Consider the following 72,089-nt stretch of genomic DNA (forward strand, 5'->3'; position numbering starts at 1 on the left):
TCCACTTCACACCAGTCAAAATGTTTAAGATAAAAAACTCAGGTGATGCTGGTTGCTGCCGCTGCAGAGAGCCCCTGGGCAGCACCCCACGAGCGAACCTGAGCCTCGGGACCACAGGTAAGACCAAATTTTCTGCTGCAAGAAAGCTGCCTGGTGAGCTTGGGACACGGAAGCAGAATTTCTCTAGGAGGCACGGTCTGTGTTTACCGGAAGTCCCACACCCGCGGATCCCGGCCTGCAGCAGCTCTCTGCTCCCAGACCCGGTGAGGGAGAGACCCAACCGCCTGGTCAGGTGGGCACTCCTGAGGCTGCAGAGCGGAAGAGACCACCAACACTGCTCACCCCTGCCCACATCCCTGGCCCAAGAGGAAACTGTATAAGGCCTCTGGGCTCCCGTGGGGGAGGGCCCAGGAGCGGCAGGACTTCTGCGCCTGAGACACCGCCGGAACCTGAAAGAAACAGACCGGATAAACAGTTCTCTGCACCCAAATCCCGTGGGAGGGAGAGCTAAACCTTCAGAGAGGCAGACAAGCCTGGGAAACCAGAAGAGACTGCTCCCTGCACACACATCTCGGACGCCAGAGGAAAAAGCCAAAGACCATCTGGAACCCTGGTGCACTGAAGCTCCCGGAAGGGGCGGCACAGGTCTTCCTGGTTGCTGCCGCTGCAGAGAGCCCCTGGGCAGCACCCCACGAGCGAACCTGAGCCTCGGGACCACAGGTAAGACCAAATTTTCTGCTGCAAGAAAGCTGCCTGGTGAACTCAAGACACAGGCCCACAGGAACAGCTGAAGACCTGTAGAGAGGAAAAACTACACGCCGGAAAGCAGATCACACTGTCCCCATAACTGACTGAAAGAGAGGAAAACAGGTCTACAGCACTCCTGACACACAGGCTTATAGGTCAGTCTAGCCACTGTCAGAAATAGCAGAACAAAGTAACACTAGAGATAATCTGATGGCGAGAGGCAAGCGCAGGAACCCAAGCAACAGAAACCAAGACTGCATGCCATCATCGGAGCCCAATTCTCCCGCCAAAACAAACATGGAATATCCAAACACACCAGAAAAGCAAGATCTAGTTTCAAAATCATATTTGATCATGATGCTGGAGGACTTCAAGAAAGACATGAACACACTTAGGGAAACACAGGAAATCATTAATAAACAAGTAGAGGCCTACAGAGAGGAATGGCAAAAATCCCTGAAAGAATTCCAGGAAAACACAATCAAACAGATGAAGGAATTAAAAATGGAAATAGAAGCAATCAAGAAAGAACACATGGAAACAACCCTGGATATAGAAAACCAAAAGAAGAGACAAGGAGCTGTAGATACAAGCTTCACCAACAGAATACAAGAGATGGAAGAGAGAATCTCAGGAGCAGAAGATTCCATAGAAATCATTGACTCAACTGTCAAAGATAATGTAAAGCGGAAAAAGCTACTGGTCCAAAACATACAGGAAATCCAGGACTCAATGAGAAGATCAAACCTAAGGATAATAGGTATAGAAGAGAGTGAAGACTCCCAGCTCAAAGGACCAGTAAATATCTTCAACAAAATCATAGAAGAAAACTTCCCTAACCTAAAAAAAGAGATACCCATAGGCATACAAGAAGCCTACAGAACTCCAAATAGATTGGACCAGAAAAGAAACACCTCCCGTCACATAATTGTCAAAACACCAAACGCACAAAATAAAGAAAGAATATTAAAAGCAGTAAGGGAAAAAGGTCAAGTAACATATAAAGGGAGACCTATCAGAATCACACCAGACTTCTCGCCAGAAACTATGAAGGCCAGAAGATCCTGGACTGATGTCATACAGACCCTAAGAGAACACAAATGCCAGCCCAGGTTACTGTATCCAGCAAAACTCTCAATTAACATTGATGGAGAAACCAAGATATTCCATGACAAAACCAAATTTACACAATATCTTTCTACAAATCCAGCACTACAAAGGATAATAAATGGTAAAGCCCAACATAAGGAGGCAAGCTATACCCTAGAAGAAGCAAGAAACTAATCGTCTTGGCAACAAAACAAAGAGAATGAAAGCACACAAACATAACCTCACATCCAAATATGAATATAAAGGGAAACAATAATCACTATTCCTTAATATCTCTCAACATCAATGGCCTCAACTCCCCAATAAAAAGACATAGATTAACAAACTGGATACGCAACGAGGACCCTGCATTCTGCTGCCTACAGGAAACACACCTCAGAGACAAAGACAGACACTACCTCAGAGTGAAAGGCTGGAAAACAACTTTCCAAGCAAATGGTCAGAAGAAGCAAGCTGGAGTAGCCATTCTAATATCAAATAAAATCAATTTCCAACTAAAAGTCATCAAAAAAGATAAGGAAGGACACTTCATATTCATCAAAGGAAAAATCCACCAAGATGAACTCTCAATCCTAAATATCTATGCCCCAAATACAAGGGCACCTACATACGTAAAAGAAACCTTATTAAAGCTCAAAACACACATTGCACCTCACACAATAATAGTGGGAGATTTCAACACCCCACTCTCATCAATGGACAGATCATGGAAACAGAAATTAAACAGTGATGTCGACAGACTAAGAGAAGTCATGAGCCAAATGGACTTAACGGATATTTATAGAACATTCTATCCTAAAGCAAAAGGATATACCTTCTTCTCAGCTCCTCATGGTACTTTCTCCAAAATTGACCATATAATTGGTCAAAAAACGGGCCTCAACAGGTACAGAAAGATAGAAATAATCCCATGCGTGCTATCGGACCACCACGGCCTAAAACTGGTCTTCAATAACAATAAGGGAAGAATGCCCACATATACGTGGAAATTGAACAATGCTCTACTCAATGATAACCTGGTCAAGGAAGAAATAAAGAAAGAAATTAAAAACTTTTTAGAATTTAATGAAAATGAAGATACAACATACTCAAACTTATGGGACACAATGAAAGCTGTGCTAAGAGGAAAACTCATAGCGCTGAGTGCCTGCAGAAAGAAACAGGAAAGAGCATATGTCAGCAGCTTGACAGCACACCTAAAAGCTCTAGAACAAAAAGAAGCAAATACACCCAGGAGGAGTAGAAGGCAGGAAATAATCAAACTCAGAGCTGAAATCAACCAAGTAGAAACAAAAAGGACCATAGAAAGAATCAACAGAACCAAAAGTTGGTTCTTTGAGAAAATCAACAAGATAGATAAACCCTTAGCCAGACTAACGAGAGGACACAGAGAGTGCGTCCAAATTAACAAAATCAGAAATGAAAAGGGAGACATAACTACAGATTCAGAGGAAATTCAAAAAATCATCAGATCTTACTATAAAAACCTATATTCAACAAAATTTGAAAATCTTCAGGAAATGGACAATTTCCTAGACAGATACCAGGTATCAAAGTTAAATCAGGAACAGATAAACCAGTTAAACAACCCCATAACTCCTAAGGAAATAGAAGCAGTCATTAAAGGTCTCCCAACCAAAAAGAGCCCAGGTCCAGATGGGTTTAGTGCAGAATTCTATCAAACCTTCATAGAAGACCTCATACCAATATTATCCAAACTATTCCACAAAATTGAAACAGATGGAGCCCTACCGAATTCCTTCTACGAATCTACAATTACTCTTATACCTAAACCACACAAAGACACAACAAAGAAAGAGAACTTCAGACCAATTTCCCTTATGAATATCGACGCAAAAATACTCAATAAAATTCTGGCAAACCGAATTCAAGAGCACATCAAAACAATCATCCACCATGATCAAGTAGGCTTCATCCCAGGCATGCAGGGATGGTTTAATATACGGAAAACCATCAACGTGATCCATTATATAAACAAACTGAAAGAACAGAACCACATGATCATTTCATTAGATGCTGAGAAAGCATTTGACAAAATCCAACACCCCTTCATGATAAAAGTCCTGGAAAGAATAGGAATTCAAGGCCCATACCTAAACATAGTAAAAGCCATATACAGCAAACCAGTTGCTAACATTAAACTAAATGGAGAGAAACTTGAAGCAATCCCACTAAAATCAGGGACTAGACAAGGCTGCCCACTCTCTCCCTACTTATTCAATATAGTTCTTGAAGTTCTAGCCAGAGCAATCAGACAACAAAAGGAGATCAAAGGGATACAGATCGGAAAAGAAGAGGTCAAAATATCACTATTTGCAGATGATATGATAGTATATTTAAGTGATCCCAAAAGTTCCACCAGAGAACTACTAAAGCTGATAAACAACTTCAGCAAAGTGGCTGGGTATAAAATTAACTCAAATAAATCAGTTGCCTTCCTCTATACAAAAGAGAAACAAGCCGAGAAAGAAATTAGGGAAACGACACCCTTCATAATAGACCCAAATAATATAAAGTACCTCGGTGTGACTTTAACCAAGCAAGTAAAAGATCTGTACAATAAGAACTTCAAGACACTGAAGAAAGAAATTGAAGAAGACCTCAGAAGATGGAAAGATCTCCCATGCTCATGGATTGGCAGGATTAATATAGTAAAAATGGCCATTTTACCAAAAGCAATCTACAGATTCAATGCAATCCCCATCAAAATACCAATCCAATTCTTCAAAGAGTTAGACAGAACAATTTGCAAATTCATCTGGAATAACAAAAAACCCAGGATAGCTAAAGCTATCCTCAACAATAAAAGGACTTCAGGGGGAATCACTATCCCTGAACTCAAGCAGTATTACAGAGCAATAGTGATAAAAACTGCATGGTATTGGTACAGAGACAGACAGATAGACCAATGGAATAGAATTGAAGACCCAGAAATGAACCCACACACCTATGGTCACTTGATTTTTGACAAAGGAGCCAAAACCATCCAATGGAAAAAAGATAGCATTTTCAGCAAATGGTGCTGGTTCAACTGGAGGGCAACATGTAGAAGAATGCAGATCGATCCATGCTTATCACCCTGTACAAAGCTTAAGTCGAAGTGGATCAAGGACCTCCACATCAAACCAGACACACTCAAACTAATAGAAGAAAAACTAGGGAAGCATCTGGAACACATGGGCACTGGAAAAAATTTCCTGAACAAAACACCAATGGCTTATGCTCTAAGATCAAGAATTGACAAATGGGATCTCATAAAACTGCAAAGCTTCTGTAAGGCAAAGGACACTGTGGTTAGGACAAAACGGCAACCAACAGATTGGGAAAAGATCTTTACCAACCCTACAACAGATAGAGGCCTTATATCCAAAATATACAAAGAACTCAAGAAGTTAGACCGCAGGGAAACAAATAACCCTATTAAAAAATGGGGTTCAGAGCTAAACAAAGAATTCACAGCTGAGGAATGCCGAATGGCTGAGAAATACCTAAAGAAATGTTCAACATCTTTAGTCATAAGGGAAATGCAAATCAAAACAACCCTGAGATTTCACCTCACACCAGTGCGATTGGCTAAGATCAAAAACTCAGGTGACAGCAGATGCTGGCGAGGTTGTGGAGAAAGAGGAACACTCCTCCATTGTTGGTGGGATTGCAGACTGGTAAAACCATTCTGGAAATCAGTCTGGAGGTTCCTCAGAAAATTGGACATTGAACTGCCTGAGGATCCAGCTATACCTCTCTTGGGCATATACCCAAAAGATGCCTCAACATATAAAAGAGACACGTGCTCCACTATGTTCATCGCAGCCTTATTTATAATAGCCAGAAAATGGAAAGAACCCAGATGCCCTTCAACAGAGGAATGGATACAGAAAATGTGGTACATCTACACAATGGAATACTACTCAGCTATCAAAAACAACGAGTTTATGAAATTCGTAGGCAAATGGTTGGAACTGGAAAATATCATCCTGAGTGAACTAACCCAATCACAGAAAGACATACATGGTATGCACTCATTGATAAGTGGCTATTAGCCCAAATGCTTGAATTACCCTAGATCCCTAGAACAAACGAAACTCAAGACGGATGATCAAAATGTGAATGCTTCACTCCTTCTTTAAATGAGGAAAAAGAATACCCTTGGCAGGGAAGGGAGAGGCAAAGATTAAAACAGAGACTGAAGGAACACCCATTCAGAGCCTGTCCCACATTTGGCCCATACATATACAGCCACCCAATTGGACTAGATGGATGAAGCAAAGAAGTGCAGACCGACAGGAGCCGGATGTAAATCGCTCCTGAGAGACACAGCCAGAATACAGCAAATACAGAGGCGAATGCCAGCAGCAAACCACTGAACTGAGAATAGGTCCCCTATTGAAGGAATCAGAGAAAGAACTGGAAGAGCTTGAAGGGGCTCGAGACCCCAAAAGTACAACAATGCCAAGCAACCAGAGCTTCCAGGGACTAAGCCACTACCTAAAGACTATACATGGACTGACCCTGGACTCTGACCCCATAGGTAGCAATGAATATCCTAGTAAGAGCACCAGTGGAAGGGGAAGCCCTGGGTCCTGCTAAGACTGAACCCCCAGTGAACTAGTCTATGGGGGGAGGGCGGCAATGGTGGGAGGGTTGGGAGGGGAACACCCATAAGGAAGGGGAGGGGGGAGGGGGATGTTTGCCCGGAAACCGGGAAAGGGAATAACACTCGAAATGTATATAAGAAATACTCAAGTTAATAAAAAAAAAAAAAAAAGAGAAAAAAAAAAGATTAAAAAAAAAAAAAAAAAAACTCAGGTGATAGAAGATGCTGGTGAGGATGTGGAGAAAAAGGAACACTCCTCCATTATTGGTGGAATTACAAGCTGGTACAACCACTCTGGAAATAAATCTGGAGGTTCCTCAGAAAATTGGAAATAGATCTACCTGAAGACCCAGCTCTACCACTCTTGGGCATATTCCCAGAGGGTGCCCCACAATGCCAGAGGGGCACATGTTCTACTATGTTCACAGCAGTCTTTTTTTGTGATGGCCAGAGGCTAAAAACAGAGGAATGGATACATAAAATGTGGTACACTTACACAATGGAGTACTACTCAGCTATTAAAAACAATGACTACATGAAATTCTTAGGCAAATGGATGGATCTAGAAAATATCATCCTGAGTGAGGTAACCCAACCACAAGAAAACACACACACATGGTATGCACTCACTGATAAGTGTATGTTAGCCCAAAAGCTCAAATTACCCAACATACAATCCACATACCATATGAAGCTCAAGAAGAAGGATGACCAAAGTATGGATGTTTCAGTCCTTCTTAAAAAGGGGAACAAAAAATATTCATAGGAAGGGATACGGAGACAAACTATGGAGCAGAGACTGAAAGAATGGTCATTCAGAGCCTGCCCCACCTGGGTAAAGAGCCCATTTATATACAACCACCAAAACTAGATAATATTGATGAAGCCAAGAAATGCATGTTGACAGGAGCCTGATATTGCTGTTTGATGAGAGGCTCAGCCAGAGCATGTCAAATACAAAGGTGAATGCTAGCAGAAAACCACTGAACTGAGAACAGGGTCCCCATTGGAGGAATTAGAGAAAGGATGGAAGGCCGTAAATGGGCTTGCAACCCCATAAGAACAATACCAACCAATCAGAGTTCCCAGGGATTAAAGCACTACCAAAAGACTACACATGAACAGACCCATGGCTCACAGCTGCAAGGATGGCCTTGTTGGGCACCAATGGGAGGAGAAGCCCTTGGTCCTGCCAAAACTGGATGCCCCCACCCCAGTGCAGGGGAATGTCACAGGGGTGGAAAGCGTGGGTGGCTTGGGAGGGGGAACACCCTCATAGAAGAAGGGAAGGGGAATGGGATATGTGACTTATGGCCGGGAATCCAAGAAAGGGAATAACATTTGAAATGCAAATAATAAATATCCAATAAAAATGACCTCATGAAATTCTTAGGCAAATGGATGGAAATAGAAAAATATTATCCTGAGTGTGGTAACTCAGTCATAAAAGCACACACAAATGGTATGCACTCACTGATAAGTGGATATTAGCCCAAAAGTTTGAAATACCTAAGAAAAAATTCACAGATCATATGAAGCCCAAGAAAAAGGAAGACAAAACGTGGATGTTTCGTCCCTTCTTAGATGGGAGAACAAAATATTCACAGAAGGAAATACAGGGAGAAAGAGTGGAGCGACTGAAAAAAGGGTCATCCAGAGACTTCATGTGGGGATCCATCCCATATGCAGCCACCAAACCTAGTCACTATTGCTGATGGCAAGAAGTGCTTGCTGACAGAAGCAAAATATGGGTGTCTCCTGAGAGGCCATTGCAAGAGCCCTACTGATGCAGATGAAGATGTTTGGAGTTAACCATTGGACTGAACAAAGGGGCCCCGATGGAGGAGTTAGAGAAAAGACTGAAGGAGATGAAGGGGCTTGCAACACCATAGGAAGAACAACAATATCAACCAACCAGAACCCCCACCAGAGATCCCAGACACTAAACTATCAACTAATGAATACACATGAAGAAACTCATGACTCCAGCCACATACATAGCAGGGGATGGCATTGTCCAGCATCAAGAGGAGGAAAAACCTTTGGTCCTGTGAAGGCTTGCCCAATGTAGTGTAATGCCAGGGTGTTGAGGTCAGAGTGGGTGAGTGGGAGTGGGAACATCCTCATAGAAACTGGGGAAGAGGGGAGGGTATATAGCAGAGGGGAAGAAGAGGATAATATTTGAAATGTAAATACACAAACTTTCCAAGAAATATAAAATTAAAAGAAAAGAAAGATAACCAACCCCCAAAAAAGAGCAGTTAGAAAAAAGTCTTCCTTTAAAAATAAAATTTTAAACAAGCCATATGGTGGTAAAACAAACCTTTAACCCATGAGGCAGAGTCAGAGGCAGGCAGAGCTCTGAGTTCTAGACCAACCTGGTCTACAGAGGGAGTTCCAGGACAGTCAGAGCTACCCAGCAAAACCCTGTCTCAATAAAACAAACCAAAACAAAATGAAAAATAAAATACTTGAGGAGAAAAATGTCATAGTACAGGTAACCTCTGAGTATCATGTACTTAAATATATTAATTTTGAACATTTCAATGTTTTGGCTTTATTCCTCCGTCTATTTTTATTACTTCTAACTCCTCTGAGAATAGCTTGTATACTATGTCATCCTCTTGAACCTGCTTGCATGTCAGGTTAAATTGCTAACACAGATATTCCTATATATAACCACACAATTATCAAATATGGAGTCTATGTTTATCTTATCTATGGCCCATGATCCAATTGCTTCAATTGTTCCAATAAACTTTTTATAAGATGGCCAAAAAAATTCTTTTTTCTTGTGAGACACCCTCAAAAGACCAAATATTCAAATTAGAGGTCTAGAAGAGGGAGAAAAAACTCAAGCAAATGATATATACCAGATTTTTAACAAATTCATAGAAGAGAACCTCCATAAAATATAGTAAGACATATCTAATTCAGGTACTAGAACCATACAGAATGCTAATGAAACAAGATCAAAAAATAAACTCTCCAAGGAGTAGCATAGTCACAACACTAAATACACAGAGACAAGATTATCGAAAATCTCAAGAGAAAAAAAGCAGTTCGCATATAAAGGAAACCCCTCCGTGCAACAGCAGAATTCTCAAGTGAAACTTTCAAAGCCAAAAGAGCTTGGAGCAATACACTTCAAGTTCTAAAACACCACAGAAGCCAACCCATACTACTGTGCAAAACTATATGCCATTGCTGAAAGAGAAAGAAAAACCTTCCATGATTTCATAAAACGGCATATGCAACAGCAGCAACAGCAGCAATAGCAACAGCAGCAACAACAACAATCTGTAAAAGGATACTGGCAGCAATACTTTGAGCTGAGGAGAATTGCCATAGCCAAGAGACTAGAAAAGCAAATGAAGCTATAATTAACGAAATACAAACCACAATTAAGTACAAAAAACAGCAGAAAACAAACCCAAACAATGAAACTAATAAATGACTGCAATCTACATTTGCCTTTCAATAATAATTTTAAATACTAGTGACCAACTCATCAATCAAGTCAAGTAGACTAGATGATTTTGTGAAACAGAATCCATCTTCCTGTTATTTCATTGGCATGCTTTGGCATGTAGTGGAACTTTAGAAGAGCCACTGTAGCTGGCATTTACTCCAGAGTGAAAGCCACTTAGGCATTGAAGAATCTTTCGTAAATAATCATCTTTGCTTTAAAACAAGTGTGACATTAGGATGAAAGAATAAAGAAAAAGTGTTACAAGCAAAAGGGGATCAGGAAGCAATCGTGCATGGCCATCCTAATATCTGACAAAATAGACCTCAAACTAAAATTAATTAGAAGAGATAGAGAAGGAGCACCTCTGTTTAATCAAGAAACTAAATAATCAAGAAAATAGTAATAAACATATATGCACCAAACTTTGGTGAACCTTATTTCATAAAAGATATACCAATGTAATTTCATAGACATAGACATAGATTAACAGACTCAACAATCAGAGTTAATTTCAACACCATACGTTCTCCAATAGGTCATGTAACTCAACAATAGTAGGGGATTTCAATACCATACTTTTTCCAGTAATAGGTCACCTACTTTAGTGGAAATTTAGAAGAGCCATGGTACCTAGCATTTACTCCAGAGCAATAACCACTTAGTCCTTGAAGTAATCTCTTATAAATAATCAGTGATGGTTATCTGAGATTTATGGGACTGCTTTTCTTATGGGAATTTTAGAGACTTTGCATGACTTCAGTCACAAGACATTCCTAGAAAACCTGAAAGTCTTGAAATGGCTGAGACCTGCTTAATTAATGGTTCATTCAGACAACTTATAGATCAAATAAAAATTTTGGTATGTGTAAATTGACTTGCTAAAGTGCCTTTTGTGTAACAATGAAATCACTTCTGCAAGGCTACTCAGGATTCAATCCACCAAGGCTATTCCTCCTCACCCCTTTAAGGCTACATTATATCCTAATGTGACTCTCTTTCGTCAGTTGTTCTTTGTGAAACACACAAAAATAAACAGGAATGTCAGAATTAGATGACATCAAAAGGACCTAACATGAACCGATATCTACAAAATATTCCAAACACCAAAGAATATACATTTTACTAAGCAGCACATGGAAATTTCTCTAAAATAAATCAAATGCTGGGCACTTGTATGTGTGCACATGAGTATGTAGACACACACACACACACACACACACACACACCTTTAAAAATACAAAGAAGTTGAGACCCTCAGATCACTATGCCCAGAGATCTGCCCCCTCATGCTGGATGGATGATAGCAGGAAAAAATGCCCAGAGATCTGCCTGCCATCATCCATCCAGCATGAGTGGGCTGTAGACACACAGGGGCTAGTCTGCCACCACATATCACACAACACTGACAGGAAAAGGATATTTAGAGGATTGCTATCTATGTCACCTCCCAGTGGTAGCCACACAATGTATAGTTTTTGGGTAGTGGCTTAGTCCCTGGAAGCTCTGGTTGGTTAGGGTTGTTCATATGGGGTCTCAAGTGCCTTCAAGCTCTTTCAGTCCCTTCTCTAATTCCTTCAACGGGGGTCCCGTTCTCAGTTCAATGGTTTAATGATGGCTTTTGCTTATGTATTTGCCGTAATCTGGCTGTGTCTCTCAGAAGAGATCTACATCCGGTTCCTGTCGGCCTGCACTTCTTTGCTTCATCCATCTTATCTAGTTTGGTGGCTGTATATGTATAGGCCACATGTGTGGCAGGCTCTGAAGGGTTTTCTAAAGTTTGCCTCCCTATTCCCTGTCAAGGGTATTCTTTTTCCCCTTTTAAAGAAGGAGTGAAGCATTCACATTTTGGTCATCCTTCTTGAGTTTCATGGATGGAACTGGAAAATATCATCCTGAGTGAGGTAATCCAATCACAGAAAAACACTCATGGTATGCACTCATTGATAAGTGAATATTAGCCCAAATGCTCGACTTACCCTAGATGCACAGAACACATGAAACTCAAGAGGGATGACCAAAATGCAAATGCTTCACTCCTTCTTTAAAATGGGTACAAGAATACCCTTAGGATTGGATAGGGAGGCAAAGTTTAGAACAGAGACTGAAGGAACACCCATTCAGATGTTGGGACCCTCGTTGAAGGAATCAGAGAAAGGACTGAAAGAGCTGAAGGGGCTCGAGACCCCATATGCCAACCAACCAGAGCTTCCAGGGACTAAGCTACTTACCCAAAGACTATACATGGACTGACCCTGGGCTCCAACTGCATAGGTAGCAATAAATAGCCTAGTAAGGGCCCCAGTGGAAGGGAAAGCCCTGGTCCTGCCAAGGCTGGACTCCCAGTGAACCAGACTCTTATGGGAAGAGTGGTAATAGGGGGAGGATTGGAAGGGGAACACCCATATAAAAATGGGAGAGGGAGAGGTTAGGAGGATGTTGGCATGGAAACTGGGAAGGAAATAACATTTGAAATGTACATTAGAAATACCCAATTTAATAAAGATGGGGAAAAAAGAAATGAAGAAAAAAGGAAAAAACAGAAAGAAAAAATCTCGATGGTGTACAGTCTGGGCCCAAGAAGATTTACAAGGACTGCAGGGTTAGCAGTATGACCTCATGTTTGCCCTTTTATGAAACCATACTGTCTTACACATGTCTGAAAGATACTGACTTTATAACCTCAATACTGCTTCCCTCATGAGACCTCACAGAGACAGGTGATCAGGAGATATAAAAAAAAAGTGCTTGCTACTAAACTTTTATGTTCGAGATTTTATAGTTTCTTCTTTTCTTTCCTAAATCTGGACTCCTCTGAATCACAAGAAAATGTTAGCACAGGAAAATAAAGAAGCATTTACCCACACCCCCTATGAATGTTGTAACCCAACTTCCTTGTATGATTTCAATTAAATACTGTGGTTGAGTCAAGTCTCGAGAGCACTCTGACTCCCGAGTTCAGTAGCTCTCACTGCAAGAACAGCCTGTCAGAATTGTACCTCAATTGTCTGTTTTCTTATTTGCCTACCAGGTATCCCTAGTCCTTGGTGACCCCCAGCTCATGTTGAGGCTGGAACCCCCAGCAACTAAAAATGGTGTGGAAAAAATGGGAGAGGAATGAAGTATTAAAACTTTCCGTTCTGACCAGGGGCAGATCAACGGCCCCACACTTGCCCACACCCTACAACTTGTGTGCAGGAGGTCCCAGAGGGTCCAGAGTAAACAAACACACAGCTGGGACACCCACAGAGCCTAGTTGATAACAGGACTTACCTGCCCTCCTGAGCTCCACTTCCTTTCAGTAGGCTTCTCTACGCAGGTCAGATCCATTGGCCAGATATCCTCCCATACCCAGTAGCATTTCTGTCTCCCAGGAGGTCCGCAGTAACCAAGGATACAGGAGGCATAGCCTGCCTCCAAAGAGACAGGCTCTGACCTCAGTCACAGAGCTCTATCTGCCTTCAAGAAATTGGAGATATCATGTACTAGCAACTTAATAGCATAACTGAAAGCTTTAGAACAGAAAAAAGCAAACCCAAGAAGAGAAGATGACAGAAAAGAGTATGACTCGGGACTAAAATCAACCAATTAGGGACAAAGAGAATGATACAAAGATTCAATAAAACCAAGATCTGGTTCTTTGACAAAATCAACAAGAGAGACAAATCCTTAGCCAAACTAACTAAAGGGCACAGAGACAGTATAACAAAATCAAAGATGAAAATGGAGACATAACAGAAAACTGAGGAAATACAAAAAAAGAAAAGAAAAGAAAAAGCACCAAAAGCTACTACAAAAGCCAATACCATACAAACCTTGAAAATCTAGATGAAATGGATGATTTTCTAGACATATTTTTTAGACTTCATGTTAAAAGTCTTAGAGAGATCAGGAATTCATTGCATATACCTAGGCATAATAAAACAATAAAATCAATATATAGCAAGCCAACAGCCAACATCAAGGAGAGAAACTAGAAGCAATCCCACTAAAATCCAGGACAAGGCTGCCCATTCTCTTCCTGTTTATTCAATATAGTACTCAAATTCTAGCTAAAGCAATTAGATAGCAAAGGGAGATCAAAAGAATACAAATTGGATAAAAAAGTGTGGGAAAGGAGTCAAAGTATCACTATTTGCAGATGATAAGATAGTATACATAAACAACCTCTAAAATTCTACCAGAGAACTACTAAGCCTGACAAACAACTTCAGAAAAGTGGCAGGATATGAAATTAACTGAAACTAATCAGTTGTCTTCCTTTATACAAATGATAAACAGGCTGAGAAAGAAATTAGGGAAACAACACCCTTCACAATAGCCACAAATAATATAAAATATCTTGGTATAACTCTTACTATTAAGTGGATATTAGCCCAAAAATACAGAATACCCATGATACAAGCCACAGACCACAAAAAGTTTAACAAGTAAGACCCAAGTAAAGATGCTTCAATCTCACCTAGACAGGGGAAGAAAATAATCAAGGGAGGTAGAGGGAGGGAGGGACCTGGTAAGATAGGAAGGTAGAGAGGAAAGAGGGAACAGGACTGGGTATCGGGGCAAGGAACAAGGGGCAAAGGGAATTAATGGAAATAAGTAGCCTTGGAATTGGGGAATGGGAGGACCCTCTAAAAAGTACCAGAGACCCAGGAGGTGAGACACCCTCAGGATTCATTAGGAATGACCTTAGCCAAAATGCCCAACATTAGGGGAAAGGGAACTTGAAAAGTCGACCTCCAGTAGATTGACAGGGTTACTAACCCACAGTCAAAATTTCTGACCCAAAATTGTTCCTTTCTAAAAGAACTGCAGGGACAAAAATAGATCAGCAACTGAAGGAAAGGTGCTCCAGTGACCAGTCCATCTCAATGGGAGACACCAAGGACTGACACCACTATGCTATGGTGTGCTTACAGATAGGAGCCAGGCATGGCTGTCCTCTGAGAGGCCCTTCCGGCTGCTGACTGAAACAGAAGTAGATACTTACATCCAAGTCAGGGAAACCTGTGGTTGATTTAGGGAGGATTAAAGAAGCTTAGAGGGAGAGCATCACCATAGAAAGACCAACAGTCTCAGCTAATCCAGACTCTAGGAAGCTCACAGGGATACCAATCACGGCCTAAGGTACCTGGCACATATGTAGCAGAGGTCTGCATAGACTGGCCTCAATGGGAGATAGCCTTAATCAACAAGAGACTTGAGGTCCCAGGGAATGGGGAGGCCTTGGGAAGAAGCAACCTCTGGGAGGCAAAGAGGAGGAGGAATGGGGTAAGAAACTGTGGTTGCGGGGACCAGAACGGGGAAGAAATGACTGGAATAAAAATAATATAGTTTTAAAAATCCCTCAGAATAGGACCAAACTTTGCCAGATATACACCTGACAGAGGATTAATATCCAGAATATACAAAGAACTAAAAAAAAGTTAAGGGGACAACCCCACTAAAAATTTATAATAGTATAAACAAAGAGTTCTCAGAGAAGAAATCAAAATGGCTAAGAAATGCCACCAAAAAAAATGGAAAATCCTTAGCAACTAGGAAATGGCAAATTAAAAAACTGTTAGATTCTTTCTCAGGCCAGTCAGAATGGCTAAGATCAACAAAACAACAGTGCTGGTGAGGTTGTGGGAAAAGGAGAGTCCATATTCGCTGCTGATGGGAACGCAAAATAGTGCAGCCACTCTAGAAGTCAGTAAGAAGAATGCTCAAAAAATCTACAAAAATATAAATAAATAAGTTTTCTGTATGAACCAATATACTACTCCTTCACATACAAGCAAAGAAGTCAACATGAATCTAATTTCTGAGAATTTGAAACCTACTGAATTCTGAGACTCCTTACTACTCATCCTCAGTAAGAAAGTACAATTAGGAAAGTTTTAACATGTATCACCAGTAGATGATCTTGAAAATTTTCAGTGACTCTTACTCAGAGAAGAAACACACGAGAGAGTAATCATAGGCATATCTACTGATTTTCTCTCAGGGATAAGAAATTGAGATGTTAGAGTCTTCTTCTTGTGTAGTCTCTGCCCTTGAGGAGCAGGGAATGAACATACCATTGATCAATTTGTATAATAAGCTTCAGAGGGATACAAATCCCAGGGCACAACTATAACACTTATAGTTACCAAGACAGAACATACTAATGCCTTTCCCAGAAACAAATCATCCAGGTTCTTTTCTCCATGTTTGGTTCTTTCACCTTTTTCTTTTGGACAGACCTCCTATCTTTCACAACCAATGTGCCCTGAGCAAGTAAGATTCAAAAGAGATGGCCCACGGTGAGTATATAAGATCACCCTTATATAGTCCAACAGATGTTGAAGGAAATGGAGAATAAAGTAGTTGATAGGAAGAGTATTATCTCTTTCTTCAGCATAGGAAAGGGAAACCCCTGCAATGTCCTGCAGAGGCTACTCTTATGAGTAATATCTGAAAAAGTAAAGTCACTAGCATATTTGCTTCAAGTTGAATTTTCATAGTGACCTTTACTTTGAATATGTATAATTGAGGGTACATTACAGAGGAGCTAATATGTAGTTTTTTACAGGTACACCATTACATTCTTTTTTTTTTCTCCATCTTCATTAACTTGGGTGTTTCTTATTTACATTTCGATTGTTATTCCCCTTCCCGGTTTCCAGACCAACATCCCCCTAACCTTACCCCTCCCCTTCTATATGGGTGTTCCACTCCCCATCCTCCCCCATTACTGCCCTCCCCCCAACAATCACGTTCACTGGGGGTTCAGTCTTGGCAAGACCAAGGACTTCCCCTTCCACTGGTGCTCTTACTAGGTTATTCATTGCTACCTATGAGGTTGGAGCCCAGGGTCAGTCCATGTATAGTCTTTGGGTAGTGGCTTAGTCCCTGGAAGCTCTGGTTGGTTGGCATTGTTGTCATATGGGGTCTTGAGCCTCTTCAAGCTTTTTCAGTCCTTTCTCTGATTCCTTCAACCGGGGTTCTTATATCTGAAGATTTCCCTAGACAGAAGAGTTTAGTGACTTAGTATCAATATAAGTTGTACACGATAGAGCCTGGTGACATAATTTACAGTAAAGTTGTTCTCTTCTAGTTCTAAGAGATCTTATTATCTCAGCCAAGAAAGCCAGAGCTCTCTCAGACTTCAACAAGCATTTGTGAATTTTCAAACTCACTTGCTTGGAACTATCTCAGGATTCTCATGATAAACCAGCCTCCCTTGCTATTCCTTGCTTCCTTTTGTATGTTGCACTTACTAGAATTTCTCTCCAAGAAGAGTCTTCTTGTTTTTATCAAAGAAATTGGTTTCTAAAATCTGAATTTATCTATAGACAGCATATTCCTATCTCTCCTTTAAGCATGAAGATGAGAAGAGATTAAGAGACTCAGATATTTTACATAATTATTTTATTTAATGGGAGGTAGATGCGTGCAATGCCCCACCACAAATTAAGCAGCTATTCAGTTGAGTTTTCCCCCATTTGGGAAAATCTCAGGACTCATAACAACTGGAGTAGAGTGGCTGTCCATGGCTTTGGTCATGGTGTCTCCCATAATAGTAAAGGTGGTGGACAAGCTTTTTATTAATCATTTCTCAAATAATCAGAACTCACAAATACCTTCAAGTATTATCCTCTATTGTGTGCACTAAATATTTGTACAGGATAGACAATGGATCAGCGTCTTTGCATACATGCCAAAACACATGAGGTTCAGGAATAAGGTGAAGTCAAGAACTGTGCTAAGAAACAAGTGATCAGACATTTTGTTCTAACAAATATTTCCTGTCTGTTTACTGAGAATCATCTGTGTAAATGCAGATGAATTTATGTCTGTGTCTACTTAAATTTAAATTAATGTAGCTGAAAGAATTAAAATGGGCATCAAGGACTGGTCTTCTACTGGGTCCTCTCTACCTTATATCATTTAGATTTGGAAACTTTAGAGAATCATTGGCTAAAATATTTTTTTCACTTGAGTAGGTCTTATCCTCAAGAAGACTCTGTTAGCAAGACATTGGCATAATTTTTCTACTGATCCCAGCACTTATTTCTTATCTTCTGTTACAGGAAGCTTGAGTTTGCCCTTTCAAGTATAATGATGTGAAGATTCCAAATTGTTGTGTCTCTGTCCTTAGTTTTCTCTGTTCTAAATATATTGTTGACTCCAACCCACAAGGAAAATCATAACTTATAAATTGATTGTTCCTGTGCAGTCTGTATATATCATCTATCCATCACTACCTCTCTGTGTATATCTCTATGTATTTTGGGAGTTGTTCTGGACTATTTGTGGCTTGTCATTCTTCACCATTCCTTTTACCTCTGTGCACTTAAACACTTTTGCTACTAACACTTGCTTCCATAGTTGATTCTTGCATCTGGGTCTTTAATTTTCCCTATGAAAAATCATTATTCTCATACAACCAAGTAGGTATCTCTTTTGTAAGAAACCCATATTCAGGAGCTACATCCCTGACTTTGACAAACCCATATTGCATTCAAAGATGCACTCTGAACCCATTCAGAAAATAGTGTTCAATTATTCAGTATTAAAACTGCTAGCCATCTCTACTTCTGGGAGATGGAAATTTGAGTGCAAAAACAAAACTGAATCTTTATTTTCACAATATCAAGCACTGACCTTCACAAGGAAACTTTCTTGAAGAAGAGCTTCCACAAAACTTTCAAGAACTGATAAGAGCCTAAATCAGGTCTTTGGCACTTACTGATATAACTCAACAGATAGACCCAGCAATACCAGACACTAGGAATAAAGCAAGTAGATTGTTTCTTATACTGAGATACTTAGGACAGTGTAATTTCTATTGTCAAAATTCTTTTAAATAGTAGTTTGGTTGTTGCTTTTACTGTAGGTAGTAATTCATGAGATAGGCTAACACTGCAGTGAACAACACTTCTTTATGGTTCTTGGATGAAATCAAAAATCTTGCAGACACTGTGAAAGCATTCAAACACAGAGCAATAACCCCAGTCCATGTGACCTCTGAATACCTCCAAAGAAAGCCTGTAGCATCCAGACCCTTTACTTTATCTTTAAGATTTAAGGGTCATTCTTTCTTTCTTTGCCGTGTATGTTACATTTATCACTAGATGTGTTCATTATTTTGATCTTAAAATTTGTCTTAAAGAAGCAATATTTGATTATCCAGGAAATAAAAACATGCTTCTGACTGAATAACATCTTACCTTAATCCTATTTAGTAAGAGGGGTTTTTAGTCAGTGATGGAGGGTGTTTGATTATTTTATATGCAAGTGAATGGATGAGGAAGATGAGCATTGAGTATTTTAAAAGATAAAAGTTTAAAAGTAATTTTCTTGGATTCTAATTACAGCCACCACCATCAATTCTTTGTAAATGTCTTTTAACATTCAATGTCTGCATTTATTCTACCAATTGCCTTGGTTTTAATTGCAGGATATTTAGAACCATGAACCATGTGTTGATGGCTCAGGAAAACAATATTGTTGAGGTTTCTGTAGGGAAGGATACATTGTAAGATTACATAAAATATTAATTGAAGGGAAAATAGGATAAACTGTTGAGACATATAGGTATATATACTAAGAAATGAATGAACTAGAATTGATTGAATGAACTAAGTGGGGTTTTTCTATACCTTTCTCTTATCTTACTTATCTTGTCTCACATAGTGGTTTTCTTTGGAGCTAGAGTTGGTAAAGATTTTTGGACAGGTGCTCAGGCTGTAGTACCAATGCTACAGAAGTAGAAAGTTATTTCTTCATATGTTCATTGCGTCTTTAATTCAGCTATCAAAAATGGTGTCAAAACCTTCCTCTTTGTCAGATAATCACCTGGTATTGAGGCTTGATTGGAATGGGAACCATCCAGAGAGCCAGGAAATGTTTCACACACACAAAATAGGCAGGCAGAAATTAAAAAGATAAAGGTGTGGAAGAGAAGAATGGGATTTCAAGAGGAATATACAAAGAACATATGATCATGTTCACAAACACAAACCTTTCTGAATGATCAGAATTTAGTGTGACCACTGAAAAATGTTGAGATGTGAGAGTGGGAATCAGAATGCATCCATCATAAAGAAAGGGTGTGCTGCACTTTTAGAAACTGACTGCTTTGCTCTAAATACTTCCAGAGATTCTCTGGGCTTCATATGCTTTAAAATTTATAGAGTTAGTAATTCAAAGTAGAGATAAGAGGAAAAGACAAGTCTCACAAAGGAAGGGTTAATATTATGAGACAGTCTTTTCAATGAATGAGAAAATGCAGAAATCCTAATTTTTATACTAATGAAACTGTTATGTATATTTATCTCAATACATAAAAGGACAGTCATCTTAGAGACTGTGGTGTATATTTCCCAATCTTTCTCTCCCATAGGTGTCTAGCTTATTTGTCAACAGCATGAAACCAGGAAACCAAACAAGTACTTTAGAATTTTTACTTCTGGGGCTTTCCCAAGATCCAGAGCATCAACCCATGCTATTCGGACTGTTTCTGCTCATGTTTGTGGTCACTGTGCTTGGAAATCTGCTCATCATTCTGGTCGTCAGCATTGACTCTCACCAGCATACTCCCATGTACTTCTTCCTATCTAATCTGTCCTTTTCTGACATTTGTTTCATCACAACAACAATCCCTAAGATGTTAGTGAACATCCAAACACAGAGCAAGTCCATCACCTATGCAGAATGCATCACCCAGATGTATTTTTTCATGGTCTTCGCAGGCGTGGACATATTCCTCCTCTCTGTGATGGCCTATGACCGATTTGTGGCCATCTGTCACCCCCTACACTATCCAGTCATTATGAATCCTCATCTAAGTGGCTTGTTGGTTCTTGTATCATGGTTTATTAGTTTCTCATACTCTTTGATCCAGAGTCTGTTGATGCTACGGCTGTCCTTCTGTACCAATCAGATAATTAAACACTTTTATTGTGAACATGCCACAGTCCTCACTATAGCCTGTTCAAACACACTAATCAATTATATCATTCTTTACATACTGATATGTGTCCTTGGCTTTGTTCCTTTCTCAGGGATCATTTATTCCTACTTTAAAATTGTTTCCTCTATTTTGAGAATCCCATCAACAGATGGAAAATATAAAGCATTTTCTACCTGTGGGTCTCACCTATCAGTGGTTTCTTTATTCTATGGGACAGGCCTTGGGGTGTACCTTAGTTCTGATGCATCTTCCTCTTCTGAGAAGGGCATGGTGGCCTCAGTAATGTATACAGTGGTCACACCCATGTTGAACCCTTTCATCTACAGCTTGAGAAACAAAGACATTAAGAAGGCTTTACAAGCACTTAGGACAATACTTTTTTTAGGTGATAAGTTCACTTGCTTCAGTATTCTGAGATGACAAAAGTAAAATTGTAAGCTAAAAATATTTTGTCCTTTAGTCATACATAACTTTACCTAGTTTGTTCTTTTGTTTTTGATAAAAATTATACTGAGAATACTTTTAGCTGAAATTTATATGATACCTCATCCATTATCCTCAATTCTATCCTCCTCCTCTCTTTTAAATGGCATGTTTTTCACATCAGTTTAATGTTTACGTTTCTTTAGGTCTGTACAACCATTCAATGTCAACTCATGAATTGTTTTTAAAAAATTATGAATTAGTTCATTTTTAGAACATAAGTCCAAATATAGGTAAACAATACATATGGCTAGAAATTCTGCATTAATTATTCATGTACTAGAATGCATGTTGTTATTAGACATTACTTTATGGACAGGCTGGACCTTACAAAGAAAGTCTGTACTCACCACTCAGAAATCACCACTGGGATTTCAGACGTGAAATTTTGTACTGGAGAGAAATTTTTATGTTGCTGCTACACACTGACTGAAGCGGTCTTCTATGATGTGAATACTTTTGTCCTCCTGACTTCTATGTTAAAATATTATAAACAGTGTGATTTTATTAAAAAGAGAGAAATTGAGAAGCAATTAGTTTGATTTCTAATGCTGCCCTCAGGAATAAAGTTTCTTATATACAACACAAGGAAAGAAACTACACCGTGCAGAAAGCAAGAATATAATTTCCTTGCAATGAAACCAAAAAAGAGGCAAACAAACATAATTCTACCTCTAACAATGAAAAAAGCATGAAGCAACAATCGCTATTCTTTAATATCTCTAAAAATCAATGGACTCAATTCCCCAATAAAAAGACATAGACTAACAGAATGGATATGTAAAGAGGACCCAGCACTTGCTGCATGCAGGAAACACACATCAGAGACAAAGACAGACACTATATCACCATAAATGGCTGGAAAACAACTTTCCAAGCAAATGGCCCAAAGAAACAAGCTGGAGTTGCCATTCTTTTTTTTTTGAGGGGGGATATCTTTATTAATCATAAACCCAATAGAGGAGTAATATCCAAAATATACAAAGAACTCAAGAAGTTAGACTCCAGAAAAACAAATATCCCAATTAAAAATGGGGTATGGATCTAAACAAAGAATTCTCAACTGAGGAATATCTAATGGCACCTAAAGAAATGTTCAGCATCCTTTGTCATCAGAGAAATGCAAATCAAAACAATCCTGAGATTCTGCCTCACACCAGTCAGAATGGCTGAGATCAAAATCTCAGGTGACGACAGATGCTAGGGAGGGTATGAAAATGGAGTTGTCATTCTAATATCAAATAAAGTTGACTTTCAACCAAGAGTCATTAAAAAAGGTAAGGAAGGACAATTCATATTCATCAAAGGAAAAATCCACCAAGATGAACTCTCAATCCTAAATATCTATGCTCCAAAGGCAAGGAGACCTACATTCATAAAAGAAACCTTACTAAAGCTCAAAGCACACATTGCACCTTACACAATGATAGTAGAATTTCAACACCCCACTCTCATCACTGGACAGACCATGGAAATAGTAATTAAACAGAGATGTAGAGAAACTAAGAGGAGTTATGAACCAATTGGATTTAATAGATATTTATAGAAGATTCCATCCTAAAACAAAAGGAGATACCTTCTTCTCAGCACCTCATGGAACGTTCTCCAAAATTGAAAATATAATTGGACACAAAATAGGCCTCAACAGATACAGAAAGATAGAAATAATCCTATGCACCCTATCAAATCACCACACACTAAGACTGGTCTTCAATAACAACAGTAATGACAGAAAGCCCACATATACATGGAAGTTGAACAATGCTCTACTCAATGACAACTTGGTCAAGGAAGAAATGAAGAAAGAAATTAAAGACTTCTTAGAATTTAATAAAAATGAATATATAACATTCTCAAACTTATGGGACACAATGAAAGAGGTACTAAGAGGAAAACACAGAGCTCTGAATGCCTGCAAAAAGGAGCAGGAGAGAGCATATGTCAGCAACTTAACAGCACACCTTAATGCTCTAGAACAAAAAGAAATAAATAAACCTAAGAGGAGTAGAAGGTAGGAAATACAAAGAATTCACAGCTGAGGAGTGCTGAATGGCTGAGAAGTACCTAAAAAAAATGTTCAACACCTTTAGTCATAAGGAAAATGCAAATCAAAACAATCCTGAGATTCCACCTCACACCAGTGAGAATGGCTAAGATCAAAAACTCCAGCGACAGCAGATGCTGGCGAGGATGTGGAGAAAGAGGAACACTCCTTCATTGTTGATGGGATTGCAGACTGGAACAACCATTCTGGAAATCAGTCTGGAGATTTCTCAGGAAACTGGACATTGCACTACCTGAGGACCCAACTATACCTCTCTTGGGCATATACCCAAAAGATGCCCCAACAAATAACAAAGACACATGCTCCACTATGTTCATAACAAACTTATTTATAATAGCCAGAAGCTGGAAAGAACCCAGATGCCCTTCAACAGAGGAATGGATACAGAAAATGTGCTACATCTACACAATGAAATACTACTCAGCTATCAAAAACAATGACTTTATGAAATTCATAGGCAAATGGATGGAACTGGAAAATATCCTGAGTGAGGTAACCCAATCACAGAAAAGCACACATGGTATGCACTCATTGATAAGTGGCTATTAGCCCAAATGCTTGAATTACCCTGAATGCACAGAACACATGAAACTCAAGAAGGATGACCAAAATGCAAATGCTTCATTCCTTCTTTAAAAGGGGGAACAAGAATACCCTTGGGAGGCAAAGTTTAGAACAGAGGCTGAAAGAGTGCCCATTCAGAGCCTGCCCGACATGTGGCCCATACATATACAGCCACTGAACTAGATAAGATGGATGAACAAAGAAGTGCAGGCTGACAGGAACCGGATGTAGATCTCTCCTGAGAGACACAACCAGAATTCAGCAAATACCTAGGCGAATGCCAGCAGCAAACCACTGAACTGAGATTGGAACCCCCATTAAAGGATTTAGAGAAAGGACTGAAAGAGCTTGAAGGGGCTTGAGACCCCATATGAACAACAATGTCAACCAACCAGAGCTTCCAGGGACTAAGCCACTACCCAAAGACTATACATGGACTGACCCTGGACTCCAACTGCATAGGAAGCAATGAACGGCCTAGTAAGAGCACCAGTGGAAGGGGAAACCCTTGGTCCTGCTAAGACTGAATCTCCAGTGAATGTGATTGTTGAGGGGAGGGCGGTAATGGGCGGAGGATGGGGAGGGGAACACCCATATTGAAGGGGAGGGGGAGGTTAGGGGGATGTTGGCCTGGAAACTGGGAAAGGGAATAACAATTGAAATGTAAAAGAAATACCCAATTTAATATAGATGGAAGGAAAAAAGAATTCAAGATATTGAAAAGAAAATCTCAAAAACCCAGGAGAGCAAAACCTATTCTCAACAATAAAGGAACTTCTGGGGACATCACCTTCACTGACCTCAAGCTGTATTACAGAACAATCGTGATTAAAAACTCCATGGCAGAGGAGAGAGGGTGAGAAGCCATGGCAGGTGATATAAGATTCTGCTCTGAGTATTTACAGGTTGTTATCAATGTTCTAAGGGATGGATGGTACCGGGCTTTGTATGTTTAAATGGGCAATTATATCTTACCAATTGGGTCAAAGATTATTGTGCTGTGTGTTCTTTTATGTGAGGGTTTGAGTGTAGGAAAGTGTGCGGCTGGGCTGTGTTTCTGCCAAGATATCTAGCAGATATCTTTGGGCACCGAGGTGCGGACAAAGTGGGTAAAAAACAATGATACTTCTTTTATTTTTATATTTTATAACAACAGATGGCGAGCCAAGGTGATGGGCAACAATCCACTAGTAATCCTGAGGGTTGAGAGAAAGTTTTTATTTTCTAAGAGGAGGCCAGCGCCATGTTAAGTCATGTGATATCTTAAGTGTGGAATTCAAACAAAGAAATGGGGAAGCCACCTGGGCTGGCAGGCTGTAGGTCCCCTGCTGTGTGAGAAGTAATGGCAGATCAGAGTTAGAGATTAAAAGCTGCTTTTTAAAGAAAGTTGTTTAGAGTTAGACAAGCTACTTCTTAGTTACAGGTATTATTAAAAGGTGATTGAGTTTGTTTTTAGAAAGAAGAGAGTAAAGAGATTACCTGAATCAGGTGGGGATTTTCATCCATGGTTCAGAACTTAGATAGGGAAAAATTAGTCACTACCTCCAAATAGAGAATTGTGATTGAATGTCTGTAACACCAGGGAGAGTGAATGCAGGCATATATTGTAGAAGTTATTAAGGTTAAAGAAAAATCTGTGGCTCCGGGTAGAGAGCTTAACAGATGGATATATTTTGGGCTAAAGTCCTGAGTTTTAAGTTGTTTGTTGGTTTTAGAATTGATAGGTGTTTAAGTTTGTTTTAAGGAGAGTAAAGAGATTACCCGAATCATGTGGTGATTTTCATCTATGGTTCGGAACTTAGATAGGGAAAAATTATCACTACCTCCAAGTAGAGAGTTGTGATGAAATGTCTGTAACACCAGGGAGAGTGAATGCAGGCATGTATTATAGAAGTTATTAAGGTTAAAGAAAAATCTGTGGCTCTGGGTAGAGAGCTTAACAGATTGAGATACTTTGGGCTAAAGTCCTGGTTTGATATGTTGCTTATTGATATTGGAATTGATAGAAAGTATTTGGTTTGTCTTATGAATTACCCTGCTAAAGGCCATATGGCTCATTGATGCCGGCTAGTGAGGGTTTGTGGTTACTTTTGATACTTAACACAACAGGAAGCTCGAATTCTCTTAACGTGGGCTCCACGGGAATTTGGGGTCCATTTCCTGATATCATAGAGTACAAAAACCTATCAGGCTCATTGTTTAGCTTACTTCCTTTTTAAAAAATTGTTTAGTCTTCATGATGGGTATGACTTTGAGTTTTATGGTTATATTATTACTCTGGGAGAGAGTGCAAGATACAAACTTTTCTGGTTACAGACTAAGGAACACAGTATTTTGGGAGAAAGATTTTGTCTTTGTGCTGTTAAAAATTGTGATTAGGCTCTGGAAACCTCACAGAGTCATACTGATCAGATTTGATAGAGGTAGACTGCCTGAAAAATTTATTCAGGAGAATCAAACAAAAAGATATCTCAATTCTAAACCTTTGTCTTGAGAGTTGTATTTTACAGAGTGTGCCTACTTGGAATCCTGGTCTCAAGAACTTTAAGCTGGGTCCAGTCAGGACACATCCTGCTACAGCATTTGCTTCATTCTTCCTACCCCCTACCCTTAAGGATATCTCAACGCCCATGTACAGCTTGAAGAAGTTATGGAGGAGTCATCGCCCCAATTCCCTGGACTTTGGGGGGCTAAAAGTGGTTATTCTAAAGTTGTTTTTATGAGGTACTTAAAATTTGTTGTAATTTAACAGGGAGGAATTAGGTAGATTGAGTTATACAATCATAATCTTATTTGTTAACTAAGCTAAAATCATATCTTTGTTTTGATATAGAATTTATTTGTTAAAAGAGATTAAAAGTACAAGGTTTAGAGCCAGTCCTTCCACTGATGTCATTACAAACTTCTGAGTTGATTACACATGTGAGTTAAGGGTCAAATAGCAAACATATTACTGACTTTGTGAGAGAACTTTCAAGATATTATTAAGATATAAAGACAACAGTCCAGATTGTCTTATATAGATAGATGGTTTTCAAAAACGTCAGAAATCCACAAAATTTGAGATTGAAAGTTATTTATCTTTTGTTAAGACATATCTGCTCCTAACAGTTCCCCTTTGGCAGATTTAATGAAGGATTTGAACATCTCTACCTCCAGGTGAGGCAATACTTTGTGGCAGCCACTGGACAAAACTGCTTGTTTCATCTGCAGACTAATACTGTCCAGAAAAGGACAAATTATGCAGAATAGTTGACTGATAAACCCTGCCAAGACAGGGTGATCAGCCCTTCAAAATCTGCATTTCAAGAGTCTGTCAGTTGATTTTGGGCCAGAAGGCTGAAGACTTGTGCTCACATGTTGCTAACAGGGGACTGTGCTAGTGGAGATTTGTCTCTACAACCTCTCAGTTCTGGAAGCTGTGTTAGGCTTCCTATGTGTATAGATATTTGGTCATTTTCAGATTTCTGACGGGGTTGAAAACTGATTATAGTTTCATAGCCTATCAGGCTTTTTAACTCTGAATATACATATTTTATTGGATAGTTATCAGATAGTATACAAGCTAGGCAAGATATAATATAGATTTTAAGCCTTTCTTTTTTTAAGATTTATTTATTTATTATATATATAAGTACACTGTAGCTGTCTTCAGATACACCAGAAGAGGGCATCGGATCTCTTTACAGATGGTTGTGAGCCACCATGTGGTTGCTGGGAATTGAACTCATGACCTCTGAAAGAGCAGTCAGGTGCTCTTAACTGCTGAGCCATCTCTCCAGCCCCGATTTTAAGCCTTTCTTAAGCTGAAATGAAGAACTAAATGTTCTGTTTAACTGATATAGTGATGGACTGGGTGTTGAGAATATCATATGCTTTATAAATTGTAGAATGGTAATAATTGTACTCAATTTATATATAAGTGAAAAGGCTTTTTAACTGGACAAAAAGGGGGAAATGTTGTGGTTTGCCCTGAAGTTATCTGTATTTTCATGCTAATTCCACTGCCCCAAGGACAGCTGCCTAGTCAAGGACTCAGAACTCAGGTGACTTCACCAGAACCACCTCTCCATTGAATGTATAAAGTACAGGTGAGGAGCAGGTACAGGATAGAAGGAGGCCTGTCATTGGAGGAGAAAGAAGGATGTGTGGCAGAGAAGTTTGAAGGAAGAGGAGGAGACTAGGACAGAGAAGAAGAGACAGGAGAGGAGAGAGGGTGAGAAGCCATGGCAGGTGATGTTAAGATTCTGCTCTGTGTATTTACAGGTTGTTATCAATATTCCTAAGGGATGGATGGTACTGGGCTTTGTATGTTTAAGTGGGCAATTATATCTTACCAATTGGGTCAACAAAAAAAAAAAAAACTCCATGGCATTGGCACAGAGACAGGCAGGTAGATGAATGGACTAGAATTGAAGTCCCAGAAATAAACCCACACACCTATTTTATCAAAGGCACTAAAACCATACATGAAAAAAAAAGATAGCATTTTCAACAATGCTGGTTCAACAGTGCTGGTTCAACTGGAAGTCAGCATATAGAAAAATGTAAATTGAACCATTCTTATCTCCTTGGACAAAGCACAAGTTCAAGTGGATCAATGACCACTCTGGAAATCACTCTGGCAGTTCCTCAGAATATTGGACATAGTACTACCTGAGGACCCAGCTATACCACTCCTAGGCATACACCCAAAAGATGCTCCAACATATAACAAGGACACATATTCATAGCAGCTTCATTTGTAATAGCCAGAGGCTGGAAAAAAGCCAGATGTTCTTCAAGAAAGGAATAGATACAGAAAATGTCATATATTTACACAATGGAGTACTACTCAGCTATTAAAAACAATGACTACATGAAATTCTTAGGCAAATGGATGGATCTAGAAAATATCATCCCGAGTGAGATAACGCAGTCACAAAAGAACACAAATGGTATGTACTCACTGATAAGTGAATATTAGCCCAAAAGCTTGGAATACCTAAGAAAAAGTCCACAGATCATATGAAGCCCAAGAAGAAGGAAGACCAAAATGTGCATGCTTCATCCCTTCTTAGAAAGGAGAACAAGATACTCATGGGAGGAAATACAGGGGCAAAGAGTAGAGCAGGGACCAAAGAAGAGATTATCCAGAGACCTCCCTACCAGAGGATCCATCCAATATGCTGCCACCAAACCCAGTCACTATTGCTGATGCCAAGTGCTTCCTGACAGGAGCATGATAGAGCTGTCTGAGAGTCTCTGCCAGGGCCCTACTGTTACAGATGAGGAGGGTTGCAGCTAACGACTGGACTGAACCAGGGCACCCCATTGATAGAGAAAAGACTGAAGGAACTGAATGTGGTTGCAACACTATAGAAAGAACAACAATATCAACCAAATTCCACCAGAGCTGCCAGGGACTAAACCACCAACCAGTGAGTAGACATAGAGGGACCCATGACTCCAGCCACATATGTGGTAGAGGATGGCATTGTCCAGCATCAGTAAGAAGAAAATCCCTTGATCCTGTGAAGGCTTTTTTCCCCAATGTAGACTAATGCCAGGGCATTGAGGTTAGAGTGGATGGGTGGGAATGGGAACATCTTCCTAGAAGCAAGGGGAGGGGAGGAGATAATGGACAGGGGGGAAGGGGATAACATTTAAAACATAAATATCCAAGAAAAATAAAATCATTAATTAAAAGAAATGTAAGCACATAAAATATCCCAAAAGATAACATTAAAAAAAGAAATAGCACAAAAATCTTTCCATATATTATTAGTAAACATGGGGTCAATCCATGACAGTTTTGCTTCTCTGCTTTATTAATTGTATTTTAATTTTGAACTGCTGAATTTAAAACAATGAATTATTTAATTAATATTTAAAAAAATCAACAAAACCTAGAGCTGGTTCATTGAGAAAATCGACATGATAAATGAATCATTCCCAGACTAACAGGAGGGCACAGTGACAGTATCCAATTTAACAAAATAAGAAATGAAAAGAGAAATATAACAACAGAAACCAAGGAAATAGAAATAATAATCAGATCCTACAACAAAAGCCATTTCCTAATGAAATGAATAATCTTCTAGGCAGATACCAGGTACAAAAGTCAAATCAGAATCAGTTAACCATCTAAATAACCCCTAAAGAAATAGAAGCAGTCATTAAAAGTCTAACAACCAAAAAAAAAAAAAAAAAAAAAAAACCAGGACCAGATGAGTTTAGTGCAGAATTCTATCAGATCTTCAAAAAAGATCTAATACCAATATTCTTCAAACTCCTTCACAAAAAAGAAACAGAAAGAACACTATGCAAATCATTCTAGAAAGCCACAATTATGCTCACGCCTAAACTACACAAAGACCCGACAAAGAAAGAGAATTTCAGACCAATTATGAATATTGATACAAAAATACTCAAAATTCTGGCAAACTGAATTCAAGAACACATCCAAATTATCATTCACCATGAGCAAGTAGGCTTATCCCAGGAATGCAAGGATGGTTCAAAATATGGAAATCCATCAATGTATTCCAGTATATAAACAAACTCAAAGAAAAAAAACCACATGATCATCTTTTTAGATTCTGACAAAACCTTTGACAAAATATAACACGCATTCATGTTAAAAGGATTGGAGAGATCAGGAATTCAAGGCTCAATAGGATGAAAAGCTCTTGGTCCTGTAAAAGTTGTTTCCGCAATGTAGGGGATTGCCAGGGTGGGTGGGTAAGAGTGGAGGCATCAGGCTGGAGAGATGGCTCAGCCATTAAAGGCTAGGCTCACAACCAAAAATATAAGAGAGTGGGAGCAGGGAGAAGGGGAAAGGGTATGGGAGAGGAGGGAAAAGGGATGACATTTGAAATGTAAGTATAAAAAATATTCAATAGCAATAACATTTTTTAAAAAGTACTTTTTAAATCAGTAATTCAATGTTCATACTTTAATATAATAAAAGCAAACCCAGATATCCCTCAACAGAGGAATGAATATAGAAAACGTGGTACACATGCTCCACTATGTTCATAGCAGTCTTATTTAAAATAGAAGCTGGGAACAACCCAGCCATCCCTCAATGGAAGAATGGATATAGAAAATGTGGTACATTTACACAATGAAGTACTACTCCGCTATTAAAAACAATGACTTCATGGAATTCATAGACATATGGATAGAACTACAAAACATCATCCTGTGTGAGCTAACCCAGTCACAAAAGAACATACATGATATGTACTCAATAATAAAGGGATATTAGGCAAAAAGCTTAGAACACCCATGATACAACTCACAGACAATATGAAGGTCAAGGAGAAGGAAGATCAAAGTGGGGATGCTTCCACCCTTATTAGGAGGGGGAACAAAATACAGGAGTTAGAGTGTGGGTGGGACTTGAGAGGACAAGAAAATGGAAAGGGAGAAAAGGGGACGAATCAGGTATGGGAGGAGACTGGGATGATATACAGAAAATTATGAAATTAAGCAGAGGTGTGTAGCAATGGGGGATGGGAAATTGAGGAATGTAGCCAGCACCAGAAAGTCCCAGATACAAGGAAAGTAGAGGCTCTCGGGACCTGAAGGGGATAAATTAGCTGAAATGCCCAACAAAGGGGAAGAAGAACCTGTAGAGACCATATCCAGAGGTTAGGCAAGGCCCCCTGACTGAAGGACTGGGCCACCCACTCATCTCCAAATTTTTAGCCCAGAATTGCTCCTGTCTAAAGAAATACATGGATGAAGTGCAGAGATGAGACTGAAGGAAAGGCCATCCAGAGACTACCCTACCTGGGGATTTATCCATATATAGACTCTAAACCCAGGAACTATTGTAGGTGCCAAGAATGGCATGCTGTCAGGAGCCTGACATAACTGTCTCCTTTGAGGCTCTGCCAGAACCTAACAGATACAGATGTGGATGCTCATAGCCAACCACTGAACTGAGTATGGGGACCCCAATGAAGGATCTAGGGAAAGGATAGAAGGAGCTGAAAGTGTAACCCTACAGGAAAAAAAAAGGTCAACTAACCAGACTCCCCCAGAGCTCCTAGGGGCTAAACCACCAACCAAAGTGTTCCATGGAGGGACCCATGACTCCAGCTGCATATGTACCAGAGGATGGCCTAATCTGGGAGAGGAGGCCCTTGGTCCTGTGATGGCTCGATGCTCCAGGGTAGGGAATGCCAGTGTGGGGAGGTAGGAGTGGTTTGGTGGGTGGAGGAGAAGCCTCACAGAAGCAGTGGTAGGGAGGATGAGATAGAAGACTTCTACTGAGGAAACCAGTGTAAAAGGGGATAACATTTGAAATGTAAATAAACAAAATATCCAATAAAAACTGTTATTAAAAATAAGATTCCAAGAAACTAGAGGCAATGAGAGTTCTTTATGCCCTGCCAGATAAATGAGGTATATAAGAAGCAACTCTGGGATGAAATACCCATAGTCCTTGCCTCTTCAGAGCACACACATCTCAGACATGCAAAAATCAGTGGGGCATCTTCAGAAAGCTCACTTGCTTGCCACAGCCTTCCCTGGATGACTCCAGCCAGTTGAAAAATGAAAAAATAAGAGCTTTTCAAGATAGTCTCACTTTCTTTTTTTTTTACCTTTATTAACTTGAGTATTCTTATTTACATTTCACTTGTTAATCCCCTTCCCGGTTTCCAGGCCAACATCCACCTAAGCACTCCCCCTCCCCTTCCTCCCAACATTACTGCCCTCCCACCAACAATCACGTTCACTGGAGGTTCACTCTTGGCAAGACCAAGGGCTTCCCCTTCCACTGGTGCTCTTATTAGGCTATTCATAGCTACCTATGTAGTTGGAGTCCAGGGTCAGTCCATGTATAGCCTTTGCGTAGTGGCTTAGTCCCTGGAAGCTCTGGTTGCTTAGCATTGTTGTTCATAAGGGGTCTCAAGTCCCTTCAAATTCTTTCAGGAGTCCCGTTCTCAGTTCAGTGGTTTAATGATGGCATTCGCTTATGTATTTGCTGTATTCTGGCTGTGTCTCTCAGGAGAGATCTACATCCAGTTCCTGTCAGCCTGCACTTCTTGCTTCATCCATCTTATCTAGTTTGGGGGCTGTATATGTATGGGCCACATGTGGGGCAGGCTCTGAAGGGGTGTTCCTTCTGCCTCTGTTCTAAAGTTTGCCTCCTTATTCCCTCGCAAGGGTATTCTTGTTCCCCTTTTAAAGAAGGAGTGAAGCATTCACATTTTGGTCATCCTTCTTGAGTTTCATGTGTTTTGTGCATCTAGGGTAATTCAAGCATTTGGGCTAATAGCCACTTATCAATCAGTGCATACCATGTGTGTTTTCCTGTGATTGGGTTACCTCACTCAGGATGATATTATCCAGTTCCATCCATTTGCCTATGAATTTCATAAAGTCATTGTTTTGGATAACTGAGTAATATTCCATTGTGTAGATGTAGAAATTTTTCTGTATCCATTCCTCTGTTGAGGGGCATCTGGGTTCTTTCCAGCTTCTGACTATTATAAATACGGCTGCTAGGGACATAGTGGAACATGTGTCTTTGTTATATGTTGGGGCATCTTTTGGATATGTGCCCAAGAGGTATAGCTGGGTCCTCAGATTGTTGAATGTCCAATTTTCTGAGGAACCTCCAGACTGATTTCCAGAATGGTTGTACCAGTCTGCAATCCCACCAACAGTGGAGGAGTGTTCCTCTTTCTCCACATCCTCGCCAGCATTTGCTGTCACCTGAGTTTTTGATCTTAGGCATTCTCACTGGTGTGAGGTAAAATCTCAGGGTTGTTTTGATTTGCATTTCCCTTATGACTAAAGATGTGAACATTTTTTTAGGTGTTTCTCAGCCATTTGGCATTCCTAAGCTGTGAATTCTTTGTTTAGCTCTGAACCCCATTTTTAATAGGGTTATTTGTCTCCCTGCAGTCTAACTTCTTCAGTTCTTTGTATATTTTGGATATAAGGCCTCTATCTGTTGTAGGATTGGTAAAGATCTTTTCCCAATCTGTTGGTTGCCGTTTTGTCCTAACCACAGTGTCCTTTGCCTTACAGAAGCTTTGCAGTTTTATGAGATTCCCATTTGTCGATTCTTGATCTTAGAGCATAAGCCATTGGTGTTTTGTTCAGGAAATTTTTTCCAGTGCCCATGTGTTCCAGATGCTTCCCTAGTTTTTCTTCTATTAGTTTGAGTGTATCTGGTTGGATGTGGAGGTCCTTGATCCACTTGGACTTAAGCTTTGTACAGGGTGATAAGCTGGATCAATCTGCATTCTTCTACATGCTGACCTCCAGTTTAACCAGCACCATTTGCTGAAAATGCTATCTTTTTTCCATTTGATGGTTTTGGCTCCTTTGTCAAAAATCAAGTGACCGTAGGTGAGTGGGTTCATTTTTGGGTCTTCAATTCTATTCCACTGGTCTATCTGTCTGTCTCTGTACCAATACCATGCAGTTTTTATCACTATTGCTCTGTAATACTGCTTGAGTTCAGGGATAGTGATTCCCCCTGAAGTCCTTTTATTGTTGAGGATACTTTTAGCTATCCTGGGTTTTTTTTTTATTCCATCTGAATTTGTAAATTGTTCTGTCTAACTCTCTGAAGAATTGGATTGGTATTTTGATGGGAATTGCATTGAATCTGTAGATCGCTTTTGGTAAAATGGCCACTTTTACTATATTAATCCTGCCAATCCATGAGCATGGGAGATCTTTCCATCTGCTGAGGTCTTCTTCAATTTCTTTCCTCAGAGGCTTAAAGTTCTTATCATACAGATCTTTCACTTGCTTGGTTAAAGTAACAACGAGGTATTTTATATTATCTGGGACTATTATGAAGGGTGTCATTTCCCAAATTTCTTTCTTGGCTTGTTTCTCTTTTGTGTAGAGGAAGGCTACTGATTTGTTAGTGTGAATTTTATACCCAACCACTTTACTGAAGGTGTTTATCAGCTTTAGTAGTTCTCTGGTGGAAATTTTGGGATCACTTAAATATACTATCATATCATCTGCAAATAGTGATATTTTGACTTCTTCTTTTTCCAATCTGTATCCTTTTGATCTCCTTTTGTTGTCTGATTGCTCTGGTTACAACTTCAAGAACTAAATTGAATAAGTAGGGAGAGAGTGGGCAGCCTTGTCTAGTCCCTGATTTTAGTGGGATTGCTTCAAGTTTCTCTCCATTTAGTTTAATGTTAGCTACTGGTTTGCTGTATCTGGCTTTTACTATATTTAGGTATGGGCCATGAATTCCTATTCTTTCCAGAACTTTTATCATGAAGGGGTGTTTAATTTTGTCAAATGCTTTCTCAGCATCTAATGAAATGATCATGTGGTTTTGTTCTTTCACTTTGTTTATATAATGGATCACATTGATGGTTTTCCGTATATTAAACCATCCCTGCATGCCTGGGATGAAGCCTACTTGATCATGGTCGATGATTGTTTTGATGTGCTCTTGGATTCGGTTTGCCAGAATTTTATTGAGTATTTTTGCGTCGATATTCATAAGGGAAATTGGTCTGAAGTTCTCTTTCTTTTTTGGGTCTTGGTGAGGTTTAGGTATAAGAGTAATTGTGGCTTCATAGAGGGAATTCGGTAGTGCTCCATCTGTTTCAATTTTGTGGAATAATTTGGATAATGTTAGTATGAGGTCTTCTATGAAAATCTGATAGAATTCTGCACTAAACCCGTCTGGACCTGGGCTCTTTTTGGTTGGGAGACCTTTAATGACTGCTTGTATTTCCTTAGGAGTTATGGGGTTGTTTAACTGGTTTATCTGTTCCTGATTTAACTTCGGTACCTGGTATCTCTCAAGGAAATTGTCAATTTGCTGCAGATTTTCAAGTTTTTTTTTTGAATATAGGCTTTTGTAGTAGGATCTGATGATTTTTTGAGTTTCCTCTGATTCTGTAGTTATGTCTCCCTTTTCATTTCTGATTTTGTTAATTTGGACAGACTCCCTGTGTCCTCTCGTTAGTCTGGCTAAGGGTTTATCTATCTTGTTGATTTTCTCAAAGAACAAACTTTTGGTTCTGTTGATTCTTTCTATGGTCCTTTTTGTTTCTACTTGGTTGATTTCAGCTCTGAGTTTGATTATTTCCTGCCTTCTACTCCTCCTGGGTGTATTTGCTTCTTTTTGTTCTAGAGCTTTTAGGTGTGCTGTCAAGCTGCTCATATATGCTCTTTCCTGTTTCTTTCTGCAGGCACTCAGAGCTATCAATTTTCCTCTTAGCACGGCTTTCATTGTGTCCCATAAGTTTGGATATGTTGTACCTTCATTTTCATTAAATTCTAAGAAGTCTTTAATTTCTCTCTTTATGTCTTTTTTGACCAGGTTATCACTGAGTAAAGGATTGTTCAATTTCCACGTATATGTGGGCGTTCTTCCCTTATTGTTGTTGAAGACCAGCTTTAGCCCATGGTGGTCCAATAGGACGCATAGGATTATTTCTATCTTTCTGTATCTATTGAGGCCTGTTTTATGACCAATTATATGGTCAACTTTGGAGAAAGTACCATGAGGTGGTGAGAAGAAGGTATATCCTTTTGTTTTAGGATAGAATATTCTATAAATATCTCTTAAGTCTATTTGGTTTATTGTAGGGAGCGGCTAAAGATGGCGCCGACATCCGGTGATCGTTGGTGATAAACAACTGCAATGCACATGTGTTGGCGTTTCTCCGGCAGCTTCAGGCTGGAGTGATATTCATGCTAATGAGGTATTTCATGCTCCACCAATCCCTAGAGGACAAGTATATAGCCATAGCCTGTCTTGTATATAAGGCTTGTGCCTTTGTTCCTTGGTGTCCCCTGTATCAACAATGAGGTGTTCCTGCCATTAAGGCTGTTGAGAAGAATCCAACGGTGTTGCGTCTTCTTTGCTGGATGAGGTGGGCGTTGCAATTCATGACTTCTGTTAGTCTGTCTATGTCTCTGTTTAATTTCTGTTTTCGTGATCTTCCATTGATGAGAGTGGGGCATTGAAATCTCCTACTATTATTATTGTGTGAGGTGCAATGTGTGCTTTGAGCTTTAGTAAGGTTTCTTTCATGTATGTAGATGCCCTTGTATTTGGAACATAGATATTTAGGATTGAGAGTTCATCTTGGTGGATTTTTCCTTTCATGAATATGAAATGTCCTTCCTTATCTTTTTTGATGACTTTTAGTTGAAAATCTATTTTATTCGATATTAGAATGGCTACTCCACCTTGCTTCTTCAGACCATTTGCTTAGAAAGTCATTTTCCAGCCTTTCATTCTGAGGTAGTATCTGTCTTTGTCTCTGAGGTGTGTTTTTTATAGGCAGCAGAATGCAGGGTCCTCATTGCCTAACCAATTTGTTAATCTATGTCTTTTTACTGGGGAGTTGAGACCATTGATGTTGAGAAATATTAAGGAATAGTGATTATTGCTTCCTGTTATATTCATATTTGGATGTGAGATTATGTTTGTGAGATTATGTTCTCCTGTATTTGTTTAAGAACGTTATTTATGTCCTTCCTCTAGGCCTCTATCATCATCATGGGATGTGACTTTAAATCCAAATCTTGCTTTTATGGTGTGATGGGGTATCCAGGAATTGCTATAGTGGGAGAACTGGGTTCCGATGATTCCAAGTAGTCTTGGTTTCTACTGTTTATGTTTTTGAGCTTACCTTTTGCCATCTGCTTATCTCTAGTGTTACCAGTCCTCACTGTCTCTGACACCAGTCTGTCCCTCCTGTGATCCTGCTTGTGTCAGAACTACTCAGAATCCAGGTGTCTCTGTGATCCTATGATTCTGGGATCTTGAGATCCTGGTTGTATCCAGTCTCCTGGAAGTCAAGCTTCTTCTGTGATTCTGTGATACTGTATCACTGGACATTTCATATCACCTATGATCCTGGGAATGTTAGAGCACTTAGGAGTCAGGCTTCCTCTGGGTGTTTTGGAAGTGGTTGTGGAGCCATTGCCCAAGGTTTGCTCAGGGCACCGGTTCAGACTGGAAGGGACCTGTGCTCCTGGCTTGGCATGGGTTCCTGCATCCCTGAATCTAAGGGGTTCCAATTACTCCCAGTGTTGGGGCACTTGTTCTGGCCCCCTCGTTTCTCTACAATCAGCTCTTTATTTTCTTCCATGGTTTTTTGGAATATATTTTCTGGTCCTTTAAACTGGGAATCTTCTATTCCTATTATTCTTAGGTTTTGTCTTTTCATAGAGAAATTAATTTCCTAGCTATTCTGTATTAGAAACATTTCAGATTTGTCATTTTCTTTGATTGGAGTATGAACTTCTTCCATAGTTTCTTCTATGCCTGAGATTCTTTCTTTTAATCTCTTGTATTCTGTTGGTGATGCTTGCATCTGTAGATTCTGTTCTCTTTCCTAGGTTTTCTATCTCCAGAATTGCCTCCATTTGAGTTATTTTTGTTGCTTCTATTTCTACTTTTTGGGCTTGAACAGTCTTATTCATTTCCTTGACCTATTTGATTGTATTTTCACATATTTTCTTAAGAGATTTGTTTCTTCTTTAAGGACTTTCTCCTGTTTGATTTTATTTTCATGTGTTTCTTTAAGTAATTTATTTATTTCCTCTTTAATGGCTCCTATCATCTGCATAAGATAAAAATTAAGGTCATTTTCTTGTTCTACAGGTGTGCTAAGATATCCAAAGCTAATGTAATAAGGCATCAGCATTGTGATGGTAGAATATTGGACTGTCTTCTGCATTTTGTTCTTATGCTTCTCTTTAGCCATCTGATCGTTACTGGTGTTGGCTGACCTGGTAGATCCTGAGAGTAGGAGGCCTCTGGGATTCATTCTCTTGGGTGGCAGCAGGCTGTAGACTGTGCTGTGGACTGCAGATCCTGATTACAGGTAGAGATGTGAATGGGAAGGAAGATGGAGCTCTTAAATGACAGTCTAACCACATGGATGCTAGTGGGACAGGAGGCAGGGGAATAGGTCACAGTGTCTCACATGGTTCTCCTGTGTGGGAGCCAGCCCCCAAAAAGACAGGCAGAGCTTCAGCTGGAACAAGAGAAGTTAGAACTAATGTTGGGAGACAAAGTTATATGATCTGTGTATTGGAACAACATGAATTTATTCCTGCTTACTGAGTTCTGTATAAATAAAGAAATATTTTGACAGCCAGGCTACAAGAATCCCCTGACCACATTACCTGACTAATTTCCACCTCACTAGTTCCTTACTTCCACTGTGGAACCTGGCTATCTCTGGGAAATATAGTAAAAACATCCCTCAGAATTAGACAAAATCTTTAACAGATAAACACCTGACAGAGGATTAACATCCACAATATACAAAGAACTAAAAAAATAATAGAAACAGGTGACCCTCCTAAAAATGGGCTAGTAGTCTAAGCAGAGAATTCTAAACAGAAAATATCAAAATTGCTAAAAATTACTGCAAAAAAATTGGTCAACCTAAGCAATTAGGAAAAGGCAAATAAAATACAATTACACTCTTTCTCACCCCAGTCAGAATGGCTAATATCAACAAGACAGCTGACAACAAATACTGGTGAGGTTGTGAGGAAAGGAGACTCCTTATTCACTGCTGATGAGAATGCAAATTGAGGCACACATTCTAGAAAACAGTGAGAAGAATGTTCAAAAAATCTAAAATATAAATAAGTCTTCTGTATGGCCCAGCTATACTACACCTTCACATACCCACAAAAGAATCAATCTCAAGCTTATTTCTCAGATTTTCAACCTTATTTAATTCTGAACCCTTTGCTACACAAATTGAGTAAGCAGTACAAGTCAGAAAGCTATAACATGTATCAACAGTAGGTGATCTTGAAAATTTTTGATGACTCTCAGAGAAGAAACACATGACAGAGTGATCATAGAAATATCCACTGATTTTCTTCCAGGGATAAGAAATTGAGATGTTAGAGCCTTCTTCTTGTGTAGTCTCTGCCCTTGAGGAGCAGGGAAGGATCAATTTGATAATAATAAGCTTCAGAGGGATACAATTCCCAGGGCACACCTATAACTCTTATAATTACCAAGACAGAACATACTTCATGTCTTTCCCGGAAAAAATCATCCAGATTCTTTTCTCCATGTTTGATTTTTTCATCTTTTTCTTTTAGACAGACCTTCTATCATTCATAACCAACATTCCTGGAGCAAGTAAAATTCAAAGGAATTGAACCATGGTGAGTACATATTGCCAAGCCTATATAGTCCATGATGGAAATGATAAATGAAGTGGTTGATAGTAAGAGTATTAACTTTACAGCTATTATACATAGAAGTTGCTCTTATGAGTAATATCTGAAAAACTAGAGTCAATAGGATATTTGCTTTAAGTTACATTTTTATAGTGACCATTTACTTTGAATCTATATATTGTAGGTAGATTGCTGAGGAAATAATACGGTTTTTATTTTTGGTATGCTTTTTGGGTTTTGTTTTGTTTTGATTTGATTTGGTTGGTTGGCTGGTTGGTTGGTTGGTTAGTTGTTTGGGTTTGGGGGTCGTTTTTTGCTGTGTTTGTTTGTTTGTTTGTTTTACCAAGATGCTCTGATACCGAAGACTCCCCTGAACAAAAGAGTTTAGTTACATAGTGACCATTGTGAGTTGTACAATGTAGACATGGTGACATAATTTAAAGTAAAGTTGTTCTCTCATTTTGCATTTTATGATCTCAACCAAGAAAGCCATGGCTTCCATTCTCTCACAGCCTACAATAAGCATTTGTGACTTTTCTTTCACACTTATTTGCTTGGGACTCTCTCAGGCTTCGTCTGATTGACCAGCCTCCCTTTTTACTCCTAGTTTCCTTTTGTATAGTATGCTCACTAGAATTTCTCTTCAAGAGGAAAGAGTTGGCTTGCTGTTAGCAAAGAAATTAGTTTCTAAAATCTGAATTTATCTATAGACAGCATATTCTTGTCTCTCCTTTACAGTGTGAAGATGGAAACAGATTTAAAGGCCAAGATGTTTTATATTTTTTATTTAAGGGGAGGTACATGAATGAAGTACCATAAATTATGCAGTTATTCATTTGAGTTTTCCATATTTGGGGAAATCTCAGGAGTCAGAACATCTGAAGTACAATGGTTATTCACATTTTTGATCATGGTGTCTTCCTTGCCAAGGAAGGATGGTGGGCAAATGTTTTATTAATCATTTCTCAAATAAGTAGAAGTCCAAATGCCTTCAAGTATTACCCCTATGAAATGCAATAAGTACTTGTAGAGGATAGACTTTGCATACATGCCAAAACATATGAGGATCAGGTATGAGACAATGTTCAGAACTGAGAAGCAGGTGATCAGACATTTTGTTCGAACACCAACTATTTCCTTTCTATTTGTTGAGAATTCTCAATGTAGATGTTGATAAATTTATGTCTGTGTCCACTTACATTCAATTACTCTATTGAGCACAAAAGTAATATACAGATTTTTGAAGAGACACTATAAAAACCTTTGGTGCATAAACATTGGAATAATTCAGGTGAAATAAGAAAAATGGAAGAATAGCAGAGATTAGCTACAATGTCCTCTCTACCTCTTACCACTTAGATTTAGAAACATTAGAGAATCATTGGCTACATTTTTTTGTATTCATTTGAGTAGGTCTCATCCTCAAGCAGACTCTGTTAGCAAAACATTAACATAATTTTTCTACTTGTTCCAGCTCTTATTTCTTATCTTCTGCTACAGAAATCTTGAGTTTTTCCTTTCATGTATAATAATGTGAAAAACTCATACTGCTGTGCCTCTATCCTTAACTTTCTCTGTTCTAAATCCTTTGTTGGGTCCAAGCCACAAGGAAAATCATAATTTATAAAGTGATTTTTTTCAGTGCAGTCAGTGTACTGTATCATCCTTCATCCAGCCTTGTGTATCATCTATCCATCATTACCTCTCTGTGTATATCTCTATGTATTTTGGGAGTTATCCTGGACTGTTTCTGGCATGTCATTCTTCACCATTCCTTTAACAACTGTGCACTTAAACACTTTTGCTAGGAACACTTGCTTCCTTGATTCTTTCATTTGGGCTATTAATTTTCTCTGCTAAAAAAATCATTATTCTCATATCTCCAACTAGGTAATTCTTTTGTCAGAAACCCATCCTCAGGGACTCCATCCCTTAATTCACCAATCCACGCTGCATTCAAAGATGCCCTATGCACCAATGGGAGGAAAAGCCCTTGATCCTGCCAAGGCTCAACCCCCCAGTGTAGGAGAATGTCAGGAGGGGGAGGGGGCTTGGGTGGATGTGTCAGGGAGCACCCTCACAGAAGAAGGGGGGAGGGGAATGAGATAGGGAGTTTATGGATGGGAAACCAGGAAAGGAAATAACATTTGAAATGTACATAAATTTTTAAAAATCCAAATAAAAAAAAGAAAGATGCCCGCTGATCCCATTAAACAAATAAACTTTATCCCAGTGTTTAATTATTCAGTATTAAAACTGCCACTTCCTACATCCATCTCTACTTGTCAGAGGTGAAAATGTGAATGTCAAAACAAAACTGCATCTTTATTTTCACTACATCAAACACAGACCTGCCCAAGGAAACTTTTCTTGAAGAAGCATTTCCATAAAACTTTCAAGAACCAATAAAAGTCTAATCAAGTCTTTGGTAATTATTGATATAATTCACCTTTTTGTCCAGCAATACCAGACAGTAGGAACAGAGCAAGTAGATTGTTTCTTACATGTGAGCTACTTCAGAGGATGGTATTTATAATGTCACAATTCTTTTAAATAGTAGTTTAGTTGTTGCTTTTACTATAGGTAGGAATTCATGAGCTATGCTAACACTGCAGTGAACAAAATTTCTTTGTAGTTCTTGGATGAAGTCTAGAAACTTGCAGATGCTGAACAAGCATTTAAACACTGAGCTACAACCCCAAGTCCATGTGACTTCTGAATACCTCCAAACAAAGCCTGTAGCATCCAGACCCTCTACTTTATCTTTCAGATTTAAGGTTCATTCTTCCTGCTTTCTCTTTTCCATGTATATTACACTCATCACAGAACATGTTCATTATTTTTATCTTAAACTTTGGTTTTAAGAAGCAATATCAGGAAATAAAAACATTCTGACTGAATAGCTTCTTACCTTAATCACATTTAAGAAGAGGGGTTTTTAGTCAGAATTGGAGGCTGTTTGGTCATTTTATATGCAAATGAATGGATGAAGAAAATGAGCATTGAGTATTTTCAAAGATGAAAGTTTAAAAGAAATTTTCTTATATTCTAATCACCCCCATCACCATCAATTCTTCATTAATGTCTCCTAGCGTTCAATGTCTGCATTTATTCTTCCTCTTGCCTTGGATTTAATGACAGGATAATTAGGAAAGAACCATGAGCCATGTGTTGATGACTCAAGAAAACCTTATTCTTGAGACTTCTATAGGAAAGGATACATTGTTAGATTACATAAAAATATTAATTGAAGGAAAAACAAGATAAATTGTTGGGACATACAGGTGTGTATGCTGGGGAATGAATAAACTACAATTGACTGAAGAGCTAGGATAGTGAGTAGAGATTTTTTTCTATACCTTTCTCCTATATTACTTATCTTTTTTTTTTTATTAACTTGAGTATTTCTTATATACATTTCGAGTGTTATTCCCTTTCCCGGTTTCCGGGCAAACATCCCCCTCCCCCCTCCCCTTCCTTATGGGTGTTCCCCTCCCAACCCTCCCCCCATTGCCGCCCTCCCCCCATAGACTAGTTCACTGTGGGTTCAGTCTTAGCAGGACCCAGGGCTTCCCCTTCCACTGGTGCTCTTACTAGGATATTCATTGCTACCTATGGGGTCAGTTATCTTGTGTCATGTACTGTTTTTCTTTGGAGCTAGAGTTGAAGATTTTTGGACAGATGCTCAGGCTGTACTACCAATGTTACATAAGTAGAAAGTTATTTGTTCATATGTTCATTGTTTCATTAATTTGGCTGTCAAAATGGTGTCAAAATCTTTGTCAAATAATCACATAATATTGACACCTGATGAAAATGGAAATCATCCAGAAAGCCAAGAAATGTATCACATACACAAAATAGCCAGAAATTAAAATAACAAAGGTTTCTAAGAATGAGAGTTCAGAGATACAGAGAAGGTATGATCATGTTCATGAACAAAACGTTTTAATGATCAGAATTTAGTGTAGTCACTGACAAACATTGAGAAGAGAAACTGTGCATCAGAGTGTATCTGTCATAAAGAAAGGATTTACTGTACTTTTAGAAACTGTATGTTTTGATCTAAATACTTCCAGAGATTCATTGGTCTTTATGTGGTTTAAAATTTGGAGAGTTAATAGTTCTAATAGAGATAAGAGAAGAAGGAAGGTTAACATTATGAGACAGTATTATCAATGGATGAGAAAATGCAGGATTCCTAATTTTCATAGTAATGAAACTGTTATGTATGTTTATCTTAATACATAAAAGGACAGACATCTTAGAGACTGTGGTGTATGTTTCTCAATCTTTCTCTCCCATAGGTGTCTAGCTTATTTGTCAACAGCATGATACCAGGAAACCAAATAAGTACTTTAGAATTTTTACTTCTGGGGTTTTCCCAAGATCCAGAGCATCAACCCATGCTATTCGGACTGTTTCTGCTCATGTTTGTGGTCACTGTGCTTGGAAATCTGCTCATCATTCTGGTCGTCAGCATTGACTCTCACCTGCATACTCCCATGTACTTCTTCCTATCTAATCTGTCCTTTTCTGACATTTGTTTCATCACAACAACAATCCCTAAGATGTTGGTGAACATCCAAACACAGAGCAAGTCCATCACCTATGCAGAATGCATCATCCAGATGTATTTTTTCATGGTCTTTTCGGGCATGGACACATTCCTCCTCTCTGTGATGGCCTATGACCGATTTGTAGCCATCTGTTACCCGCTACACTATCCAGTCATTATGAATCCTCATCTAAGTGGCTTGTTGGTTCTTGTATCATGGTTCATTAGCTTCTCATATTCTCTGATTCAGAGTCTGTTAATGCTGCGGCTGTCCTTCTGTACCAATCAGATAATTAAACACTTTTATTGTGAGCATGCCACAGCCCTCACGATAGCCTGCTCAGACACACTAATCAATCATATCCTCCTTTACATACTGATATGTGTCCTTGGCTTTGTTCCTTTCTCAGGGATCATTTATTCCTACTCTAAAATTGTTTCCTCTATTTTGAGAATCCCATCAACAGATGGAAAATATAAAGCATTTTCTACCTGTGGGTCTCACCTATCAGTGGTTTCTTTATTCTATGGGACAGGCCTTGGTGTGTATCTTAGTTCTGATGCATCTTCCTCTTCTGAGAAGGGCATGGTGGCCTCAGTAATGTATACAGTGGTCACACCCATGTTGAACCCTTTCATCTACAGCTTGAGAAACAAAGACTTTAAGAAAGCTTTACAAACACTTGGGACAATACTTTTTTAGTTATAAGTTTACTTGTTTCAGTATTCTGAGATGACAAAAGTAAAATTGTGAACCAAAACAATTTGTCCCTTAATTATGTATAATTTTTATCCAGTTTGTTCTTCTGTCTTTGATCAAAATTATATAGAGAATACTTTCAGCTGAAATTTTTATGATACCTCATTCATTATCTTCAATCTATCCTCCTCCCCTCTTATAAGTGACATGTTTTTTCACTTCAGTTTAATGTTTACATTTCTTTAGGTCTATACAACCATTCAAATGACAATTCATGAGTTGTTTAATAAAATTTATGAATTAGTTCATTTTTAGAACATAAGACCACATACAGGTAAACAATACCTGTTGCTATAAATGGTATATTAATTACTGATGTAGTAGAATATATGTTGTTATTAGACATTCCTTTCTGGACAGGCTGGACCTTACCATGAATGTCTCTACTCACCACTCAGAAGTCACCACTGAGATTTTGGACCTGAGTTTTTCTACTGGAGAGAAAATTTTATCTTTACATCCTGACTGAAATGGTCTTCAATGATGTGGATACTTTTGTCCTTCTGACTTCTATGTTAAATGTTAGAAACAGTGTGATTGTATTAAAAAGAGAAGGATTGGGAAGCAATCTGGTTGATTTCTAATGCTGCCCTCAGGAATATAGCTCTTTTAAAAACATAAGACCCAGGGAGCTTTCTTGCCTCTGCTACAACAGAAGACCATAGTAGGAAAACGCCATCTATGAACCAGAAAATTGGCTCTCAGTTGAAACTGCATCTGACTCCATCTGTGCCCAGGGCTAAAACTGTCCCACAGCCCTCCAAAACAAAACCTGCCAGGAGAAGCTGGTCTCCCAAGAGTGCTTTCATTCCCAGGTCAGACCCCACTTGTGCCCCACTAACTCTCCAAAGAAGAACCAGCCAGGAGTGTACAGGGCATAAAAACCAACAAGCAGCCTGGGACAGGATATTCCAATCTCCATATGCACTCACAGCTAAGTCTAGAACACAGACCTCTGGACCCAAACCTGCCAGGAGACAGCTGACCTCCCAGGAGTGCTCAAACTCTTAAGATCACAGGCTCACAGACCCACAGGAGAGCCAAGCTCCACTCACACACAGCACAACTAACTAACATCAGGGATAACCAGATGGAAAGAGGCAAGAGCAAGAACCTAAGCTCCAGGAACCACTACTACTTGGCATCATCAGAACCTAGTTCTCCCACGACAGCACATACTTGTTACCCCATCACACCAGAAAAGCAATATTTGAATTTAAAATAACATCTCACGATGATGATAGAGGACTTTAAGAAGGACATTAGTAATTCCCTTAAAGAAAACAGAACAGAGGCAAACAAGTAAAAGCCTTAAAAAGGAAACACAAACATCCTTTAAAGATAAACAGAAAAAAAAAACACAACAAAACGGGTGAAGGAATTGAACAAAAACATCCAGGATCTAAAAATGGAAATAGAAACAGTAAAGAAATCACAAATAGAGACAAATCGGAACAGAGAAACCCTAGAAAAAAGATCGGAAGTCACAGATACAAGCATCACCAACAGAATATAAGAGTTTGTAGGATCCCGGCCCACAGCAGCTCTCTGCTCCCAGACCCCGTGGGAAAGAGACCTCACCACCAGGTCAGGTGGGCACTCCTGAGGCTGCAGAGCAGAAGAGACCACCAACACTGCCCACCCCTGCCCACATCCCTGGCCCAAGAGGAAACTGTATAAGGCCTCTGGGCTCCCGAGGGGGAGGGCCCAGGAGCGGCAGGACCCCTGCCTGAGACACTGCCAGAACCTGAAGGAAACAGACCAGATAAACAGTTCTCTGCACCCAAATCCCGTGGGAAGCAGAGCTAAACCTTCAGAGAGGCAGACACGCCTGGGAAACCAGAAGAGACTGCTCTCTGCACATACATCTCGGACGCCAGAGGAAAACACCAAAGGCCATCTGGAACCCTGGTGCACTGAAGCTCCCGGAAGAGGCAGCACAGGTCTTCCTGGTTGCTGCCGCCGCAGAGAGCCCGTGGGCAGCACCCCGCGAGCAAACTTGAGCCTCGGGACCACAGGTAAGACCAACTTGTCTGCTGCAAGAAAACGGCCTGGTGAAATTGGGACACACAGAGGCAGAATTCCTCTAGGACCAGGCACGTCCTGTGTTTACCGGAAGTCCCACACCCTCGGATCCCGGCCCACAGCAGCTATCTGCTCCCAGACCCTGTGGGAAAGAGACCTCACCGCCTGGTCAGGTGGCACTCCTGAGGCTGCAGAGCAGAAGAGACCACCAACACTGCCCACCCCTGCCCATATCCCTGGCCCAAGAGGAAACTGTATAAGGCCTCTGGGCTCCTGTGGAGGAGGGCCCAGGAGCGGCAGGACCCCTGCCTGAGACACCGCCAGAACCTGAAGGAAACAGACCAGATAAACAGTTCTCTACACCCAAATCCCGTGGGAAGCAGAGCTAAACCTTCAGAGAGGCAGACACGCCTGGGAAACCAGAAGAGACTGCTCTCTGCACATACATCTCGGACGCCAGAGGAAAACACCAAAGGCCATCTGGAACCCTGGTGCACTGAAGCTCCCGGAAGAGGCGGCACAGGTCTTCCTGGTTGCTGCCGCCGCAGAGAGCCCATGGGCAGCACCCCGCGAGCAAACTTGAGCCTCGGGACCACAGGTAAGACCAACTTGTCTGCTGCAAAAAAGCGGCCTGGTGAAATTGGGACACACAGAGGCAGAATTCCTCTAGGACCAGGCACGTCCTGTGTTTACCGGAAGTCCCACACCCTCGGATCCCAGCCCACAGCAGCTATCTGCTCCCAGACCCTGTGGGAAAGAGACCTCACCGCCTGGTCAGGTGGCACTCCTGAGGCTGCAGAGCAGAAGAGACCACCAACACTGCCCACCCCTGCCCATATCCCTGGCCCAAGAGGAAACTGTATAAGGCCTCTGGGCTCCTGTGGGGGAGGGCCCAGGAGCGGCAGGACCCCTGCCTGAGACACCACCAGAACCTGAAGGAAACAGACCAGATAAACAGTTCTCTGCACCCAAATCCCATGGGAAGCAGAGCTAAACCTTCAGAGAGGTAGACAAGCCTGGGAAACCAGAAGAGACTGCTCTCTGCACACACATCTCGGACGCCAGAGGAAAACACCAAAGGCCATCTAGAACCCTGGTACACTGAAGCTCCCAGAAGGGGCGGCACAGGTCTTCCTGGTTGCTGCCGCTGCACAGAGCCCGTGGACAGCACCCCACGAGCGAACTTGAGCCTCGGGACCACAGGTAAGACCAACTTGTATGCTGCAAGTGACCTGCCTGGTGAACTCAAGACACAGGCCCACAGGAACAGCTGAAGACCTGTACAGAGGAAAAACTACACGCACGAAAGCAGAACACTCTGTCCCCATAACTGGCTGAAAGAAAACAGTAAAACAGGTCTACAGCACTCCTGACACACAGGCTTATAGGACAGTCTAGCCACTGTCAGAAATAGCAAAACAAAGTAACACTAGAGATAATCTGATGGCGAGAGGCAAGCGCAGGAACCCAAGCAACAGAAACCAAGACTACATGGCATCATCGGAGCCCAATTCTCCCACCAAAACAAACATGGAATGTCCAAACACACCAGAAAAGCAAGATCTACTTTCAAAATCATATTTGATCATGATGCTGGAGGACTTCAAGAAAGACGTGAAGAACTCCCTTAGAGAAACACAGGAAAACATTAATAAACAAGTAGAAGCCTACAGAGAGGAATCGCAAAAATGCCTGAAAGAATTCCAGGAAAACATAAATAAACAAGTAGAAGCCCATAGAGAGGAGACACAAAAATCCCTGAAAGAATATCAGGAAATCATAAATAAACAGGTAGAAGCCCATAGAGAGGAGTCACAAAAATCGCTGAAAGAATTCCAGGAAAACACAATCAAACAGTTGAAGGAATTAAACATGGAAATAGAAGCAATCAAGAAAGAACACATGGAAACAACCCTGGATATAGGAAACCAAAAGAAGAGACAAGGAGCTGTAGATACAAGCTTCACCAACAGAATACAAGAGATGGAAGAGAGAATCTCAGGAGCAGAAGATGCCATAGAAATCATTGACTCAACTGTCAAAGATAATGTAAAGCAGAAAAAGCTACTGGTCCAAAACATACAAAATCCAGGACTCAATGAGAAGATCAAACCTAAGGATAATAGGTATAGAAGAGAGTGAAGACTCCCAGCTCAAAGGACCAGTAAATATCTTCAACAAAATCATAGAAGAAAACTTCCCTAACCTAAAAAAAGGGATACCCATAGGCATACAAGAAGCCTACAGAACTCCAAATAGATTGGACCAGAAAAGAAACAACTCCCGTCACATAATAGTCAAAACACCAAACGCACAAAATAAAGAAAGAATATTAAAAGCAGTAAGGGAAAAAGGTCAAGTAACATATAAAGGCAGACCTATCAGAATCACACCAGACTTATCGCCAGAAACTATGAAGGCCAGAAGATCCTGGACTGATGTCATACAGACCCTAAGAGAACACAAATGCCAGCCCAGGTTACTGTATCCTGCAAAACTCTCAATTAACATAGAGGGAGAAACCAAGATATTCCATGACAAAACCAAATTTACACAATATCTTTCTACAAATCCAGCACTACAAAGGATAATAAATGGTAAAGCCCAACATAAGGAGGCAAGCTATACCCTAGAAGAAGCAAGAAACTAATCGTCTTGGCAACAAAACAAAGAGAATGAAAGCACACAAACATAACCTCACATCCAAATATGAATATAACGGGAAGCAATAATCACTATTCCTTAATATCTCTCAACATCAATGGCCTCAACTCCCCAATAAAAAGACATAGATTAACAAACTGGATACGCAACGAGGACCCTGCATTCTGCTGCCTACAGGAAACACACCTCAGAGACAAAGACAGATATTACCTCAGAGTGAAAGGCTGGAAAACAATTTTCCAAGCAAATGGTCAGAAGAAGCAAGCTGGAATAGCCCTTCTAATATCAAATAAAATCAATTTTCAACTAAAAGTCATCAAAAAAGATAAGGAAGGACACTTCATATTCATCAAAGGAAAAATCCACCAAGATGAACTCTCAATCCTAAATATCTATGCCCCAAATACAAGGGCACCTACATATGTAAAAGAAACCTTACTAAAGCTCAAAACACACATTGCACCTCACACAATAATAGTGGGAGATTTCAACACCCCACTCTCATCAATGGACAGATCATGGAAAAAGAAATTAAACAGAGATGTAGACAGACTAAGAGAAGTCATGAGCCAAATGGACTTAACGGAGATTTATAGAACATTCTATCCTAAAGCAAAAGGATATACCTTCTTCTCAGCTCCTCATGGTACTTTCTCCAAAATTGACCATATAATTGGTCAAAAAACGGGCCTCAACAAGAGAGATAGAAATTTCAACAGAAAGAGAGAAATAATCCCATGCGTGCTATCGGACCACCATGGCCTAAAACTGGTCTTCAATAACAATCAAGGAAGAATGCCCACATATACTTGGAAATTGAACAATGCTCTACTCAATGATAACCTGGTCAAGGAAGAAATAAAGAAAGAAATTAAAAACTTTTTAGAATTTAATGAAAATGAAGATACAACATACCCAAACTTATGGGACACAATGAAAGCTGTGCTAAGAGGAAAACTCATAGCGCTGAGTGCCTGCAGAAAGAAACAGGAAAGAGCATATGTCAGCAGCTTGACAGCACACCTAAAAGCTCTAGAACAAAAAGAAGCAAATACACCCAGGAGGAGTAGAAGGCAGGAAATAATCAAACTCAGAGCGGAAATCAACCAAGTAGAAACAAAAAGGACCATAGAGAGAATCAACAGAACCAAAAGTTGGTTCTTTGAGAAAATCAACAAGATAGATAAACCCTTAGACAGACTAACGAGAGGACACAGAGAGTGCGTCCAAATTAACAAAATCAGAAATGAAAAGGGAAACATAACAACAGATTCAGAGGAAATTCAAAAAGTCATCAGATCTTACTATAAAAACCTATATTCAACAAAACTTGAAAATCTTCAGGAAATGGATAATTTCCTAGACAGATACCAGGTACCGAAGTTAAATCAGGAACAGATAAACCAGTTAAACAACCCCATAACTCCTAAGGAAATAGAAGCATTCATTAAAGGTCTCCCAACCAAAAAGAGCCCAGGTCCAGACGGGTTTAGTGCAGAATTCTATCAAACCTTCATAGAACATCTCATACCAATATTACCCAAACTATTCCACAAAATTGAAACAGATGGATCACTACCGAATACCTTCTACGAAGCCACAATTACTCTTATACCTAAACCACACAAAGACACAACAAAGAAAGAGAACTTCAGACCAATTTCCCTTATGAATATCGACGCAAAAATACTCAACAAAATTCTGGCAAACCGAATCCAAGAGCACATCAAAACAATCATCCACCATGACCAAGTAGGCTTCATCCCAGGCATGCAGGGATGGTTTAATATATGGAAAACCATCAACATGATCCATTATATAAACAAACTGAAAGAACAAAACCACATGATCATTTCATTAGACGCTGAGAAAGCATTTGACAAAATTCAACACCCCTTCATGATAAAATCCTGGAAAGAATAGGAATTCAAGGCCCATACCTGAACATAGTAAAAGCCATATACAGCAAACCAGTTGCTAACATTGAACTAAATGGAGAGAAACTTGAAGCAATCCCACTAAAATCAGGGACTAGACAAGGCTGCCCACTCTCTCCCTACTTATTCAATATAGTTGTTGAAGTTCTAGCCAGAGCAATCAGACAACAAAAGGAGGTCAAGGGGATACAGATCGGAAAAGAAGAAATCAAAATATCACTATTTGCAGATGATATGATAGTATATTTAAGTGATCCCAAAAGTTCCACCAGTGAACTACTAAAGCTGATAAACAACTTCAGAAAAGTGGCTGGGTATAAAATTAACTCAAATAAATCAGTTGCCTTCCTCTACACAAAAGAGAAACAAGCCGAGAAAGAAATTAGGGAAACGACACCCTTCATAATAGACCCAAATAATATAAAGTACCTCGGTGTGACTTTAACAAAGCAAGTAAAAGATCTGTACCATAAGAACTTCAAGACACTGAAGAAGGAAATTGAAGAAGACCTCAGAAGATGGAAAGATCTCCCATGCTCATGGATTGGCAGGATTAATATAGTAAAAATGGCCATTTTACCAAAAGCAATCTACAGATTCAATGCAATCCCCATCAAAATACCAATCCAATTCTTCAAAGAGTTAGACAGAACAATTTGCAAATTCATCTGGAATAACAAAAAACCCAGGATAGCTAAAGCTATCCTCAACAATAAAAGGACTTCAGGGGGAATCACTATCCCTGAACTCAAGCAATATTACAGAGCAATAGTGATAAAAACTGCAAGGTATTGGTACAGAGACAGACAGATAGACCAATGGAATAGAATTGAAGACCCAGAAATGAACCCACACACCTATGGTCACTTGATTTTTGACAAAGGAGCCAAAACCATCAAATGGAAAAAAGATAGCATTTTCAGCAAATGGTGCTGGTTCAACTGGAGGTCAACATGTAGAATAATGCAGATCGATCCATGCTTATCACCCTGTACAAAGCTTAAGTCCAAGTGGATCAAGGACCTCCACATCAAACCAGACACACTCAAACTAATAGAAGAAAAACTAGGGAAGCATCTGGAACACATGGGCACTGGAAAAAATTTCCTAAACAAAACACCAATGGCTTACGCTCTAAGATCAAGAATCGACAAATGGGATCTCATAAAACTGCAAAGCTTCTGTAAGGCAAAGGACACTGTGGTTAGGACAAAACGGCAACCAACAGATTGGGAAAAGATCTTTACCAATCCTACAACAGATAGAGGCCTTATATCCAAAATATACAAAGAACTCAAGAAGTTAGACCGCAGGGAGTCAAATAACCCTATTAAAAAATGGGGTTCAGAGCTAAACAAAGAGTTCACAGCTGAGGAATGCCGAATGGCTGAGAAACACCTAAAGAAATGTTCAACATCTTTAGTCATAAGGGAAATGCAAATCAAAACAACCCTGAGATTTCACCTCACACCAGTGAGAATGGCTCAGATCAAAAACTCAGGGGACAGCAGATGCTAGCGAGGATGTGGAGAAAGAGGAACACTCCTCCATTGTTGGTGGGATTGCATACTGGTACAACCATTCTGGAAATCAGTCTGGAGGATCCTCAGAAAATTGGACATTGAACTGCCTGAGGATCCAGCTATACCTCTCTTGGGTATAGACCCAAAAGATGCCCCAACATATAAAAAAGACACCTGCTCCACTATGTTCATTGCAGCCTTATTTATAATAGCCAGAAGCTGGAAAGAACCCAGATGCCCTTCAACAGAGGAATGGATACAGAAAATGTGGTACATCTACACAATGGAATATTACTCAGCTATCAAAAACAACGACTTTATGAAATTCGTAGTCAAATGGTTGGAACTGGAAAATATCATCCTGAGTGAGCTAACCCAATCACAGAAAGAGATACATGGTATGCACTCACTGATAAGTGGCTATTAGCCCAAATGCTTGAATTACCCTAGATGCCTAGAACAAATGAAACTCAAGACGGATGATCAAAATGTGAATGCTTCACTCCTTCTTTAAAAGGGGAACAAGAATACCCTTGGCAGGGAAGAGAGAGGCAAAGATTAAAACAGAGACTGAAGGAACACCCATTCAGAGCCTGCCCCACATGTGGCCCATACATATACAGCCACCCAATTAGACAAGATGGATGAAGCAAAGAAGTGCAGACCGACAGGAGCCGGATGTAGATCGCTCCTGAGAGACACAGCCAGAATACAGCAAATACAGAGGCGAATGCCAGCAGCAAACCACTGAACTGAGAATAGGACCCCTGTTGAAGGAATCAGAGAAAGAACTGGAAGAGCTTGAAGGGGCTCGAGACCCCATATGTACAACAATGCCAAGCAACCAGAGCTTCCAGGGACTAAGCCACTACCTAAAGACTATACATGGACTGACCCTGGACTCTGACCTCATAGGTAGCAATGAATATCCTAGTAAGAGCACCAGTGGAAGGGGAAGCCCTGGGTCCTGCTAAGACTGACCCCCCAGTGAACTAGACTGGTGGGGGGAGGGCGGCAATGGGGGGAGGGTTGGGAGGGGAACACCCATAAGGAAGGGGAGGGGGGAGAGGGATGTTTGCCCGGAAACCGGGAAAGGGAATAACACTCGAAATGTATATAAGAAATACTCAAGTTAATAAAAAAAAAAGAAATGTATATAAGAAATACTCAAGTTAATAAAAAAAATGTAAAAAAAAAAAAGAAGTCAAATCAGGATCAGATAAAACATCTAAACAATCCCATAATGCTGAAGAAATAGAAGCAGTCATTAAAAGTCTCACAACCAAAACAAAACAAAACAAACAAAAACAAAAACAAAAAACAGGACAGATGGGTTAAGTGCAGAATTCTATCAGACCTTTAAAGAAGATCTAATACCAATACTCTTCAAACTATTCCAGAAACGAGAAACAGAAGGAACACTGCATAATTTTTTATAGGAAGCCACAATTACACTCACACTTAAACCACACAAAGACCCAACAAAGAAAAAGAACTTAAGACAAATTTCACTTATGAATATCGTTGCAAAAATATTCAATAAAATTCTGGCAACTGAATTCAAGAACACATCCAAATTATCATTCACCATGAGCAAGTAGGCTTCATCCCAGGAATGCAGGGATGGTTCAATATATGGACATCCATCTATGTAATTCAGTATATAAACAAACTCAAAGAAAAAAAATGTGATCATCTCTTCAGATTCTGACAAAGCCTCTGACAATATACAACACCCATTCATGTTAAAAGGATTGGAGAGATCAGGAATTCAAGTATCAATAGGAGGAAAAGCTGTTGGTCCTATGAAGGCTTATTTCCCCTATGTAGGGGAAGGCCAGGGCGTTGAGGTGGGTGGGTGGGAGTGAGAGCATCCTCATAGAAGCATGGGGAGGAAAAGAGGATATGGGAGAGAAGGGAAAGTGGATAGCACATAAAATGTAAATACATAAAATATCCAAGAAAAATAAAATTTAAAAAGTATTGGAGAGATTAGGAAATCAATGTTCATACTTTAATATAACAAAAGAAAACCCAGATATCCCTCAACAGAGAAATGGATACAGAAAATGTGATACACATGCTACACTATGTTCATAGCAGCCTTATTTAAAATAGAAGCTGGAAATAATCTAGACATCCCTCAAAGGAAGAATGGATACAAAAAATGTGGTACATTTACACAATGGAGTACTACCCAGCTATTAAAAACAATGACTTCGGGGCACTCAAGCGGCAGGTCCCCTGAGATCCAGACACTGCCCAGACCTGAAGGGACCCAGTCAACAGTTCGCTGCACCCAAATTCCGTGGCAGGAAGAGTTAAACATTCACAGGAGCAGACATGCCTGGGAAGCCAGAAGAGACTACACTCTGCCCACATTTCTGACTCCAGAGGAAAACACCTAACGCCATCTGGGACCCCGGTTCACGGGGGCTCAGGGAAAAGGTGGCACAGGCCCTCCTGGTTGCTGCCCTCATGGAGAGCTCAAAAGCAGCCCCCCATGAGCAACTTGAGCCAAAGGACCACAGGTAAGACCAACTTTTCTGCTCTAAGCGACCTGCCTGGTGGACTCAGGACACAGGCCCACAGGAACAGCTGAAGACCAGTAGACAGGAAAAACTACACGCCCAAAAGCAGAACACTCTGTTCCCATAACTGGCTGAAAGAAAACAGGTCTACAGCACTCCTGATGCACAGGCCTATAGGACAGTCTAGCCACTGTCAGAAATAGCAGAACAAGGTAACAACAGAGACAACCTGATGGTGAGAGGCAAGCACAGGAACCCAAGCAACAGAAACCAAGACTACATGGCATCATCAGAACCCAATTCTCCCACCAAAGCAAACACTGAATATCTAAACACACCAGAAAAGCAAGATCTAGGATCTCGGGAGAATCCTCATTGAAGCACAGAGCATTTAGCTCCTCTGTCAGAATGAATGGGGACCAGAAATTGGATGTTTATAATCAAGAAAGGCAGAATTTCATCCAGCACTTCTCCCAGATTGTCAAGGTGCTGACTGAGGATGAACTAGGACACCCAGAGAAGGGAGATGCTATTACCTGGCTCAAGGAGGTCCTGGAGTACAACACTGTAGGAGGCAAGTACAATCGGGGTCTGACGGTGGTACAGACCTTCCAGGAGCTGGTGGAGCCGAGGAAACAGGATGCTGAGAGCCAACAGCGGGCCCTGATGGTGGGCTGGTGTGTAGAACTGCTCCAGGCTTTCTTCCTCATGTCAGATGACATCTTGGACTCTTCCCACACTCACCGGGGGCAGATCTGCTGGTATCAGAAGCCAGGCATAGGCTTGGATGACATCAACGATGCTCTGCTTCTGGAAGCCTCCATCTACCACCTGCTGAAGTTCTACTGCAGGGAGCAGCCCTACTACCTCAACCTGCTGGAGCTCTTCCTGTAGCGCACCTATCAGACTGAGATCGAGCAGACTCTCGACCTCATCACAACACCCCAGGGCCAAGTGGATCTTGGTAGATACACTAAAAAGAGGTACGAATCTATTGTCAAATATAAGACAGCTTTCTACTCTTCCTACCTCCCTATCGCGGCTGCCATGTACATGGCTGGAATTGATGGGGAGAAGGAACATGCTAACGGCCTAAAGATCCTGCTGTAGATGGGCAAGTACTTCCAGATCCAGGATGACTACCTTGATCTCTTTGGAGACCACAGTGTGACTGGAAAGGTCAGCACTGACATTCGGGACAACAAATGTAGCTGGCTGGTGATTCAGTGTCTGCTACGAGCCACTCCTCAGCAGCGCCAGATCTTAGAGGAGAATTATGGGCAGAAGGACACAAAAAAAGTGGCTCAGGTGAAAGCATACTAGGAAGAACTGGATCTGTAGAATGTGTTCTTCAGGTATGAGGAAGACAGTTACAACCACCTCAAGAGTCTCATAGAGCAGTGCTCTGCGCCACTGTCCCTATTCATCTTCCTGGAACTAGCAAACAAGATCTACAAGCAGAGAAAGTGACCTCGAATGGTAGAGGCTGGGAGGGCGGGGTCTCAATAAATTATTGTCCAAACTATTCCACAAAATTGAAACAAATGGAGCGCTACGGAATTCCTTCTATGAAGCCACACAAAGACCCAACAAAGAAAGAGAACTTCAGACCAATTTCCCTTACGAATATCGATGCAAAAATACTCAATGAAATTCTTGCAAACTGAATCCAAGAGCACATCAAAACAATCATCCATCATGATCAAGTAGGCTTCATCCCACACATGTAGGGATGGTTTAATATTCAGAAAACCATCAACGTAATCTATTATATAAACAAACTGAAAGATAAAAACCACATGATCATTTCATTAGATGCTGAGAAAGCATTTGACAAAATGCAACATCCCTTCATGATAAAAGTCCTGGAAAAAATAGGAATTCAAGGCCCATACCTAAACATAGTAAAAAGCCATATACAGCAAACCAGTAGCTAACATTAAACTAAATGGAGAGAAACTTGAAGCAATCCCACTAAAATCAGGGACTAGACAAGGCTGGCCACTCTCTCTCTACTAAATCAATATAGTTCTTGAAGTTGTAACCAGAGCAATCAGACAACAAAAGGAGATCAAAGGGATACAGATTGGAAAAGAAGAAGTCAAAATATCACTATTTGCAGATGATATGATAGTATATTTAAGTGATCTCAAAAGTTCCACCAGATTGGTACAGAGACAGAAAGATAGACCAATGGAATAGAATTGAAGACCCAGAAATGAACCCACACACCTATGGTCACTTGATTTTTGACAAAGGAGCCAAAACCATCAAATGGAAAAAAGATAGCATTTTCAGCAAATGGTGCTGGTTCAACTGGAGGTCAACATGTAGAAGAATGCAGATTGATCCATGCTTATCACCCTGTACAAAGCTTAAGTCCAAGTGGATCAAGGACCTCCACATCAAACCTGATACACTCAAACTAATAGAAGAAAAACTAGGGAAGCATCTGGAACACATGGGCACTGGAAAAAATTTCCTGAACAAAGCACCAATGGCTTATGCTCTAAGATCAAGAATCGACAAATGGGATCTCATAAAACTGCAAAGCTTCTGTAAGGCAAAGGACACTGTGGTTAGGACAAATCGGCAACCAACAGATTGGGAAAAGATCTTTACCAATCCTACAACAGATAGAGGCCTTATATCCAAAATATACAAAGAACTCAAGAAGTTAGACCGCAGGGAGACAAATAACCCTATTAAAAATGGGGTTCAGAGCTAAACAAAGAATTCACAGCTGAGGAATGCCGAATGGCTGAGAAACACCTACAGAAATGTTCAACATCTTTAGTCATAAGGGAAATGCAAATCAAAACAACCCTGAGATTTCACCTCACACCAGTGAGAATGGCTAAGATCAAAAACTCCAGCGACAGCAGATGCTGGCGAGGATGTGTAGAAAGAGGAACACTCCTCCATTGTTGGTGGGATTGCAAACTGGTACAACCATTCTGGAAATCAGTCTGGAGGTTCCTCAGAAAATTGGACATTGAACTACCTGAGGATCCAGCTATACCTCTCTTGGGCATATACCCAAAAGATGCCCCAACATATAAAAAAGACACCTGCTCCACTATGTTCATCGCAGCCTTATTTATAATAGCCAGAAGCTGGAAAGAACCCTGATGCCCTTCAACAGAGGAATGGATACAGAAAATGTGGTACATCTACACAATGGAATATTACTCAGCTATCAAAAACAACGACTTTATGAAATTCGTAGTCAAATGGTTGGAACTGGAAAATATCACCTGAGTGAGCTAACCCAATCACAGAAAGAGATACATGGTATGCACTCATTGATAAGTGGCTATTAGCCCAAATGCTTGAATTACCCTAGATGCCTAGAACAAATGAAACTCAAGACGGATGATCAAAATGTGAATGCTTCACTCCTTCTTTAAAAGGGGAACAAGAATACCCTTGGCAGGGAAGAGAGAGGCAAAGATTAAAACAGAGACTGAAGGAACACCCATTCAGAGCCTGCCCCACATGTGGCCCATACATATACAGCCACCCAATTAGACAAGATGGATGAAGCAAAGAAGTGCAGACTGACAGGAGCCGGATGTAGATCGCTCCTGAGAGACACAGCCAGAATACAGCAAATACAGAGGCGAATGCCAGCAGCAAACCACTGAACTGAGAATAGGACCCCTGTTGAAGGAATCAGAGAAAGAACTGGAAGAGCTTGAAGGGGCTCGAGACCCCATATGTACAACAATGCCAAGCAACCAGAGCTTCCAGGGACTAAGCCACTACCTAAAGACTATACATGGACTGACCCTGGACTCTGACCTCATAGGTAGCAATGAATATCCTAGTAAGAGCACCAGTGGAAGGGGAAGCCCTGGGTCCTGCTAAGACTGAACCCCCAGTGAACTAGACTGGTGGGGGGAGGGCGGCAATGGGGGGAGGGTTGGGAGGGGAACACCCATAAGGAAGGGGAGGGGGGAGGGGGATGTTTGCCCGGAAACCAAAGAATTATTATTAAGTATTAAATAAATTTTTTAAAAAAAGTTCCACCAGATTGCAGACTGGTGCAATCATTCTGGAAATCAGTCTGGAGGTTCCTCAGAAAATTGGACATTGAACTACCTGAGGATCCAGCTATACCTCTCTTGGGCATAGACCCAAAAGATGCCCCAACATATAACAAAGACACATGCTCCACTATGTTCATAGCAGCCTTATTTATAATAGCCAGAAGCTGGAAAGAACCCACATGCCCTTCAACAGAGGAATGGATACAGAAAATGTGGTACATCTATACAATGGAATATTACTCAGCTATCCAAAACAATGACTTTATGAAATTCATAGGCAAATGGAGGGAACTGGAAAATATCATCCTGAGTGAGGTAACCCAATCACAGAGAAACACACATGGTATGCACTCATTGATAAGTGGATATTAGCCCAAATGCTTGAATTACCCTATGCACAGAATACATGAAACTCAAGAGGGATGACCAAAATGCGAATGCTTCACTCCTTCTTTAAAGGAGGAAAAAGAATACCCTTAGTAGGGAATAGGGAGGCAAAGTTTAGAACAGAAGCAGAAGGAACACCCATTCAGAGCCTGCCCCACATGTGGCCCATACATATACAGCCACCAAACTAGATAAGATGGATGAAGCAAAGAAGTGCAGGTCAACAGGAACCAGATGTAGATCTCTCCTGAGAGACACAGCCAGAATACAGCAAATACATAGGCGAATGCCATCATTAAACCACTGAACTGAGAACGGGACCCCCATTGAAGGAATCTTAGAAAGGACTGGAAGAGTCTGAAGGGACTTGAGACCCCCTATGAACAACAATGCCAACCAGAGCTTCCAGGGACTAAGCCACTACCCAAAGACTATACATGTACTGACCCTGGACTCCAACTGCATACATAGCAATGAATAGCCCAGTAAGAGCACCAGTGGAAGGCCAAGCCCTTAGTCTTGCCAAGACTGAACCCCCAGTGAACGTGATTGTTGGGGGGAGGGCAGTAATGGGGGTAGGATGGGGAAGGGAACACTGATAGAGAAGGGGATGGGGAGGGGTTAGAGGGATGTTGGCCCGGAAACCGGGAAGGGGATTAACAATTGAAATGTAAATAAGAAATACTCAAGTTAATAAAGATGAAGAAAAAGAAATAACCAATTTAATAAAGATGGCAAAAAGAAAAAAAATGCATGCTGACAGGAGCCTGATATAGCCGTCTCCTAAGAGGTTCAGCCAAAGCATGTCAAATACAGAGATGAATACTTGCAACAAACCATCGAACTGAGAGCAGAGTTCCTGTTGGAGAACTTAGAAAATGGTTTGAAGGAACTAAGGGGTTTGTAAGCCCATAACAACAACTATGCTAACCAACTCAAACCCCCAGGGATTAAACCACTACCCAAAGACTACACATGGACAGACCCATAGCTCCAACTGTATGTACCAGAGGATGGCCTGGTTGGGCACCAATGAGAGAAGTTCTAGGTCCCGCCAATGCTGGACCCCCAGTGCAGGGGGATGTCAGGGGGTGGGAATGAGGAGTGGTTGGGAAGGGAGAACACTCTCATAGAAGGGGAGGGTGATATGATGGTATAGGGGTCTTATGGATGGGAAACTGGGAAAGGGAATAACATTTGAAATGTAATTTTAAAATATCCAATAAAAAGTAAAAATAAAAATGGGAATAGTCTACACAGAGATTTCTTAGTAGAAAATATAAAAATGGTTGAGAAATATCACTAAAATTTTTACTCATCGTTAGCAATTAGTGAAAGGCAAATAAAAAACACTGTTACATTCTTTCTCACCACACTCAGAATGGCTAACATCAACAAAACATAGGCCCACATGTGGCCCATACATATACGGCCACAAAAACTAGATAAGATGGATGAAGCTAAGAAGTACAGGCTGACAGGAACTGGATCTCTCCTGAGAGAGACAGCCAAAATATGTCCAATACAGAAGGGAATGCCAGCAGCAAACCACTGGACCCCTGTTGGAGGAATCAGAGAAAAAAAAACTGAAAGAGCTGAAGGGGCTTGAGACCCCATAAGAACAACAATGCCAACCAGAACTTCCAGGGATTAAGTCATTACACAAAGACTATACATGGACTGACCCTGGGCTCCAACTGCATACGTGGCAATGAATAGCCTTGTAGGGGCACCAGTGGAAGGGGAAGCCCTTGGTCCTGCCAAAGCTGGACCCCCAGTGTACAGGATTGTTGGGGGCCAATAATGGGGAGTGGATGGAGAGGGGAACACCCATATAGAAGGGGAGGTGGAGGGGTTAGGGAGCTGATGGCCTGGAAACATGGAATGGAAATAACATTTGAAATGTAAATAAGGGCTGGAGAGATGGCTCAGCGGTTAAGAGCACCCGACTGTTCTTCCAGAGGTCATGAGTTCAATTCCCAGCAACCACATGATGGCTTACAACCATCTGTAAAGAGATCTGGTGCCCTCTTCTGGTGTATCTGAAGACAGCTACAGTGTACTTATATATAATAAATGAAATGTAAATAAGAAATACCCAATTTAATAAAAATGGAATAAAAAAAGATCAATAAAACAACTGACAACAAATGCTGGTGAGGTTGTAGGAAAAGGAGATTCCTTATTCACTGCTGATGGAAAAGGAAATTGGTGCAGTCTTTCTAGAAAACAGTGAGAAGAGTGCTCAAAGAATCTAAAATATAAATAAAAATAAGTCTTCTATACGACCCAACCATACACCTTCACATACACACAAAAGATTGACATCAAGCTTAATTCTGAATTCCAAACCTAATGAAATCTAGGAAAACTTGCTACACAACCAGAATAGGAAAACACAAGACAGAAAGCTATAACATGTATCACCAGTAAGTGGTCTTGAAATTTTCGGTGACTCTTTCGCAGAGAAGAAACACATGAGAGAGTGATCATAGACATATCCACTGATCTTTCTCCCGGGGTTAAGAAATTGAGATGTTAGAGTCTTTTTTCCTGTGTAGTCTCTGCCCTTGAGAAGCAGGGAATGAACATACCCTTGATCAATTTGTATAATAGGCTTCAGAGGGATACAACTCCCAGGGCACACCTATAACTCTTATAGTTACCAAGACAGAGCATACATCGTATATTTCCTAGAAGAAATCATCCAAGTTCTTTCCTCCATGTTGGTACTTTCACCTTTTTCTTTTAGGCAGACTTTCTATCTTTCATAACCAATGTTCCTTGAGCAACTAAGATTTCCCCGTGGTGAGTCTTATTGTCTATATTGACAAGTCTGTATAGTCCAAAAGATGTTGAAGGAAATGAAGAGGTTGATAGAAAGAGTATTAACTCTTCAGCATAGGTAAGGGAAAACCCTGTTATAGCATGTAGAGGCTGCTCTTATGAGTAATATCAGAAAAAGTAGAATCACTAGGATATTTGCTTCTAGTTGCTTACATATATACTAGTTATGTGTATATATAGTATAGTTATATACTAGTTTTATACAAATTACATTTACTTTGGATATATATTATTGTGGGTAGATTACAGAGGAAATAATATGGGATTTTTTGCAGGTACACCATGACACTCTGATACCCGAAGATTCTCCTGGACAAAACACTTGAGTGACTTAGATATCATTATGAGTTATAAATGGTAGAACCTGGTGACATAATTTGCAGTGAAGTTGTTCTCTTCTACTTCTTTTATCTTAAGATATCCACCAAGAAAGCCAGAGCTTCTATTCTTTCTCAGCCTAGAACCAGCACTCATAGCTTTTTATTCATACTCACTTGCTTAGTATGGGCTTCTCCTGATAGGCCAGACTCCCTTTCTATGCCAGTTTACTTTTGTATGTTGTGCTTTTCTCTTCAAGAAGAGTCTACTTGCTTTTATTAAAGAAATTAATTTCTAAGACCTGAATTTATCTATAGAGAGATGTTCTTTTTTTCTTTTATAGAGAGATATTCTTGCCACTCCTGTACAATCTGAAGATGAGAACAGATTAAGAGACAAAGATGTTTCATATTTTTTTAATTTAATGGGGTGTGGATGCGTGCAATGCCCCACCACAAATGAAGCAATTATTCAGTTGAGTTTTCCCCATTTGGTTAAGTCTCAGGGGTCAGAAAATCTGGAGTATAATGGTGATCCATGGTTTTAATCATGGTGTCTCCCATGCCAGGGAAGGATGGTGGACAAGCTTTATACTAATCATTTCTCAAATAAGCAGAATTTACAAAATACCTTCAAGTATTATCCCCTATGGTATTCACTAAATACCTGTAAAGGATACACATTATAACAGGGTCTTTACATACATGCCAAAATAGATGAGCTTTAGGCAGGAAACGATGTTGAGAACTGCACTGAGAAGCAGGTGATCAGACATTCTGTTCTAACACCATTTTCTTTCTAGTTGTTGACAGTCATATATATATATATATGTGTGTGTGTGTGTGTGTGTGTGTGTGTGTGTGTGTGTGTGTGTGTGTGCAGTAGAATTTATATCTGTGTCCACTTAGATTGGATTATTCTATTGAGCAAAAAGAATATACATATATAAGAAGAGACACTACAAAGAGCTTTGGTGCATAAACACTTGAATAATATGGGTGAAATAAGAAAAATGGAGGAATAGGTTAACTACTAAGTTCTCTCTACCTCATACCATTTGGATTTGGAAACATTAGAGAAACATTGCCTACATTATTTTTGTTGTTGTTGTTGTTGTTCATTTAAGTAGATCTCATCCTTAAGCAGACACTGTTAGCAAGACCTTAGAATAATTTTCCTATTTGTTCCAGCCCTTATTTCTTATTTTCTATGAAAGAAAGCTTGAGCTTGTTCTTTCAGTTTGAATATGTGAAAATTTTATATTGTTGTGCTTCTATCCTTAGTTTTCTGTTCTAAATCTATTCTTGGTTCCAAGCCCTAAGAAAATTCAGAATTTGTAATGTAATTTTTTCAGTGCAGTCAGTGCACAGCCCTGTGTATCATCTATTCATCACTAACTCTCTATGATTATAGCTATGTATTTTGGGATTGACCTGAACTATTTCTGTTATGTAATTTTTCACCATTCTTTTTACCACTGTACACTTAAACAATTTTCCTGAGAACACTTGATTCCTCGGTTAATTATTGCGTCTTGGCCTTTAATTTTCCCTGTTAAAAATCCTTATTCTCATGCCTCCAACGATATAATTTTTTATCAGACACCCATCCTCAGGGACTCCAAGTCTGACTTCACCAACCCAGATTGCATTCAAAGATGCCCTCTGAACCCAGATGGCCAATTAACTTTATCCTGGTGTTTAATTATTCAGTATTATAAGTGCTACTTCCTTCATCAATCTCTACTTCTTGGAGGTGAAAATATGAGTGAAAAAACAAAACTACATCTTTATTTTCACAACATCAAACACAGACCTGCCCTAGGAAACTTTTCTTGAAGAGCTTCCACAAAACTTTCAAGAACCAATAAAAGCCTAACTCAAGGCTTTGGTACTTACTGATATAACTCACCTTTTTGTCCAGCAATACCAGACAATAAGAACAGAACAAGTAGATTGTTTCTTATATGTAAGCTACTTAAGAGGATGGTATTTATAATGTCACAATTTTTTAAATAATAGTTTACTTGTTGCTTTTACTATAGGTAGGAATTCATGAGATAGGCTAACATTGCAGTGAACAACACTTCTTTATGGTTCTTGGATGAAATCTAGAATCTTGCAGACACTGGACAAACATTCAAACACCGAGCTATAACTCCAGTCCATGTGACTTCTGGGTACCTGCAAACAAACCCTGTAACATCCCAAACGCTCTGCTTTATCTTTCAGATTAAGAATCATTCTTTCTGCTTTCTCTTTGCCATGTACATTACTGTTATCACAGAGTTTCTTTATTATTTTGATCTTAAATTGGGTATAAAGAAGCAATATTTGATTATTAAGGAAATAAAAATATTCTCTGGACTGTATATCTTCTTACCTTAATCATATTTTAAAACAGGGGTTTTTATTCAGAGATGGACTGTGTTTGGTCTTTCTACATGCAAATGAAAGGATGAAGAAAATGAGTATTGTTTTCAAAGACGAAATTTTAGAAGAAATTTTTCCATCTTTATTAAAATGGGTATTTCTTATTTACATTTCAAATGTTTTTCCCTTTCCCAGTTTCCAGGCCAACATCTCCCTAACACCTACCGCTCCCCTTCTATATGGGTATTCCCCTCTCCATCCTCCCCCACTTACCACCCTGCCCCCAACAATCCCATTCACTGGGGGTCCAGTCTTGGCAGAACCAAGGGCTTCCCCTTCCACTGGTGCTCTTGCTAGGTTATTCATTGCTACCTATGCAGTTGGAACCCAGGGTCAGTCCATGTATAATCTTTGGGTAGTGGCTTAGTCCCTGGAAGCTCTGGTTGGTGGGCATTGTTGTTCATATAGGGTCTCAAGCACATTCAGCTCTTTCAGTCCTTTCTCTGATTCCTTCAACGAGGGTCCTGTTCTCATTTTACTGATTTTCTGCTGGCATTCCTCTATGTATTTCCAGTATTCTGCCTGTGTCTCTCAGGAGAGATCTACATCTGGTCCCAGTCAGCCTGCACTTCTTTGCTTCATCCATCTTATCTAGTTTGGTGGCTATATATGTATGGGCCACATGTGGGGCAGGCTCTAAATGGGTATTCCTGCAGCCTCTGTTCTAAACTTTGCCTCCCTATACCCTGCTAAGAGTATTCTTGTTCCTCTTTTAAAGTAGGAGTGAAGCATTTGCATTTTGGTCATCCTTCTTGAGTTTCATGTGTTCTGTGCATCTAGAGTAATTTGAGCATTTGGGCTAATAGCCACTTATCAATGAGTGCATATCAGGTGTATTTTTCTGTGATTGGGTTACCTCACTCAGGATGATATTTTCCAGTTCCATCCATTTGCCTATGAATTATATAAAGTCATTGTTTTGAGAGTGGAGTAGTATTCCATTGTGTAGATGTACCACATTTTCTGTATCCATTCCTCTGATGAAGGGCATCTGGGTTCTTTCCAGTTTCTGGTTATTACAAATAAGCCTGCTATGAACATAGTGAAGCATGTATCTTTGTTATTTGTTGGAGCATCTTTTGGGTATATGCCCAAGAGAGGTATAGCTGGGTCCTCACGTAGTGCAATGTCGAATTTTCTGGGGAATCTCCAGACTGATTTCCAGAATGGTTGTACAAGTCTGCAATCCCAACAATGGAGGAGTGTTCCTCTTTCTCCACATCCTTACCCACATCTGCTGTCACCAGAATTGTTGATCTTAGCCATTCTGACTGGTGCAAGGTAGAACCTCAGGGTTATTTTGATTTGCATTTCCCTTATGACTAAAGATGTTGAACATTTCTTTAGGTGTTTCTCAGCCATTCAGCATTCCTCAGCTGTGAATTCTTTGTTTAGCTCTGAACCCCATTTTTTAATAGGGTTATTTGCCTCCCTGCAGTCTAACTTCTTGAGTTCTTTGTATATTTTGGATATAAGCCCTCTATCTGTTGTAGGATTGGTAAAGATCTTTTCCCAATCTGTTGGTTGCCGTTTTGTTCTAACAACAGTGTCCTTTGCCGTACAGAAGCTTTGCAGTTTTATGAGATCCCATTTGTCGATTCTTGCTCTTAGAGCATAAGCCATTGGTGCTTTGTTCAGGAAATTTTCTCCAGTGCCCATGTGTTTGAGATTCTTCCCCACTATTTCTTCTATTAGTTTGAGTGTATCTGGTTTGATGTGGAGGTCCTTGATCCACTTGGACTTAAGATTTGTACAGGGTTATAGAGATGAATGGCTCTGCATTCTTCTACATGTCGACCTCCAGTTGAAACAGCACCATTTGCTGAAAATGCTATCTTTTTGCCATTAGACGGTTTTGGCTCCTTTGTCAAAAATCAAGTGACCATAGGTGTGTGGGTTCATTTCTGGGTCTTCCATTCTATTCCACTGGTCTATTTCCCTTCCCCTGTACAAATACCATACAGTTTTTATCACTATTGCTCTGTAATACTGCTTGAGTTCAGGGATAGTGATTCCCCCGGAAGTCCTTTTATTGTTGAGGATAGTTATAGCTATCCTGGGTATTTTGTTATTCCAGATGAATTTGCAAATTGTTCTGTCTAACTCTAGGAAGAATTGGATTGGAATTTTGATGGAGATTGCATTGAATCTGTAGATTGTTTTGGTAAAATGGCCATATTTACTATATTAGTCCTGCCAATCCATGAGCATGGGAGATCTTTCCATCTTCTGAGATCTTCTTCAATTTCTTTCTTCAGAGGCTTGAAGTTCTTATCATACAGATCTTTCACTTGCTTGGTTAAAGTCACACTGAGGTATTTCATATTATTTGGGTCTATTATGAAAGGTGTTGCTTCCCTAATTTCTTTCTCTGCTCGTTTCTCTTTTGTGTAGAGGAAGGCTACTGATTTATTTGAGTTAATTTTATACACAGCCACTTTGCTGAAGGTGTTTATCAGGTTTAGTAGTTCTGTGGTGGATTCCCTTTGTATCAGGTTTAGCAGTTCTCCTTTTGTTGTCTGATTGCTCTGACTAGAACTTCAGGAACTACATTGAATAAGTAGGGAGAGAGTGGGCAGCCTTGTCTAGTCCCTGATTTTAGTGGGATCGCTTCAAGTTTTGCTCCTTTTAATTTAATGTTAGCTAGTGGTTTGCTGTATATGGCTTTAACTATGTTTAGGAATATGCCTGAAGTTGTTTCAAGGACTTTTACCATGAAGGGGTATTTAATTTTGGCAAATATTTTCTTAGTATCATGAAATGATCATGTGGTTTTTATCTTTAAGTTTGTTTATATAGTGAATTACATTGATGGTTTTCTGTATATTAAACCATCCCTGCATACCTGGGATGAAGCCTACTTGATCATTATGGATGATATCTTTGGTGTGTTCTTGGATTCAATTTGCAAGAATTTTATTGAGTATTTTTGCGTCAATATTGACAAGGGAAAATTTCTCTGAAGTTCTCTTTCTTTGTTGGGTCTTTGTGTGGTTTACGTATAAGAGTAATTGTGGCTTCATAGAAGGAATTTGGTAGCACTCCATCTGTTTCAGTTTTGTGGAATACTTTTGACAGTATTCGTATGAGATCTTCTGTGAAGGTCTGATAGAATTCTGCACTGAACCCATCTGGACCTGAGCTCTTTTTGGTTGGGAGCCTTTTAATGACTGCTTCTATTTCTTTAGGAGTTATGGGATTGTTTAAATGATTTATCTGTTCCTGATTTAACTTTGGTACCTAGTATCTCTCTAGGCAACTGTCCATTTCCTCCAGACATTCAAGTTTTGTTTAAAATAGGCTTTTGTAGTAGAATCTGAGGATTGTTTGAATTTCCTCTGATTCTGTAGTTATGTCTCCCCTTTCATTTATGATTTTGTTAATTTGGACACTCTCTGTGTCCTCCGGTTAGTCTGGCTATGGTTTTATCTATCTCGTTGATTTTCTCAAAGAACCATCTTTTGGTTCTGTTGATTCTTTGTATAGTCCTTTTTGTTTCTACCTGGTTGATTTCAGCTCTGAGTTTGATTATTTCCTGCCTTCTACTTCTCCTGGATGTATTTGCTTCTCTTTGTTCTAGGGCTTTTAGGTGTGCTGTCAAGCTGCTGATGTATACTCTCTCCTGTTTCTGCAGGCACTCAGAGCTATGAATTTTCCTCTTAGCACAGCTCTCATTGTGACCCATAAGTTTGGGTATGTTGTACCTTCATTTTCACTAAATTCTAAGAAGTCTTTAATTTCTTTCTTTATTTCTTCCTTAACCAGGTTATCATTGAGTAGAGCATTATTCAACTTCCATGCATATGTGGGCATTCTCTCTTTATTGTTATTTGAAGACCAGCTTTTGCCTGTAGTGATCAAATAGGACACATGGGATTATTTCTATCTTTCTGTATCTGCTGAGGCCTGTTTTATAAACAATTGTATGGTTAATTTTGGAGAAAGTACCATGAGGTGGTGAAAAGAAGGTATATCCTTTTGTTTTAGGATAGAATGTTCTATAAATATCTGTTAAGTCCATTTGGTTCATGATTTCTGTTAATCTATCTATGTCTCTGCTTAATTTCTGTTTCCATGATCTGTCCATTGATGAGAGTGGGGTGTTGAAATCTCCTACTATTAATGTGTGCCTTGAGTTTTAGTAAGGTTTCTTTTATGTATGTAGGTGCCCTTGTATTTGGAGCATAGATATTTAGGATTGAGAGTTCATCTCGGTGGATTCTTTCCTTTGATGAATATGAAGTGTCCTTCTTTATCTTTTAGTTGAAAATCAATTTTATTCAATATTAGAATGGTTACTCCAGCTTGCCCTTTCAGACAGTTTGCTTGGAAATTTCTCTACAGCCTTTTATTCTAAGGTAGTGTCTGTCTTTGTCTCTGAGGTATTTTCCTGTAGGCAGCAAAATAGTGGGTCCTCTATGCGTATCCAGTTTGTTAATCTGTGTCTTTTTATTGGGGAATTGAGTCCTTTGATGTTGAGAGATATTAAGGAATAGTGATTGTTTCTTCCTGTTATCTTCGTATTTGGAGGTGAGATTATGTTTGTGTGCTTGTCTTCTCTTTGTTTTGTTGCAAAACAATTAGTTTCTTGCTTTTTCTAGGGTATTGCTTGCCTCCTTGTGTTAGGCTTTGCCATTTATTATCCTTTTTAGGGCTGGATTTATAGAAAGATATTGTGTAAATTTGGTTTTGTCGTGGAATATCTTGGTTTCTCCGTCTATGTTAATTGAGAGTTTTGCTGTATACAGTAACCTAGGCTGGTATTTGTGTTCTCTTAGGATCTATATACATCTGTCCAGGATCTTCTGGCTTTAATAGTCTCTGGTGAGAAGTCTGAGGTAATTCTCATAGGTCTGCCTTTATATGTTACTTGACCTTGGTCCCTAACTGCTTTTAATATTCTTTCTTTCTTTTGTGCATTTAGAGTTTTGACTATTTTGTGACAGGAGGAGTTCCTTTTCTGGTCCAATCTATTTCGAGTTCTGTTGGCTTCTTGTATGTTTATGGGCATCACTTTCTTTAGGTTAGGGAAGTTTCTTCTATGATTTTGTTGAAGACATTAATTGGTCCTTTGAGTTGGGAGTCTTCACTCTCTTCTATACCTATTATCGTTAGACTTGATCTTCTCATTGGGTTTCCTGTATGTTTTGTGCCAGTAGCGTTTTCTGTTTTACATTATCTTTGACAGTCATGTCGATGATATCTATGCAATCTTCTGCTCCTGAGATTCTCTTTTTCTATCTCTTGTATTCTGTTAGTGATGCTTATATCTATGGCTCCTTGTCTCATTCTTTGGTTTTCTGTATCCAGAGTTGTCTCCCTTTGTGCTTTATTTTTTCTATTTCCATTTTCAATTTCTTCATCTGTTTGATTGTGTTTTCCTGTAATTCTTTCAGGGATTTTTGTGTTTCCTCTCTAATGGCTTCTACTATTTTACTTGTGTTTTCCTGCATTTCTCTAAGGGAGTTCTTTATATTTTCCTTAATGTCCTCCATCATCATAATCAATGTGATTTTAAATCTAGATTCTGCTTTTCTGGTGTGTTTGGATATTCAGTGTTTACTTTGGTGGGAGCATTGCTCTGATGATGACATGTAGTCTGGTTTCTGTTGCTTGGGTTCCTGTGCTTGCCTCTTGCCATCAGGATGTCTCTGGTATTACCTAGTTTTGTTATTTCTGACAGTGGCTTGAACGTCCTATAGGCCTGTGTGTCAGGAGTGCTGTAGACCTGTTTTCTTTCAGCCAGTTATGTGAACAGAGTGTTCTGCTTTCAGGTGTGTAGTAGTTCCTATCCTCTGGCTTTCAGCTGTTCCTGTGGGTGTGTGTCCTGAGTCCACCAGGCAGGTCACTTAGAGCAGAATAGTTGGTCTTACCTCTGGTCTCGGGCCTGAAGTCACTC

General features: G+C 39.9%; 2 protein-coding genes and 1 pseudogene across 2 annotated transcripts; all 3 read left to right on the forward strand.

Annotated features, from left to right (window-relative positions):
- The first annotated feature begins 20,337 nt into the window (after positions 1-20,337).
- Positions 20,338-21,303, forward strand: Or7h8 (olfactory receptor family 7 subfamily H member 8). Its single transcript, XM_087564250.1, has one exon. The coding sequence runs from the start codon at positions 20,338-20,340 to the stop codon at positions 21,301-21,303; it is 966 nt and encodes a 321-aa protein (XP_087420376.1).
- A 23,184-nt stretch (positions 21,304-44,487) lies between these two features.
- Positions 44,488-45,417, forward strand: Olr1191 (olfactory receptor 1191). Its single transcript, NM_001000981.1, is given in 1 exon segment — positions 44,488-45,417. A coding segment is annotated over 1 exon segment (930 nt).
- Positions 45,418-56,541: 11,124 nt separating this feature from the next.
- Fdps-ps4 (farnesyl diphosphate synthase, pseudogene 4) lies at positions 56,542-57,624 on the forward strand (annotated as a pseudogene).
- The last annotated feature ends 14,465 nt before the right edge of the window (positions 57,625-72,089 follow it).

This window comes from Rattus norvegicus, chromosome 8 (assembly GCF_021556685.1).
Source record: "Rattus norvegicus strain SHRSP/BbbUtx chromosome 8, alternate assembly SHRSP_T2T, whole genome shotgun sequence".
NCBI lineage: Eukaryota > Metazoa > Chordata > Mammalia > Rodentia > Muridae > Rattus > Rattus norvegicus.

Coding starts and splice junctions, on each gene's coding strand:
- Or7h8 (XM_087564250.1), top strand. CDS start 20,338: ATGAAACCAGGAAACCAAACAAGTACTTTAGAATTTTTACTTCTGGGG.